The 57,540-nt window shown below is 45.8% G+C and overlaps 1 protein-coding gene across 2 annotated transcripts; it reads right to left on the minus strand.

Moving 5' to 3' along the window:
- Window positions 1–6,852: 6,852 nt before the first annotated feature.
- On the minus strand, window positions 6,853–30,976 carry TOR4A (torsin family 4 member A). Of its 2 annotated transcripts, none has more exons than XM_069986265.1 (3): window positions 30,853–30,976; window positions 11,791–11,858; window positions 6,853–8,470 (listed from the first exon to the last, which is right to left on the minus strand). In XM_069986265.1, exon 3 carries the CDS (start codon window positions 8,418–8,420, stop codon window positions 7,164–7,166), a length of 1,257 nt encoding a protein of 418 aa, XP_069842366.1. In that variant the 5' UTR covers window positions 8,421–8,470; window positions 11,791–11,858; window positions 30,853–30,976; the 3' UTR covers window positions 6,853–7,163. The 2 variants fall into 2 exon arrangements, with proteins under 2 accessions (XP_069842366.1, XP_069842367.1); XM_069986266.1 differs by lacking the exon at window positions 30,853–30,976 and adding an exon at window positions 15,024–15,102.
- Between the last annotated feature and the right edge of the window lie 26,564 nt (window positions 30,977–57,540).

Consider the following 57,540-nt stretch of genomic DNA (forward strand, 5'->3'; position numbering starts at 1 on the left):
TACTTCTCTCCCCCCTGCTTCTCTCCGCTGTTTCTCTCCCCCATCCCCATGTTTCTCTCTCCCCTGTTTCTCCCCCATCCCCAGGTTTCTCTCCCCCATTGTTTTCTCCTGTTTCACAGGGGCACCATAGTTTGGGGAACTTTTCCCGCGGCACACCCGACCATGTGTCGCGGCACACTAGTGTGCCACGGCACACTGGTTGAAAATCACTGCTTTAGGAGATACTGCCTTCTGCCAGAGAGATCACGGAGTGCCAGGTCTGGTAGCACAAGCCCCAGGGTTGCACGACCAGCTGAGCGTAGATCAATGAAGTACGTCGGCTTAGTCGCACTTTGCTCCACCGCAGACAAACCTTTACTTGCTTTGGAACGTCCTATCTAGATAAAGAACAGTCACCCCTGACGTAGACAAGGTTTTCCCTTTCAGCCCGGCCTTTGCTTTAGCACTGCATAGCTTTTACAATACACACACTGGCTAGAACTCCTCTCGCTCTCCTCTAGACTAGAACACTTGGAAGAAATCAGCAGCATAGAGTCCCTGTCAGGGGACCTGACCTCCGGACCAGGGCCCAGGAGTAACCACCTCTCTCTGTGCACTCTCTCCAGACATAAACTAACTCAGGACTCCCCGACTGACTCGCCTCCCCTTCAGGGAACTTTTATAGTGACTATCAGGGCTTGTCTCCCATTGGTGGGGAAGCTTCTGGAACAAGCTGAACCTGTGTAGGTAGTGTTTTGTTTGATACCCAGTGTAAGGATTGGACGATAACAACACATAACAAGTGCAACATTAACCCTTCTTTCAACTTCATGTGTGCAATACATATAGGAAAGTGAGACACCAAGTGGCCAGTGTGTAGAAAGCATCCTTCAGCCCAGAGCACACACATAGACAAGAATAGCCGACGACAGGTGGTGCTAGAAATAGTGGCACACCGGCTCTGGGACACTACAATGGCCCCCTTAGCCAGGTCATTTGGTTAGTGGGCGGGATTAATTGGGATGTGGTTAGTGGGGGAGGGCAGGGCTAGAGGGGGCGTGGTTAGCTGACCAGCCCGGGGCTCATGGTACCCTCAATCTGCCCCTGGTGTCACAGGTGCCAAGTCTTGGGGGCTTGCTTCATCGGGGGCTCGGTTTTCAGATGGAGGAGGAATTCATCAGGGTAACATTGCGACATGGCTATTGCTGTAGTAATCCTCCGGGCTTTGGTTCCTTGTATACACTCCACACAATGCGGCTCTATAAATAGTGTTACATTACATCATGGATATCATCAGGCTATTGTTATGTATATGAGGAGCACAGTGACGCCTGTGTAAGGAAAAAAGCACCCGGGAGATGGAAAATATTGCAACCTTATATGCTGAAGTACATGGCAAATGGCCACAGCAGCACAGAGAACTTCAGTGATGTTATGTTCAGTTTCTGGGTGGGGACCAGGGCCATGTCCTGATGGTGAGAGCAGAAGAGTGTGTTGGCCTTATAGTAGATATAGCTAATTACTGGGAATATAACTGGAGGGGTGTCACACTTGCGGCCCCTCAGCTGTTTCATAACTACAATACCCATCATGCCTGGGCAGCAGTAGCGAAATTTGGTGGGGGGCAAGGGGGGCGGTCGCCCCCGGGCCCACTCAGACAGGGGCCCACTGAGGTCTTAGACAGTTAATGCTGTCTGCAAAAGCTATTGCTTTTGCAGACAGCATTGACACGTCAGTAGTGGCCGGAACTGTATGCGCTCGCACTCCTAATGAGCGCATACAGTTCCGACTGGGCCAGGATGTGATTGACACAGCATCAGGAGCCATTGGCTCCTGGCTGTGTCAATCATTCTTGTGGCCGGAGGCAGCGTTATGCCTCCAGCCACAAGAGGCTGCGCTCCGCATCCGCACACGCCCCCCGAACCGCCGAGCCCACCCCCTCCTTTATGCCTCTCTTGCGACCGCAAGCACGGTCTTGCTTGCGGCCGCAAGAGGCAATCTTGCCCCTGTCTGATGCGTCGCTCCCTGGGGGATTCCAAGGGAGCGCACGTATCAGGAACCTTAGTGCGCGTCGCTGGGACTTCCTGTACCGGAAGTCCCAGCCTGGGCGCACACTCAGCTTCCGGATGTGTGCGCTGCCCGGGAATCCCCCAGTGAGGGACGCATCAGCTGGGGGCAGAAGAGAGGACAGCAGCGACGGGGGAGCGCTTGTTAGGTGAGTTGTGTGTTTGTTTTTTTTAATCTGCTGTGCAGGGGGCAAACTATAAGGGGGGATACAGGGGGGGAGCCATCTACAAGGGGGGAATACAGGGGGGGAGCCATCTATAAGGGAGGGATACAGGGGAGGGGAGCCATTTATAAGGGGGGATACAGGGGGGGAGCCATCTATAAGGGAGGGATACAGGGGAGGGGAGCCATCTATAAGGGGGGGGATACAGGGGAGGAGCCATCTATAAGGGGGGGGGGATACAGGGGGGGAGCCATCTATAAGGGGGGGGGATACAGGGGAGGAGCCATCTATAAGGGGGGGGATACAGGGGGGGAGCCATCTATAAGGGGGAATACAGGGGAGGGAAGCCATCTACAAGGGGGGAATACAGGGGAGGGAAGCCATCTATAAGGGGGGATACAGGGGGGGAGCCATCTATAAGGGAGGGATACAGGGGAGGGGAGCCATCTATAAGGGGGGATACAGGGGAGGGGAGCCATCTATAAGGGGGGATACAGGGGGGGGAGCCATCTATAAGGGAGGGATACAGGGGAGGGGAGCCATCTATAAGGGGGGGGATACATGGGAGGAGCCATCTATAAGGGGGGGATACAGGGGGGGGAGCCATCTATAAGGGGGAATACAGGGGAGGGAAGCCATCTATAAGGGGGGAATACAGGGGAGGGAAGCCATCTATAAGGGGGGGATACAGGGGAGGGGAGCCATCTATAAGGGGGGGATACAGGGGGGGGGAGCCATCTATAAGGGGGGAATACAGGAGGAGCCATCTATAAGGGGGGAATACAGGAGGAGCCATCTATAAGGGGGGGATACAGGGGAGGGGAGCCATCTATAAGGGGGGGGGATACAGGGGTAGCCATCTATAAGGGGGTAATACAGGGGGGGCATCTATAAGGGGGCAATACAGGGGGGAGCCATCTATAAGAGTCAGCCTACCCACTAAACAAGGGTGTAAAGGGGCCAATACAGATGTGCAGTGTGTAGAGAGATGAGGATGGTGCCAGAGTGTGGAGCCTAATATGTATGTCTGGCAGATTCTGTGGATTCGTGGCTCGGAGAAGTTCTCATAACGGCCCAGGGCAGATGGAGAAGAAGATGAAAAGGGAAGAACTCTGATCAGAAAAGACGTCACCTGTGAGTCACTAAATATATCTGCACTGTAATGTATATGGTGTATAGAGCCTGTGTAGAGCTGGGGCTACTGCTAAATGACTTGAAGAGGTGATATTGCTCTGTGTACAGTGGATTATTCAGTTGCAGCAGTGGTGTTAGTCAGTATGTGCTGGTATTAGTCGGTATGTGGTGGTATTAGTCGGTATGTGCTGGTATTAGTCGGTATGTGCTGGTATTAGTCGGTATGTGCTAGTATTAGTCAGTAAGTAGTGGTGTTATTTGTTACTTGTAATCTGGTACTGTGTTTTATTGGATTTAGTATAGAGGATTTAGTCAGTAACAATATGGTGGTGATGGTAGTGGTTGTGGCGATATTTCCCCCTTGTATACTGGTATTATTGGTAATACCATATATATATACCAGTAGCATGCACTTGGTCGAGGAAGGGGGGCTCCAGGTTGACAGTCTGCAGCCCTCAGGGTATGCTGGGAGTTGTAGTACAGTAGTACAATCCTCCGATACCTGCCGCTGTAGACAGATGTATTGCTGGAACTTCAGGGCTGATGGTTGTCACCCACAGGTTGCAGCCACCAGGAGAATCAAACTGAGGACAAGAGTGGTGCTGTCTGTGGAAGAAGGCAGCTATATTTTTCTAATGTTAAGCCCTTTTACTTTTTTTGTGGTTCTATATTCCAGATGTAGAAGCCTCTTACACGGCTCTGTATCCTTATTCACTATAAGAAATGTAGAAGAATATTCCCTTTATTATTCAAAAAAATCCTTGTCACCTGCTGGGGTTCCCTATGGGTAACGTTGGTTGGGGGCCCACTCAGCCTCACTCGCCCCCCCTAGGCTGAACCCCTAGCTACGCCCCTGCTGGGCAGACAAAGCTTTAGCTATCCAGGCATGATGGGAATGGTAGTTATGCACCAGCTGGAAGGCTGCGAGTTTGACACCTGTGATATAACCAGAGGGCAATGCTGTATTGTTTCTTTATTCCAGGATTCTCACTAGTGAATGGAAATGATATCCTGACAGGTATGACATCACCGGAATCACCTTACAGCTAAATATAGCATAGCATCACCTCAAAGACACAGTGAATAGCCTGCGTACTGTATATATACAGTACAGAGCAACCGTATCTATGTCACCAGAGCAAACACTGCGCCCCAATACAAGAGAAAAGCCTAAACTCCCACTGTGTACAGCAATTATACATATACAATATGTCAGCCCTTATGTTTTCCATCCTCTCTATCCCTGCTATAATGTGCCTGCACTTACACTCAGCCATTCACACTGCTTCTATAATGTGCCTGCACTCACACTCAGCTATACACACTGCTGCTATAATGTGCTTGCACTTACACTCAGCTATACACACTGCTGCTATACTGTGCCTGCATTCACACACAGCTATACACACTGCTGCTATAATGTGCCTGCACTCACACTCAGCTATACACACTGCTGCTATAATGTGTCTGCACTCACACTCAGCCATCCACCCTACTGTATAGAAAAGTTTCTCTCACTGTCCTCCTGCACAGCTCTGTGATTCTCACTTTCTGATTGGTCTAGGCTGAATACCCGCCCTACCCCATATCTGTCATGTGATCACACAGACCTCTGACAGCAGCCCTGCTTCTCTATTCTAACCTGTTATACTAAGCTACTTCATTATGGGGATCTGGAGTTCCATCCTATATCTAGGTGCTGTTCCATCCTAGCGGCTGTTTTTTTCTGTTTTATGCCCTTACTATACATTATACTCCACATGCCGATCGCTATAATCTCCAGTAACTTATATTATGACACTCAGCTGTTTGTAAATGTTTGTTTCAGTTGTTCTACATGTTATTCAGAATAAAAAAAAAATCATTATTTTTAGGTTGTGAAACCAATTGTTGGCATTTCAGTGATTTCTTATGGGAAAATTTGCTTTGGTTTAGGAGTGATTTGGATTACAAGTGCGGTCCCAGACTGTCTTTACTTTCATTTGTATTTCTTGGCCTCAGACTCCACCAGTCTTTTTTATACTCTTCACTATGTCAGGAATGTGCTGTATAGACAGTTCTTTCCTATTGCTTCTTGTTTATGTATTTGATCCCCTTGAATGGTTTCTTGATCCAGGGAGAATATCCGTATTAAGTGGAATATTCTTTGTTTATCTCTTGATGTTTGCCGCTTGCTCCATGCTCGGGGCCAGATGTTGTTTGTATAGTGACTGGAGCTGACATCGGGCATTGCCCCCCTGCGGCCTGGTGAGGGTCTGGGGTGCCAGGCACATTCCTGGCAAATTCATTTACATTCCAGGAACAGGTGGGACAGGGTAGCATTTTTTTTCATGATGAAAGGACGAGCTCAGGCAGTATTCAGAATCAATGCCTGGGGCTCTGTCTCTAATATCTCTTTGCCAGGTCACAGCACACAGCACCTGCTATTACTAAACTACAGTGTACCAGCAGGGGGCTGTGTGGAGCATTGTCAGGGATGATGTGGCAGTATATGAGTGTATGCTCAGTTAGGGACAAACTTCAGGGAGGGAAAAAGGGCAAATTCCCTCCACTATTTAGGGTCCTCCATCATACTATCCTACTAAATCAGGACTGTTATATACATGCACCGACGCGGGGATGCCGATGCTGAGGTCCATTTATTGAACCGTGGCCCAGTTCAAATGTATGGCGCTGTTCTGTTCCCAGGCAACGGCCGGGAGTGCAGCACTGGAGGCGGCCGGCCACCCCAGTGGGCGGAAACACTCTATGACGCAGCTCCATTGATTTTAATGGAGCCGTGTCATAGAAGGGAAGGGCGCCGGCCCGCCTCCAGTGCTTCACCTCCTGACGGTGCTTGGGAACAGAGTGGCGATGTGAAAAGCGATGAAATAGATGATGTCGGTGGAGAGAAGGATCGGCATGTTAGATTTCAACCGTCTAACCCTTTTTTTCTGTGAGAAGTAAGCTGCTGTCTGACATGGGGTTACCCTGACTCTCCCAATACAGAAAACTTTTATACTCGGCTGATCTTAACATTCATATGTATAGATTAAACAGGACAGGTAGCTGTTAACCCAAGGAACGTTAGTCTGACAGCTGTATGCCCAGCTCTAGGAGTCATCATTCCTACCTGTTTAAGAGGTATATTGTATTTGATAGAACATATAAAGGCATTTTTTTCTCATGCTAACAGGTCCAGTGGTGTGAATAGGTTAAAACAAAGAACCAAGCAGGCCCCCAAGCAGCCCCGGTGCTGGGCTCCTAATACAGAATGGCCTTGTATGACCCAGTGCCTCTGCAGAAGAGAAATCCTGCAAATCGCCATGCTTGGTGTAAGGAGACCAACCAAGACTGTTCCTCCAAAAGTGCCACACCAGCCACACCAATGGTCTCATGCCCTTAAACCTGACAAAGGTATTGTAAAACTTTTATTACATTGTGGTAAAATGTTGGTTAAAAAATATTCAACCTCAATAAAACTTAATAGAAAGAAGAGGGTACATGTCACCGAATAAACTATATCCTGATTTTTATCAAATTTAACTTTATTTTAATTACATACATTTTTTTTGTCAAAAATCATCACAACCACATTTTGGTACCCTGAAAGATCATCACGTTTCATCTGGCTCACCCTTCGTCATAGTAAACTCCTCCGGAAAGTTCTTAGGCATTGATACCATGGAATGAGTTATTAGTCCTGCGTTGCCTTTGTGTCTAGAAAAACATCATCTAGAAAAACATCGACTGGCAGTCGTCGGTCTCGCAGCCCATGGCGGCCATTCAAGACCCACTTGTAGGGGAATATTAGACTTGATAGTCAGTACTCCTAAGTGTATCATGTGTAGGGATGTAGATTATTCACCTTAGCTACAACCTGTTTACATCCAGTGATGGAGTACTGTTTGTCTCTGATGGTGTAATATTTTAGCTGTCCCGCCAGGTTCTCGATGTTATTATTATCTGGGTAGAATCCTTCCCGTAACAATTCATCCAAGAAGCAATTTGCAATATGACTCTTTTCCAGAAGAATAAAAGGAACTATTTCGGCAACATCCCAGAGACTATGATGCTGCCGCAAGGAAGACTGTATGATGCTGTGAAGTTCTTTAGGAACATTTAAGACATTGCTGGAGACATTCTGCAGATAATACTTTGTCACCTCATTGCCCCCTATGTTGCTGATCAGGATATAGATAGCATTAAGATACTCATTGCTTTGGTTTAGTTGGAAGTAACCATGTAACATATCCAGAAGAGGAGACGGCATGAGCTCCATTTCATCAAATATAAAGATGGGTATTTTCTCCTCCATCTCCGCCCGAGTGACCATGTCCGATATCTTATTGGAGAGATCCATCTGACAAGTTGCAATTTCGCTGTCGTTGGGACAGTTGTGCATCGCGTAATATTGGAGAACAAAATCATCACTATCTGCGACAGATCGGAAATGTTTGGCTAGTATCCGACCCATATGGCTCTTACCAACTCCACTAGGTCCATTCATGGAGATCACCAATGGCTTATTATGCCAATGAGTGGCCAGGTAGTCCTTTAAGAGGTCCATTATTTTATCAATGGCAATCTTTTGCCCGAATACCTCCCTCTGCATTGTTTTCTCTAGTCCATCAAGTTCATATTTTAGGACATTGTCGTCTAAATTTTCAATAGCGTTCAGGATTTGGAAACAAACAATCCCGATAAAGAGGATGAGGCAACGTTTTGCTTTGCTCTTATGTTCTATAGGTAGATATTTTTTACTGTTCCCTGGATAGAGTACCGGCCTGGACTTCTTGCGCTTTTTCTTGCGTCTTAGGTTGCCCCATTGAACTTGTTCCAATGTCGGGGTATCAAAACTAAAATGTTTAGGGGAATCGAAGTTGGATTTGGACCTGCCCCCGATGGAGAGCTGTCTTCGAAGCAAGGAGGATTTGGGCGAATCTGCAGATTTTTTACCAGATAGATCAAGCTGGAGGTGACTTTTCTTCAGGTTGCGGATCTTTCTACGTATTCGAATGGCTGCCCGTATTGGAGTCACCAATGATATTGTCATTCCTGAGGCCGAGGCCTCTGGGATTTGTTCCAACCCATCCATTCCTGGGTCAGCAATGGTTTCCAGTTTTAGAAATGTCCACGAGAGTTGAGCTATAAGAATAACAGAGCTTGTATTAGCTTAAAGGAAAAACTTAAAAATTCACAGTGTTGGATGATTTTGTTTTGCTGGCATGTCTATCTATCTTACAGGTGTCAAACTCGTGGACCTCTAACTGTTAAAGCTTTGGCTGATGGGAATTATAGTTTTGTAACAGCATGAGGTTGACAAATTTTGACACCCCTGATCTATATGATCCTTCACATTAAGGAACCTATATGACTGTAGAAAAAATAACGACCCTCTAATACAGTCTTATAATAAATTCACTCTAGGTGCATGTATACTCGGGTTTCCTACATCCTGGTTGCTTATGGTATCACAGTTCTGCAAAAACAGGAAATAAGAAGCCGTTCACACATGTTTATTCATGATAAGGGCAGAAAATAGCCTGACACGTCATCTCATAATATCAGCACTTAGCACTTACAAAGAGAAGTGGATGATTAAGACCCCCTTACACATTAGAGAAACGTTGGCTGAACCGGACGACTTTGGCAAGATGTGCTGACTGTCTAATGTGCATGGAAGCCTTCTGACCTCCTCCGATCCTAATGAGAAGGATCGGCCATGTTGGATTTTTCCTCTCCTCTCTCCATTGAGAAGACATCAATGCTTGGCTAAGCCAAATCTTCATGCGTATGGAGGGATTAGGAAAACTGATGTCTGAGTAACAGCTGTTTGGTGTGTATGGGTTTCGCTATACTCTGCATTTGGCTTTTAATGGCTAACAGGCTGGCCATTCACATAAGATTAATGCCGACCTAACCTTCTGATTTCTACAAAGCTAGCTAATCATCTATTATAAATGGCGGCCTTCCGACTTTCCATCACTGGCCGATGTTGGTGGGAAAAAGGATCGGCTGTTGGACTTCAACGTGTCCAATCCTTTTGTTCTCAGTGAAGATAAGTTGCCGGCAGAGGTGTCTGACGTTGTTCTTACTCCCATCTCTCTATACAGTTTGCATATCTATCTTGGGGTCAGGAGGCATGCTGATCAAGTGTCTGTTCGATGTGTATCTAAAGTGTACGGCCAAAACACAATATTGAGGCGGCACTCGTGGAGGTCGGTGGGTGCCAACTGCACACCGGAGATCACCCGGTGTTCAATGTATAAATCAAATACTGCGGCAGCACTCCAATGTGATGAAAAAAGTGAACAGAGGTTTATTCAATCCATGAACAGGGTATGCGACGTTTCAGTCTTTCAATCAAGACTTTTCTCAAGCATGTGAATACATCAATACACACGTGTTTTTATAGTCTAAATCACATTAATCAATCAATACAAAATCAGTGAAATTCAATACATAATTAGTGCAAAATATTGTAATCGTGTCTCAAAAATCAAGTGTTAAATATAAAAGTAATCAGGGATGTATCATGATCTTTCTCCACATCCATAGTGGTAGTAAAGATATATAAATCATGAATGTGGCAACAGTGAAGTGAAAATAATATACTTAACCCTTAGGGGACACAGCCAGTTTTCATTTTTGCGCTTTCGTTTTTCCCTCCTCGTGTATATAAGGCCATAGCGCCTGCATTTTTCCACCTAGAGACCCAAATGAGCCCTTATTTTTTGCGCAACTAATTGTACTTTGCTATGGCAGATGTAATTTTTGCCTAAAATGTGCCGGGGGGGGGGGGGGGGGGGGGGGGTTGTTTTTACTCCGTTCGCCCTAGGGTAAAACTGACTTGTTATATATGTTCCTTATGTTGTTACGATTACAATGATATGTAACATGTATAACTTTTATATTATGTGATGGCTTGTAAAAAATTAAAACCTTTTAAAGAAAATATTTGTTCCTTAAAATCGCTCTATTTCCAGGCTTATAGCGCTTTTATCCTTTGGTCTATGGGACTGTGTCAGGTGTCATTTTTTGCGCCATGATGGGATCTTTCTATCGGTACCTTGATTGTGCATATACTACTTTTTGATCGCTTTTTATTACAATTATTCTGGATTTGATGCACTTTGGGATTTTTTTGCGCTTACGCCATTTACCATGTGAGATCAGGAATGTGATAAATTAATAGTTTGGGCGATTACGCACGCGGCGATACCAAACATGTTTATTTATTTATTTTTATTTATAAAATGGGCAAAGGGGGGTGATTCAGACTTTTATTAGGGGAGGGGATTATTAAAAATACATTTTTCTTTTACTTTACACATATACTAGAAGCCCCCCTGGGGTTAGGGATATTCCCCCCCTGGGGTTAGGGTTATTCCCCCTGGGGTTAGGGTTATTCCCCCTGGGGTTAGGGTTATTACCCCCCCCTGGGGTTAGGGTTATTCCCCCTGGGGGACTTCTAGTATATGCACTCTGATCTCTCATAGAGATCCATGCAGTATAGTTATACTGTATGAATCCATGAGATCAGTGTTCTATTGCTTTTGGCTGCTGCAGCCAAAAGCAATAGAATGCCGAGCCAGGATCATCGCGGAAGCAATCTGCGTTCCAGGAAGGTGTGCGCTGTTTGGTGGCGTGCGTTCCACTGAGGCTTCTCGCGGATAGGGCTGTTTAACAGTTGCTTCAAGTTTTACTGATGACGTCTGGTGATGAAGACCCAGGTGCTCTGTTAGATTATATTTATTTCATTAAGTATATTATTTTCACTTCACTGTTGTCACATTCATGATTTATATATTTTTACTACCACTATGGATGTGGAGAAAGATCATGATACATCCCTGATTACTTTCTATATTTAACACTTGATTTTTGAGACACGATTACAATATTTTGCACTAATTATGTATTGAATTTCACTGATTTTGTATTGATTGATTAATGTGATTTAGACTATAAAAACACGTGTATATTGATGTATTCACATGCTCGAGAAAAGTCTTGATTGAAAGACTGAAACGTCGCATACCCTGTTCATGGATTGAATAAACCTCTGCTCACTTTTTTCATCACATTGGAGTGCTGCCGCAGTATTTGATTTATAAAGTGTACGGCCAGCTGTATTTAGCTTTACGGGTTCATGCAAAAGATCCAAAGATGAAAAGAACTGTGTTGGGAACCTCAGCGATCGGCTCTAATCTAAGATGGAACTTGGTAGCAATTGTCCATTTTCCCTGCAGCACCACCACAGGAGAACTGAAGTATGACACACTTCCTTTTATAATCACTGGATAGTATATGTAATGCACAGATGTCCCGAGTCCTCCAGAGCTGGAGACGCTCTTTGTAGCATCTCTTCTCTTCTAGTTAATTCATGGAAGCTCCAAATAAGACATTGCTATAAGACTGTTACCCATCATCCCTCATGTGTAGGGTGCACATACTGTACTTACTTGTAGGAATCGGCCTCTCGACGCCAGTGTAACGTCAGGTCACTGACTGCTGATGAAGATATTCATATCTGAAAAAGGAAGCGGAGATGCGTTCCCATTGTAAGATGTCTTACTGTTTCACAAGCTGATAAGCTGTAAAGATGTCTACGTGGTTGTGTGGTTGGCACCGAAGGGTGAGATCACATATAGAGATTCATACTACTGTGTGCTTCTCTCGGACAATCTCACATATAATGGGCTTAGATACAGTGTCTCGGTGGAGAGTAGACACAATAGCTCAGCACCATCCAAAGGTGTTTAGATACACATTATCACACAATATCCTCTCAGCGGACATGATCAGATATTATAGGCTTAGATACAGTAGCTCAGCAGACAGTATGACACATGATCTTCTTAGGCACATAGGCTCATTAAACATTATGGTAAAATTCCAGTATCCAAATCTAAAAATGCAATACATGAATATATGGGTATTATACACTCACTGCCGAAAAGCATAATGCACCCTGATGAATTGCTGCAAAACTCGTCCTGCAGTCCTGTCAGATATGTAATGATTACAGGAATGGTCCGATTACACACTGGTCTGGCCACAAGGGGGAGTACAAGTGCTTACTCCACTGTCCTCTCAGAGGCTACCTTTGGGTAGTGTACCTTTTGGTGAAAGATCGGTTACTGCTAGGCATAGCTCCATGACTCAATTCAGGACATTACTGGTCTAAGAGAATCATGGTGGTCGTTTATCGAATGACCAAGCGGTTAGAAGATATTGGGGATAGTGGTTATGTAAGGGAACACATGGTAAACAGGCTCTGCATGGCCCAGAAGAGAGGATCGTCTCTACAGATTTCTTCTACATCCCTGTCTCTCTCCAGACCATCTCCTGGCACAGAATGAAATTTAGTGTCATGGTGCACATTACATGTCCTGCTATTGACAGAAGCTACTGTCATCTTTTTTTTCTGCAGTGGTGTCATGAATAAGAATCTGGAACTGCCTTGGACTGAAGCTGTATTGTCATTAGCAATGTTTAGAATCTGGTGATGGTTCAGTCGGAGTATGGTATGGAGTCTCATGGGGAGAGCTTCATTCATCCTGTGCTGTGGAGGACACACTGCCCCCTGCTGGTGTGATGATGTGGGGAGGACACATTGACCCCTGCTGGTGTGATGTGGGGAGGACACACTGACCCCTGCTGGAGTGATGATGTGAAGGACACACTGCCCCCCTGCTGGTGTGATGATGTGGGGAGGACACACTGACCCCTGCTGGTGTGATGGTGTGAAGGACACACTGACTCCTGTTGGAGGTATTTAATGTGGAGAACAAACTGCCCTCTGCTAGTGTGATGATGTGAAGGACACACTGCCCCCCTGCTGGTGTGATGTGGGGAGGACACACTGACCTCCTGCTGGTGTGATGATTTGAAGGACACACTGCCGCTCTGCTGGTGGGATGTGGGAAGGACACACGCTGCAGCCAAAGGGCTATTTTTCAAATCTTACTGTATGTGCCAATAACTTTGTGAACCTTTAACTTTTTCAAGTGATCCTGAGACTATTTTTTAATGACATAAAGTACTTCCTGTTAGTAATAGATTTTGATCAATGCAGTCACCCTTTTTTGTGAAAAGCTCTAAAATGTCATTAAAAAGTGGGGGGGAAAATCACATTTTTCTTGATTTAAAATTCTATGCTGGTAACAAAGATAGTCACACAACACAAATTAGATAACAGGTGACAATCAGCTACAGTAACAGGGTGATGAGGAGGTACAGTAACTGGGTAACAATCAGGTACAGTAACTGGGTGACGATCAGGTACAGTAATAGGGGCAGTTATCAGGTACAGTAACAGGGTGACGATCAGGTACAGTAATAGGGGCAGTTATCAGGTACAGTAACAGGGTGACGATCAGGTACAGTAACAGGGTGACGATCAGGTACAGCAACTAGGGCAGTGACAAGGTACAATAACTGGGTGACAATCAGGTACAGTAACAGTCAACAATCATATAAAGTTACTGGATGACGATCAGATATAGTAACAGGTGACAATTGGGTACAGTAAGGGGCAACGATCAGGTACAGTAATAGGCAACTTTCAGCTACCGCAATGGGGACAGGGGGGCTGATCAGTGTAGGAAGAGGTTAACTTTCCTTTTCCTTAGTTTTCTTTTACACAGCAGCACTTCTCTTCTCACACATATGAGGAGATCAGAGCCGAAAGAGCTGTAAAAAAACACCCAGCCCTTTCTGTTGCTTATTCTGCAAATGGTCTGACAGTAATGACAGAGGAATCACAGCGATCCCTGGTCCAGTCTACTGGTGATTGGTCCCTGGCTGGTTGCTGGGAGCTGTCCGCAGTCGCTGAGGGCGGTGTAATATAACCGCGTGTTTTTGCATGGTGACAGTTTAACCCATTGACTTCCATGCATGTGGCGTAGCACTAGGGTACAGCAACCCCTGACACCCATGTACATAACATTGCGTAAAGGGGTTAATGTTTAGTAATACAGTGCATTTTTAGTACATGTAAAATGTAAGAGAGGACATAAATAAAACATACATAGGAATAAGATAAAGAATTACAGATCAACTACTAATTTCAGTCAGAGAATAACCAGCAAGATCCAGGGGCAGCTCCGCACAGCTAGGCTACATTTCCTGGGTCTGACCAGGTTAGGTCCTTAAAGGGGTTATCCAAGATTAGAAAGACATGGCTGCTTCCTTTCAAAATCAGTGCCACCCTGCCCTCAGGTCATGTGTGGTATTACAACTTGACTTTTTTCAAGTTGAATTGCAGTACTGCAGAGAAACTGAGGGCAGGGGTCTAGTAGAGGGATCTCAGTACCGGATAGTATATAACCAGCCTAGGCGCCCAACGTCAGTATGAAACATGGAATGATAGCAATTTCCTAAAGTGATCTGCTGCATCTCCCCAAATCTTGATGGACCTGTCTCTCATCCCTGCCCTATATACAGACTCCACATCTACTGATCCTGGCAGTAAGGCTGCTGATCCCGTTATCCTGCAGCACAAGCCTGAAGTCCAGATAAATGCAGAGCTGTATGCCAAAAGCCAAGTAATAAATATGCTGCATACATGCACTTACATCACTGATCATATAGCTGCACATAGACTTATATACTTATATACTGCACTGTAGGATTATACCAGCAAACTGCAGGACTGATGTTCTATACAGTAACAAGATATAATGGACTTTACCTCCCGTGCAGGTGGCAGCTATAGACTCCGGGTGACGGCTCCCGGCTGCAGGACTCCTCGCACCATGCTCACACAAAGAGAAGTAAGCTGTAGGCGGAGACGCATGAAACTTCCTTGTTATTACTGCTCTACCATTCCACAATACACCAAGCTCTGTCCCTCCAAGTAGTGGAGACTCCTAGGGACTGATAGTCCGAGCGGTGTGGTCCTTACCCAGCTCTTAGCCCCAAGCCTTGGTGGGAACGAGAATAAGTAAAGGCCCTAATACACGAAACGATTACCTGCCATATTCGTCCAATATCCACCTTTATGGCCGATAAACGCCTGGTGTAATAGAAGACAACGATCAGCTGACATGAATGATGTCGGCTTATCGTTGTCTGTCCTTGTCTTTCAACATGTTGAAAGACAAACAACTAATGGATAATTCGCCCGATCGCACGATTAACGATTTTGAATGATGTTTTTTTTTTATAACGATCAGCGTTTAGATCGTTATGTGATCGCTTAAGCCTATCTCACACATTGGTGAAATCGTTGAAAGAATGTTCACACGGAACGATCAGCGAATTTTTTTGCGATGTCGAAAGACAAAATGTTGAAAGATCAAAATGAACGATTTCTCGCTTGTCGCTTGATGGTTCGCTGCATTTACACGTACGATTATCGTTCGAATTCGATTGTTATCGTGCCAAAACGAACGATAAACCGTTCCGTGTAAAAGGACCATAAGATAGCAACGATACAGTATATGGTTATTTTAATTTTTTTCTCGTTATTGTATTAAAGAGAACTAAACTAATTTGGACCTAATGGGGAATTCTTTGCGCTTTTAAAAAATTATACAATAAGGAGAAAAAAATTAAAAAAACTATATTTCATTTCCATTAGGGGAATCGAACCAAAGAAAACAAACTGCTGGTGGTCTCTAGACAGGTGACCACAGCTCCAGCACAGGCCAGGAGGGTCAGCTGTATCTGATTGCAGAGCAGTCCTCTGTAGGCAGATTCTGACTGACAGCTGAGCGAGCACGAGGTCGGGGAGCATTGATTATTCAAGAAGAGGAAGGAGGGGTGAGGTGTGCTAGGACAAATTACCAAAAGCTACCATGCACACAAGGGGACTGCCAGCTTCAGCACCTCAGGTTGGGCCTAGATGCTAACCGATTCCCTTTAATTCTATCAGTTGTGATACTGTCTCCAGAGCTGATGTGTCTAATCCTGTCCTATATAGTACTGCTTGCTGAACCGGTGTATCTGTTCAGTAAAATTTATTTACCATTGATTTTATAGCACCAACATATTGTGCAGCGCAGTACTGAGACAGTCATCACTTCTCATGGTCTAATCTCAATCACATACACAGAAGCAGGAGACCATACAGTCACATAATAAAGCCTGGTATAATCCGTAACCAGAGAAAAGCAACAAAACAGTGAATGTGTGAACACCGCCTTATAGTGAGAAGTTTCTACAATAGAGGGCTCCCATTTAAAGGGTTATTTCAGCGAAAATCTTTTTCTTTTATATTAAGAGGGTGTTGTATTACAGTCCCTCTTAAAAAATTATTATTTCACACTACTACCAAGCGGGAATGTAATAGACGGGAACCTGTATTCTGGAAATCATGACCTCATCGGCGTCCGGCATCCGTCGTTTCACCATAAATGCAAACCAGATGAGTTGTGCAGCCGCTCTGGGATGAATGGAGGCCTTGTTCTGGGGTTCTGCTTAGTAATATTCTGCTCATAGGAAAATGTCCAGCTGTCTGCATACAGCCCGAACGTTACTCTCTTGCGTCTGCTGTGTGACACCTACACAATCGAAGCAGCCATGTTGTGAGGTGTCAGGAATATTACTAGTGATAGTACTGACTCATACATAGTCTGCTGATGATTCAGTCTCTGGCTTATCAACCATCCTGATGTATTATCCCTAGATCACCAGGGACTATGTACAGTATGTGCCACTAGATTCCTTTGCCTCTTACATATCAGGTTACCAAGGACTGGAAATAGTACACACCACCGGGTTACCAGGGATTGGGCACAATAAGTACCAGTGCAGGACTGTGCCCGGCATATACCACTGGGTCACCAGGAGCCGATATGTATTGCATATATACCAAGGACCGTATATAGTATGTACTAAGCATTATTAGGTAATCTGGGATTAGGTGCTGTACATGATATGCAACTAATACTGGGTATTAAGCACTGGGTGCAGGGTATATCACTGGGTAATAAGGACTGGGTGCAGGGTATATCACTGGGTAATAAGGACTGGGTGCAGGGTATATCACTGGGTAATAAGGACTGGGTGCAGGATATATCACTGGGTAATAAGGACTGGGTGCAGGATATATCACTGGGTAATAAGGACTGGGTGCAGGGTATATCACTGGGTAATAAGGACTGGGTGTAGAGTATATCACTGGGTAATAAGGACTGGGTGCAGATATATCATTGGGTAATAAGGACTCGGTGCAGGGTATATCACTGGGTAATAAGGACTGGGTGCAGGGTATATCACTGGGTAATAAGGACTGGGTGCAGATATATCATTGGGTAATAAGGACTGGGTTTAGGATATATCACTGGGTAATAAGGACTGGGTGCAGAGTATATCACTGGTAATAAGGACTGGGTGCAGATATATCATTGGGTAATAAGGACTGGGTGCAGATATATCACTGGGTAATAAGGACTCGGTGCAGATATATCACTGGGTAATAAGGACTGGGTGCAGAGTATACCACTGGGTAATAAGGACTGTATATACATACCGCTAGATAACCAGGGACTGTATATACATACCGCTAGATAACCAGGGACTGTATATACATACCACTAGATCACCGGGTACATTATGTGCCGCTTGACCATTATGCATTGTATATACTAGTTGGTTACAATACAGAAGATATATACACCTAATCATTGACCAGTTATCTACTAAGGACTGGGTACAGCACACATGCCATACACCATCATCATCCTCACCATACATCGGTGGGACATCACATAACATTCACTGCTAGAGAAGAAAGTTGCATCGTGGTATAATTCTAACACTACAATGTGTCCTGTGTTATCCTACCCATATATACCTGTTATCCTACCCATATATACCTGTTATCCTACCCATATATACCTGTTATCCTACCCATATATACCTGTGTTATCCTACCCATATATACCTGTGTTATCCTACCCATATATACCTGTGTTATCCTACCCATATATACCTGTGTTATCCTACCCATATATACCTGTGTTATCCTACCCATATATACCTGTGTTATCCTACCCATATATACCTGTGTTATCCTACCCATATATACCTGTTATCCTACCCATATATACCTGTTATCCTACCCATATATACCTGTGTTATCCTACCCATATATACCTGTGTTATCCTACCCATATATACCTGTGTTATCCTACCCATATATACCTGTGTTATCCTACCCATATATACCTGTGTTATCCTACCCATATATACCTGTTATCCTACCCATATATACCTGTTATCCTACCCATATATACCTGTTATCCTACCCATATATACCATATCTACCTGTGTTATCCCACCCATATATACTATATATACCTGTTATCCTAGTTTGGATTGGGAGCCCCAGTGGGGACTGATGGGGGGGGGGGGGGTGATAATATAGGAAGTTGTCCTGGCTCAGTATGGGAACACATGGCTGCTGATCCCATCACCGATCACAGAGCTGATCCCATCACAGATCACAGAGCTGATCCCATCACCGATCACAGAGCGGAACCCATCACAGATCACAGAACTGATCCCATCACCGATCACAGAGCTGATCCCATCACCGATCACAGAGCTGATCCCATCACCGATCACAGAGCTGATCCCATCACAGATCACAGAGCTGATCCCATCACAGATCACAGAGCTGATCCCATCACCGATCACAGAGCTGATCCCATCACAGAGCACAGAGCTGATCCCATCACCGATCACAGAGCTGATCCCATCACCGATCACAGAGCTGATCCCATCACCGATCACAGAGCTGATCCCATCACAGATCACAGAGCTGATCCCATCACAGATCACAGAGCTGATCCCATCACCGATCACAGAGCTGATCCCATCACCGATCACAGAGCTGATCCCATCACAGATCACAGAGCTGATCCCATCACCGATCACAGAGCTGATCCCATCACCGATCACAGAGCTGATCCCATCACCGATCACAGAGCTGATCCCATCACCGATCACAGAGCTGATCCCATCACCGATCACAGAGCTGATCCCATCACCGATCACAGAGCTGATCCCATCACAGATCACAGAGCTGATCCCATCACCGATCACAAAGCTGATCCCATCACCGATCACAGAGCTGATCCCATCACCGATCACAGAGCTGATCCCATCACCGATCACAGAGCTGATCCCTTCACAGACTAAACTCAGAGCTGCCGATCATTACATTACATATACACCATCTTATTACTTGGTTACTTTGGGAATATTATAGTCAGTGTTCACCTTAAAGGACGGTGTGCCGGAAGCTGCCATGTTGGGCTCTGTTCACACATGATTCATCCTGCAACAGAGCTCTAGGGCATACGATGAATTGTTTGGTAAAGCTGTGGAAATAGTTGACATATCAATTATTTCCGGCCATTGTGCATTGAAATCGATGCAGTTTTCAGTGCAACAACGGCCGTTATATAATCATAGCCTAAGGGCCCTATTACACGGGACGCTTATTGTGTGGAAAATGCTTATATCGTTTGAATTTAAACAATAATCTGTGTAATTGCAGGCAACAATCAAAAATCATTTGTGTGTCGTTGATTATTGATTTAGGGTCCATTTACACAGAAAGATTATCTGACAGATTATCAACCAAAGATTTGAAGCCAAAGCCAGAAATGGATTTGAAAAGAGAAAGAAACTCAGGCTTTCCTTTATGTCCTGATCTCTGTTTATAGTCTGTTTCTGGCTTTGGCTTCAAATCTTTGGCAGATAATCTGTCAGATAATCTTTCTGTGTAAATGGACCCTAATGGTGCATTTACACAGAGAGATTTATTTGACAGATTTTTGAAGCCAAAACCAGAAACAGACTATAAAAAGGGAACTGGTCATAAAGGAAAGACTGGAATCTCTCCTATTTTTAAATCCATTCCTGACTTTGGCTTCAAAGATCTGTCAGATAAATCTCTCTGTGTAAATAATAACAATAATCGTTCAGTGTAATCCCAAATCCTTCCTTCCTTTTTCTGGGATCAGATGGAGTAAACGATTGTGGTAACGATCATTATAACTATGGTAACTAACGACTATCGTTCTGTGTAATATGGTAAAGAATTTCAGCTAACGATAAACAATATAGTTTACAATAGTTAATCGCTAATCGTTAAAAATGACTTTGTTTAATAGGACCCTATGGCCATGTTCCCACTTTGTATGAGACTGGCCGTTCCGTGACCATCCAAATTCAGCGGCAGTAAAGATCATTCGGCCGGTTCTGCAGTACTGGCCCGATGATCTTTACTGCTGCTGAATCCGGATACGGGTGCACCAGTGTGTGCCAGCATCCGAATTCTCCGCTGCTCACAATGGAGCATGCAGCCAGAGCCGCACACTCCATTGTGTGAACTGACAGGGTTTTCTACGGCCGCTGACACCCAGACGCCTCCTCCTTACGGAATCCGTATCTCCGCCCATGCTTTAGACTTCATTCTATGGTCAGGCAGATTCCGCAGGTTCATTCTGTGGGTGGACGGCGTGATCTGGGGGTGATCGGCGAGTGATCGGCCCGGATTCCTCAGGGTGCACATACCCTTATTGGGAATCTCGAATCGCTGTTATATCTTTATAACCATCATCCAGCTGCATTCTTCTCCTCCAGACACCTGTATTATGTGATATAGACAGATAAGTAACCAGCAGAGGTCACACTCTATACAATGCACGCCAGCCCATCACTGTCACATACCGCACATAAATAGTGCACCAGGGTCACGTATGGCACATTCACCCCTGTGCTGGTGACCTCTGCAGAGTATAACCAGACCTGGAGGGAACCTGTATGTCAGGTCCAGCCAGTATATAGATATATACCGTGCAGCTGCTAGAAGTGTTGTAATAGTGTAACTGTATAGACGTGTCACTTCCTTGTTGGATGGAAGGGAAATTGCCTGATGTCTGATTCCTGGGTACAAAACACACAGGGCCCAGTTGTGCCAGTATAACAGTGCATGCCCAGTATACCAGACCCAGTATACCAGTGCCAGTATAACAGTGCATGCCCAGTATACCAGTGCTTGCCCAGTATACGAGTGCATGACCAGTAAACCAGTGGCAGCATGCCAGTGCATGCCCAAGATGCCAGTGCTTGTCCAGTATACCTGTGCCAGTATAACAGTGCTTGCCCAGTATACCAGTGCCAGTATAACAGTGCTTGTCCAGTATACCAGTGCCAGTATAACAGTGCTTTCCCAGTATACCAGCACCAGTATAACAGTGCATGCCCAGTATACCAGCAATAGTACTGATCGGGCACCAGTTCAGGGGGTATCCTACTACATCGCATGTCACCACAACTCCATCATGATTGGGCACCACTATAATATGAGAAGAGACGCTATATACCATGGTATACGCCTCCCGCTTGCACAGTGTTATCTCGGTGCCTTTCTGTAATACATCACATTCGTAGCTTCTATCTTGGAACATTATAAGGAAGGGGTAAGGGGGGTCGATAACAACAGTGACTTTGCATCTACATTATAGTGACTGGGCCTGTGGTTAACCCTGCGGCTTCCTGTGTTACAGTGTAGGACAGGACTATTACCAGCAGAAATGCAAAAAAAATTATTTCAGTGCAATAAAATAGCCTGACTACTGTAGTATAGATACCAGCCCGACTACTGTAGTATAGATGCCGGCCCGACTACTGTAGTATAGATGCCGGCCCGACTACTGTAGTATAGATACCAGCCTGACTACTATAGTATAGATACCGGCCCGACTACTGTAGTATAGATGCCGGCCCGACTACTGTAGTATAGATACCAGCCCGACTACTGTAGTATAGATGCCGGCCCGACTACTGTAGTATAGATGCCGGCCCGACTACTGTAGTATAGATACCAGCCTGACTACTATAGTATAGATACCGGCCTGACTACTGTAGTATAAATACCAGCCCGACTACTGTAGTATAGATGCCGGCCCGACTACTGTAGTATAGATACCAGCCTGACTACTGTAGTATAAATACCAGCCTGACTACTATAGTATAGATACCAGCCCGACTACTGTAGTATAGATACCAGCCCGACTACTGTAGTATAGATACCAGCCCGACTACTATAGTATAGATACCAGCCCAACTACTGTAGTATAGATACCAGCCCGACTACTGTAGTATAGATACCGGCCTGACTACTGTAGTATAGATACCGGCCTGACTACTATAGTATAGATACCAGCCCAACTACTGTAGTATAGATACCAGCCCGACTACTGTAGTATAGATACCAGCCCGACTACTGTAGTATAGATACCGGCCCGACTACTGTAGTATAGATACCGGCCCGACTACTGTAGTATAGATGCCGGCCCGACTACTATAGTATAGATACCAGCCCGACTACTATAGTATAGATACCAGCCCGACTACTGTAGTATAGATACCGGCCCGACTACTGTAGTATAGATACCGGCCCGACTACTGTAGTATAGATGCCGGCCCGACTACTATAGTATAGATACCAGCCCGACTACTATAGTATAGATACCAGCCCGACTACTATAGCATAGATACCGGCCCGACTACTATAGCATAGATACCAGCCCGACTACTATAGCATAGATACCAGCTCGACTACTATAGTATAGATACCGGCCCGACTACTATAGTATAGATACCGGCCCGACTACTATAGTATAGATACCGGCCCGACTACTGTAGTATAGATGCCGGCCCGACTACTGTAGTATAGATACCAGCCCGACTACTGTAGTATAGATACCGGCCCGACTACTATAGTATAGATACTGGCCCGACTACTGTACTATAAATGCCGGCCCGACTACTGTAGTATAGATGCTTGCCCGACTACTGTAGTATAGATGTGGGCCTGATATTTTGTATAACTTCATGTGTGTTTAACCTAGGATGCATTACATTCGGCCATCTTCAGCTTCACACCCCTCTTCTCCCCACTGTTCACACTCATTACCATTGCTTGGAGGATGGAACAGGGACAAGACTTGTATCCCCCCCCCTGTCTAGTATTATTGAGGAGTCCTGGACACTGGTGACCCCCCCAGGCCTGACATCTTCACACCATCCTGCAATTGTTCCCATTTTGCTGCAGAAAACTGAGCCTGGATGAAAGTAGAAGGGAAGAGAATAAAAGGCAGCAATGGCTGAGAAAACGTGAGCGTGCGTCTGCAGAAACCGGAGAAGGTGACGCTCCTCCTGGACGCCCTCGTCCTACTCCATGTGATCCTGAGGATGATCCCACAGCTGAAGGATCTGTTACCTACACTACGGACCATGGTCAGACTCTCACCCCCTTCTCCTAGGAAGCTGCAGGACTTGGCCTGTCTGTGCAGGAACCTTTCCCTGACCCAGATAATCCCATTGTTCAGTTCCCACCAGCAGAATGGAGGAAACACCACGGCCAGCCAAGAAAAAGAGGACAACATGCGATAAAACGGCTATTACTAATGGGAAGAACGTCCAAATAACCAGCGAGACCCATTAGTTCCTCTAATGCAGGGGTGATGTAGTTTTGCAGGTTTGACACCCGTGCTCTAATGGCTTTAGAAGCTTAAAGGGGTAGTTTAGCAAAAAAAAATTAAAAAACATTCTTTAAAATCAACTGGTGCCTGAGATTTGTAATTAGCTTCTATTAAATAAAAGTTGTCCAGTACTTATCAGCTGCTGCATGTCCTGGTGTATTCTCTCCAGTCTGACACAGTGCTCTCTGCTGCCACCTCTGTCCATGTCAGGAACTGCCCAGAGCAAGAGCAAATCCCAGTAGAAAACCTCTCCTGCTGTATAGACAGCCCCTAACATGGACAGAGGTGGCAACAGAGAGCACTGTGTCAGAATGGAGAAAATACACCTCTTCCTGCAGGACAAACAGCAGCTGATAAGTACTGGAAAACTGAAGATTTTTAATAGAAGTTAATTACAAATCTCTGGTACTTTCTGGCACCAGTTGATTTAAAAAAAAAAAAGGTTTGGTGAAAAAACCCTTTAAGGTGAACACTGACTATAATATTCCGAAAGTAACCAAGTAATAAGATGGTGTATATATAATGATGTAAACCCTTCCCAGGCAGCTGTGGGGGCTCCTGTTGTATTCAGGTAAAGAGGAGAATAGTGCAGTCCCGCGCTCCCCCGCCACCGCTGCTGCAGGTGCTACCAGGTTTGCAAGTATGAACTAGTCTCAGCCAATGTAAACACTGAAGAGACTGCAGCGCTCGCACGAGTCTCATGGCCGCATCCAACATCATTACTTTCCTGATGAAACCGCAGATTGTGGGAAGAATGTTGTGCTGGTTGGCGGCCACATACAGGCGGGGTTCATCCACATACAGGCGGGGTTCATCCACATACAGGCGGCGTTCATCCACATACAGACGGGGTTCATCCACATACAGGCGGGGTTCATCCACATACAGGCGGGGTTCATCCACATACAGGCGGGGTTCATCCACATACAGGCGGGGTTCATCCACATACAGACGGGGTTCATCCACATACAGACTGGGTTCATCCACATACAGGCGGCGTTCATCCACATACAGGCGGGGTTCATCCACATACAGACGGGGTTCATCCACATACAGGAGGGGTTCATCCACATATAGGAGGGGTTCATCCACATACAGGCGGGGTTCATCCACATACAGGCGGCGTTCATCCACATACAGACGGGGTTCATCCACATACAGACGGGGTTCATCCACATACAGGAGGGGTTCATCCACATACAGGCGGGGTTCATCCACATACAGACGGGGTTCATCCACATACAGACTGGGTTCATCCACATACAGGCGGCGTTCATCCACATACAGGCGGCGTTCATCCACATACAGGCGGGGTTCATCCACATACAGACGGGGTTCATCCACATACAGGAGGGGTTCATCCACATATAGGAGGGGTTCATCCACATACAGGAGGGGTTCATCCACATACAGGCGGCGTTCATCCACATACAGGAGGGGTTCATCCACATACAGACGGGGTTCATCCACATACAGGAGGGGTTCATCCACATACAGTCGGGGTTCATCCACATACAGGAGGGGTTCATCCACATACAGGCGGGGTTCAACCACATACAGACGGGGTTCATCCACATACAGACGGGGTTCATCCACATACAGGAGGGGTTCATCCACATACAGGCGGGGTTCATCCACATACAGGCGGGGTTCATCCACATACAGGAGGGGTTCATCCACATACAGACTGGGTACATCCACATACAGGAGGGGTTCATCCACATACAGGAGGGGTTCATCCACATACAGGCGGGGTTCATCCACATACAGACGGGGTTCATCCACATACAGGCGGGGTTCATCCACATACAGGCGGGGTTCATCCACATACAGGAGGGGTTCATCCACATACAGGCGGGGTTCATCCACATACAGGAGGGGTTCATCCACATACAGGCGGGGTTCATCCACATACAGGAGGGGTTCATCCACATACAGGCGGCGTTCATCCACATACAGACTGGGTACATCCACATACAGGAGGGGTTCATCCACATACAGGAGGGGTTCATCCACATACAGACGGGGTTCATCCACATACAGGAGGGGTTCATCCACATACAGGAGGGGTTCATCCACATACAGGAGGGGTTCATCCACATACAGGCGGGGTTCATCCACATACAGGAGGGGTTCATCCACATACAGACGGGGTTCATCCACATACAGGCGGGGTTCATCCACATACAGGCGTGGTTCATCCACATACAGGAGGGGTTCATCCACATACAGATGGGGTTCATCCACATACAGGAGGGGTTCATCCACATACAGGCGGGGTTCATCCACATACAGGCGTGGTTCATCCACATACAGACGGGGTTCATCCACATACAGGAGGGGTTCATCCACATACAGGCGGGGTTCATCCACATACAGGAGGGGTTCATCCACATACAGGCGGGGTTCATCCACATACAGGCGTGGTTCATCCACATACAGACGGGGTTCATCCACATATAGGCGGGGTTCATCCACATACAGGCGGCGTTCATCCACATACAGGAGGGGTTCATCCACATACAGGCGGGGTTCATCCACATACAGGCGAGGTTCATCCACATACAGGCGGGGTTCATCCACATACAGGAGGGGTTCATCTACATACAGGCGGGGTTCATCCACATACAGTCGGGGTTCATCCACATATAGGCGGGGTTCATCCACATACAGGCGGGGTTCATCCACATACAGGAGGGGTTCATCCACATACAGGCGGGGTTCATCCACATACAGGAGGGGTTCATCCACATACAGGCGGGGTTCATCCACATACAGTCGGGGTTCATCCACATACAGGCGGGGTTCATCCACATACAGGAGGGGTTCATCCACATACAGGCGGGGTTCATCTACATACATGCGGGGTTCATCCACATACAGACGGGGTTCATCCACATACAGGCGGGGTTCATCCACATACAGGCGGGGTTCATCCACATACAGGAGGGGTTCATCCACATACAGGCGGGGTTCATCCACATACAGGAGGGGTTCAACCACATACAGGCGGGGTTCATCCACATACAGTCGGGGTTCATCCACATATAGGCGGGGTTCATCCACATACAGGAGGGGTTCATCCACATACAGTAGCCACAGTGTTAGCAGTCGGCCTCCAGCTCCAGGACGGTGCCAGTGATAACACAGAGGTGTGGGAAGTCCCGGTCGCCCTGCACAATTGTTTCACCCCAAACAATAGCGTAACACAAGGAATGTAACCAGAGGCGTCTGTAACACCGCATAGTGACTACTGCAGCCTGACAACTAGTCACTCTATGGAGAGAATCCCTCCAAGTTCTCTTAAAGCGAATCTGTGCCAAGAGGTACCACCCCCCCCACACACACACCTCCAGTAGTGTTTTGTGCACTTCATCACGCTATGGGGCTGGTGTTTTGGCAAAAAAAAAAGTTTAACGTTTTATTCCGGTGGCATGGGGAGTCATGGAGGCGGGGCCAAGAGCATTGGTGCCCTAAGCCTGAAACACCTCTCTTCATCCAGTCCAGGGGTGTGCCGACAATAAAGAGAGGCGCTGCAGGCCTAGGGCACAGATGCGTTAGACCCTGCCTCATTGAGTTCCTGTGTATGGGGGAGGATGGGAGAGAGAACTGCCAAACCATTGTCCGGCTGATGGTTATTGAGAGTGTGTGGCCATCTTACAGGGGTACCATTGTGGGAAATAAAAAATTTAAATCATCTGGTGTCAGAAAGTTATATAGATTTGTAATTTACTTCTATTTAGAAATCTCCAGTCTTCCCATACTTATCAGCTGCTGTATGTCCTGCAGGAAGTGGTGTATTCTCTCCAGTCTGACGCAGTGCATGACGGACAGAGGTGGCAGCAGAGAGCACTGTGTCAGAGTAGAGAGAATACACCACTTCCTGCAGGACATAAAGCAGCTGATAAGTATTGGAAGACTAGAGATTTTTGAATAGCAGTAATTTACAAATGTGAATAACTTTCTGACACCAGTTGATTTGATAACATTTCTTTGTTATACAGATGGAGGCAAAGCTTACAAGTTCAAAGTAAAAGGAACACCGACCACACTACCTGGACTGGGCAGAAAAGCGGCATTATCACCCTTTAAAGGGTTTATCTGGGGGCCTCCTGACTCCACCGACGGATTATGTTAGTAAAGAGAAGGCTTGGACATGATGGATTCTCACTGCAGTCCCTTTTGTTCTGGGAGGGATAAGCGGAGTGCTCATAGATTGTACAGATTAGATGACTTTCCTCATCTGGATGGCAGTAACCTCCTTCCTGTATGCTCACACAATCTTGTATGCTGAGTCCTGTTGGGGTCATCCTATTACTAGCCCCTCCCCCTTTTCTTTCACCTCTTTGCTGTATCATCGGGCACCAGACTCTTCCTTTCCTCCTTCTCATTTTAACCATGTACTTGAGGCCTGGCCGGAGATCTGAGGCAGGGAGAATGGGCACATAGGTCAGTGCCAGACGTACTCCAGCCGCCCCCCCCCCCAAACCCCCGCCTGTACCTATCACTTACAGCCTCCCACCAGGATCCAGACGTTAGGAAGTCCCAGGTACCAGGCAGCGGCTCTGGCCGTGTAACTAACAAAGTGTCCGCTCCAAGATGGCCCCCTCCTAGATGGTGAACAGGCCCCCTCCTAGATGGTGATAAATGCCATCGTTATCGTGCAAATTAGAACAATAATTGTTCCGTCTAAAAGGACCATTACATGGTGAACAGGCCCACTCTTACATTGTAAACGGACGCCTCTTACATGGGGAACGGGCCCACTCTTACATTGTAAACGGACGCCTCTTACATGGGGAACGGGCCCACTCTTACATGGTAAACGGACGCCTCTTACATGGTGAACAGGCCCACTCTTACATGGTAAACGGACGCCTCTTACATGGGGAACGGGCCCCCTCACATAGTATCTTTCTGTTTTAGTCAGTGGAGCTTCCCTTTAGATGTGTCTCATTGCTGGTGATTTGTAGGAGAAGACGTCTTTCTAGTAATGCGGCTGCAGATCTGGCCGGTACACAGAGATCATACAAGAAAAGGTCAGACATGGGGGGCATTAGGCGTTTCGTAATTGCCCAAATTCTCTGCATTCAGGATTTGTAAACTACAAAAATTCAGAGGTCAAACTGGAAACTTCTGGGTCCCCAATGAGAATCTGCACCCGGGGCCCCAACCCTTGTAGGGCAGACTGGAACCTGTGTGCCCCCTATAGCGCCGCGGTATGTCTATAACCTGTATAGTTCTAAGATTCGAGGGGTGGGCAACAGGGGCATTCACCAGCCCATAATAAAGTCATAACAGGACCACCTACAATTGGTACCGTCATACTGAGTCATACACAGTGTGCCACAACCCACCATGCCAATCTAAAGCAACTATGCTCCTGCTGTCCGGCATGCTGGGGGTTGTAGTTTTGCAACCGCTGGAAAGTCTCAGGTTTGGGGACATTGCTTTTGGAGGACTGCGTCGAGTCACCATAGGGGTCCGGGCCCTAGAAAGCCACTCACACTACAACTCCCAGCATGTCTAGGAAGAGTAGGTGAATGGGTGCAGCAGGAACACCAGGGGTTACCTGTGGCCGTTGTGGAGGCAAATGTCTGGAAGTGTAGGGGTAACCTTATACAACACACAATGCCCCCACCTCCACTCCCCCCTGCTCCATGGACCTGACCGAGCACATAACAGCCCCCATGCACCCTGAGGGGTCCTCATACACTGCACCCTGAGGGGTCCTCATACACTGCACCCTGAGGGGTCCTCATACACTGCACCCTGAGGGGCCCTCATACACTGCACCCTGAGGGGCTAGCACTGCACCCTGAGGGGTCCTCATACACTGCACCCTGAGGGCTCCTCATACACTGCACCCTGAGGGGCCCTCATACACTGCACCCTGAGGAGTCCTCATACACTGCACCCTGAGGGGTCCTCATACACTGCACCCTGAGGGGCTAGCACTGCACCCTGAGGGGTCCTCACACACTGCACCCTGAGGGGTCCTCATACACTGCACCCTGAGGGGTCCTCATACACTGCACCCTGAGGGGCTAGCACTGCACCCTGAGGGGTCCTCACACACTGCACCCTGAGGGGTCCTCATACACTGCACCCTGAGGGGTCCTCATACACTGCACCCTGAGGGGCTAGCACTGCACCCTGAGGGGTCCTCATACACTGCACCCTGAGGGCTCCTCATACACTGCACCCTGAGGGGTCCTCATACACTGCACCCTGAGGGGTCCTCATACACTGCACCCTGAGGGGCCCTCATACACTGCACCCTGAGGGGTCCTCATACACTGCACCCTGAGGGGTCCTCATACACTGCACCCTGAGGGGCCAGCACTGCACCCTGAGGAGTCCTCATACACTGCACCCTGAGGGGTCCTCATACACTGCACCCTGAGGGGCCCTCATACACTGCACCCTGAGGGGTCCTCATACACTGCACCCTGAGGGGTCCTCATACACTGCACCCTGAGGGGTCCTCATACACTGCACCCTGAGGGGTCCTCATACACTGCACCCTGAGGGGTCCTCATACACTGCACCCTGAGGGGTCCTCATACACTGCACCCTGAGGGGCCCTCACACACTGCACCCTGAGGGGCCCTCACACACTGCACCCTGAGGGGTCCTCATACACTGCACCCTGAGGGGCCCTCACACACTGCAGTCAGGCAGGAAGCAGCCCACACATGGCTCCCAGCATTTACCAGCCATACCTCTAATGTAACAGCAGTTTATAGGGCTGGAAGTTGCAGTTTTTGAAGCCAAAGGCAGAAATGAAAGCAAGAAGAGGAGTATAGAGGAAAGCCTGCTCCGCCTGCCCCCTGTGCTGGACATGGTGATAGCGCCGGGTTAGCTCTGCTACATCTGGTTGTGTAGTGCTGCAGCTGTGACAAACATACATGACGGATCCCGTAATGGTCGCCCTATGGGGAGAGGCGATTCTCACCGTCAGGGATCACCCAGTGGCTTCCTACAGACCCACATCCCCCTGCTGCTGCCTACCTGTGCCGCCTTACACCCTCCTGCCCGCCTGGCACTGCTGCTCTCTGCAGGGGCTCATCCTGATCTCAGCTCTGGAGGCTGACAACACAGAACAAAGCCAAATCCACCTCCCCCGGACACGGCTCACACTCCACTTCTGCAAATACTGGGCAGAAACTAGTGAGATCCATCCCAGCCCCCATAGGAATGTCCGCCCCTCCAGAGGCTACAGACCTGGAGGCTTAGCCCAGACAGGAGGCTGATCCCCAGGTGGGTGCAGAAGTATACATTATATCTGTGCAGGAGAAGTATACATCATATCTGTGCAGGAGAGGTATACATCATATCTGTGCAGGAGAAGTATATATCATATCTGTGCAGGAGAGGTATACATCATATCTGTGCAGGAGAGGTATACATCATATCTGTGCAGGACAAGTATACATCATATCTGTGCAGGAGAAGTATATATCATATCTGTGCAGGAGAGGTATACATCATATCTGTGCAGGAGAAGTATACATCATATCTGTGCAGGAGAAGTATACATCATATCTGTGCAGGAGAAGTATACATCATATCTGTGCAGGAGAGGTATACATCATATCTGTGCAGGAGAGGTATACATCATATCTGTGCAGGAGAAGTATACATCATATCTGTGCAGGAGAAGTATACATCATATCTGTGCAGGAGAAGTATACATCATATCTGTGCAGGACAAGTATACATCATATCTGTGCAGGAGAGGTATACATCATATCTGTGCAGGACAAGTATACATCATATCTGTGCAGGAGAAGTATACATCATATCTGTGCAGGAGAAGTATACATCATATCTGTGCAGGAGAAGTATACATCATATCTGTGCAGGAGAGGTATACATGATATCTCTGCAGGAGAAGTATACATCATATCTGTGCAGGAGAAGTATACATTATATCTGTGCAGGAAAAGTATACATCATATCTCTGCAGGAGAAGTATACATCATATCTGTGCAGGAGAAGTATACATCATATCTGTGCAGGAGAAGTATACATCATATCTGTGCAGGAGAAGTATACATCATATCTGTGCAGGAGAAGTATACATCATATCTGTGCAGGAGAGGTATACATCATATCTGTGCAGGAGAGGTATACATCATATCTGTGCAGGAGAAGTATACATCATATCTGTGCAGGACAAGTATACATCATATCTGTGCAGGAGAGGTATACATCATATCTGTGCAGGAGAGGTATACATCATATCTGTGCAGGAGAAGTATACATCATATCTGTGCAGGAGAAGTATACCCAATATATAAGTATATTGTAGAGTAGTTACCTAGCGAGCACTGTTTTTTGGCGTACAGGCAGTCCCAGTCTATGATATACACAGGGCAGGTGTGGGGTACAGGCAGTGCCAGTCTATGATATATACAGGGCAGGTCTGGGGTACAGGCAGTGCCAGTCTGTGATATAAACAGGGCAGGTGTGGGGTACAGGCAGTGCCAGTCTATGATATACACAGGGCAGGTCTGGGGTACAGGCAGTGCCAGTCTGTGATATAAACAGGGCAGGTCTGGGGTACAGGCAGTGCCAGTCTATGATATACACAGGGCAGGTCTGGGGTACAGGCAGTGCCAGTCTATGATATACACAGGGCAGGTCTGGGGTACAGGCAGTGCCAGTCTATGATATACACAGGGCAGGTCTGGGGTACAGGCAGTGCCAGTCTATGATATATACAGGGCAGGTCTGGGGTACAGGCAGTGCCAGTCTATGATATACACAGGGCAGGTCTGGGGTACAGGCAGTGCCAGTCTATGATATACACAGGGCAGGTCTGGGGTACAGGCAGTGCCAGTCTATGATATACACAGGGCAGGTCTGGGGTACAGGTAGTGCCAGTCTATGATATACACAGGGCAGGTCTGGGGTACAGGCAGTGCCAGTCTATGATATACACAGGGCAGGTCTGGGGTACAGGCAGTGCCAGTCTATGATATACACAGGGCAGGTCTGGGGTACAGGCAGTGCCAGTCTATGATATACACAGGGCAGGTCTGGGGTACAGGCAGGGCAGTTCAGCTAGGCAGTAAAGCACATGGGGTAACCCCAGTTCATGAGTATTTAGTCCTTATACTGATCGGCCTCCCTGACTCTCTTCCTCTATAAGATTGTGCAACTGGGTTATTTATAGGATGAATAATGACTGATGGTGGTGATAATAGTGGTGATGATGATGTTGATGATGATGATGATGGTGGTGATGATGATGGTGGTGGTGATGATGGTGGTGATAATGGTGGTGGTGATGATGGTGGTGATGATGATGGTGGTGGTGGTGATGATGGTGGTGATAATGGTGGTGGTGGTGATGATGGTGGTGATGATGATGATGGTGGTAATAATGGTGGTGATGATGATGGTGGTGATGGTGATGATGATGATGATGGTGGTGATGGTGATGAAACCGCAGGAGGCCACTTCTATGTATATTGGACCAATAAACAATACTAAATCTAGTGTTACACTGTACAATTCCTGTATTATTATGGGGTTTTCCCATCTGACAAAGCTGTCCCCTAAGCACAGGATAGATGATAACCAGCTGATGTGGGGGTCAGACTGCTGGGGACCCAATGTGCCGCTCCACTCATTCTCTATGAAAGACAACTACAACTCTTATCATGCCCTAACAGCCCAAGGCCGAAGGTTGTCAGGGCATGATGGGAGTTGTAGTTTTGCAACAGCTGGAGAGCCCAGAGTTCTTATTCGTTGACAGCAAACTAATATAGTTTCTTCCTCTAATGCGGCTTCCAGTCTCTGTGTATAGATATAATGGTAAATCAGATGGAGCAGAAGCTTTCCGTCCCCGCAGCCCTGATGCCGCCATGCTGGAGCCCGCATAGCAGACGGGAGGCTTCCTGCATTGTGTAATATACTGAGCGGCAGGGGGGAAGGGGGTATAGAGATCTGTGTACAGACTACCATGAGCAGAACATAGTAATAACCAGAGGGCCTGAGCACCCTGATGTACAGGAGCGGGGGGATCACTAGGTTTCTGGTAATGATGGGCCCCATAGACAACACAGGAGGTGACGCTGCGGCCTGTGTGGAGACGTGTGCATCCCACCTGCAGCGAGCCCATTCTGCAGCTCCTCACCGAGCCTCATCTCATGTAAACATCTGTCCGCGCCGGGATACAACCGCGCTCTACATGTGTATAAACACGCTTTATGAGGCCAATAAACAGCCTAATGTCAGCTCTCTAGTCAGCACAGGACGCCATTACTACAGAGGCCACATTCACATAGGACAGCCCCTTTAAGCCCCAATAAACACTGTAGTGTCAGTGGGGGAAATGGGCTTTCTATTTGACACCTAACCACCCATCCTCCTATCTCTTATACATGATATGCATTAGGACACAGGTGTTAAATAGAGATGAGCGAACTGCTCGGACTTTTGGTCGCTCTCTCCTCATGCCTTTGATCCCGGCCGCATACTTGCGCTCACGGGAATATGCGGCCAGGATATTCCAGGCAATCCCTGTAGAATTCCCTGGAATATCCTGGCCGCATATTTGCGGGAGCGCAAGTATGCGGCCGGGATCAAAGGCATGATGAGAGAGCGCCGATGCTGTCGGTCCAAAAGCTCAGACGGTCCGCTCATTTCTAGTGTTAAAGGGTAACACCAGCGAATTTTTTTTTCTTTCAGATCAGCTGGTTTCAGAAAGCTATACAGATTTGTAATTTACATGTGTTTAAAAAGCTCTGTCCTTCTAGTACTTATCAGCTGCTGTATGCCCAGCAGGAAGTGGTGTATTCTTTCCAGTCTGACACAGTGCTCTCTACTGCCACCTCTGTTCAGGAACTGTCAGGAACTGTCCAGAGCAGCAACTGTCTGGACAGTTCCTGACATGGACAGAGGCGGTAGCAGAGAGCACTGTGTCAGGCTGGAAAGAATACACCACTTCCTGCAGGACATACAGCAGCTGATAAGTACTGGAAAACTGGAGATTTTTAAGAAGAAGTAAATTTCAAATCTATACCAGACACCAGCTGATTTGAAAGAAAAAAATATTCCTTTAAAACTTGCGGCCCTCCAGCTGTTGCAAAACTACAATTCCCATTATGCTTGGACAGCAAAATCTAATGGGTACAGGTATGATAGGAATTGTCGTTTTGCAACAGCTGTACAGCCGCAAATTTGACAACCTGCATTAGGGGGCCTGGTGGAGATTGGGTCCTTGGGATAAGGCAGCAGTTTGTTCTCCGGAGCTGCTCTTCTGGCAGTGCACTGGGGTCAGCAGGTCGCCTTTTCTGCGCTCTAGTACCGTGCACGGCCTGTTTCTGGTTATAGCAGATAAGAGGAAGGAACTTCCACATGACGCCCGCCAGCTCCATGGACGCTACCAGTGTAAACTCTGTGCAGAAAATAGTCTGGAAATAAACAGACACAAGTCATACATTTACACCAGTTCCCAGTTACTTTCCCACTCAAATTTGCTACTTTTTATTGCAAAACCTATGGGGCCCATATAGCAGTAACTTCTGTGACTACTATGGGGCCCATATAGCGGTAACTTCTGTGACTACTATGGGGTCCATATAGCGGTAACTTCTGTGACTACTATGGGGCTTATATAGAGGCTGCACCTATCACTACTGTAGGACCTATATAGAGGCTGCACCTGTCAATGCTATAGGACACATATAGAGGCTGCACCTATCACTGCTATAGGACACATATAGAGGCTGCACCTGTCAATGCTATAGGACACATATAGAGGCTGCACCTATCACTACTATAGGACCTATATAGAGGCTGCACCTATCATTACTATAGGACACATATAGAGGCTGCACCTGTCAATGCTATAGGACACATATAGAGGCTGCACCTATCACTACTATAGGACCTATATAGAGGCTGCACCTATCATTACTATAGGACACATATAGAGGCTGCACCTATCATTACTATAGGACACATATAGAGGCTGCACCTATCACTACTATAGGACCTATATAGAGGCTGCACCTATCATTACTATAGGACACATATAGAGGCTGCACCTATCATTACTATAGGACACATATAGAGGCTGCACCTATCATTACTATAGGACACATATAGAGGCTGCACCTATCACTACTATATGATCTATATAGAGGCTGCACCTATCATTACTATAGGACACATATAGAGGCTGCACCTATCACTACTATAGGACCTATATAGAGGCTGCACCTATCATTACTATAGGACACATATAGAGGCTGCACCTATCATTACTATAGGACACATATAGAGGCTGCACCTATCATTACTATAGGACACATATAGAGGCTGCACCTATCACTACTATAGGACACATATAGAGGCTGCACCTATCACTACTGTAGGACCTATATAGAGGCTGCACCTATCACTACTATGGGGTATATAGGGAGACATCACTTCTGAATACTATGGGACATATATACTAGAGCCCAACAAAGAGGCAGCTCCCAAGACTACTATGGGGCCCTTTCAAATGGCGTTCCCCTTTAAATCATAACAATATGTCTGTGTGATGTCAGTGACAGTGAGAGACTGGTTACGACGGACGCTATAGACAAGAAGAGACCTGCAGAAGGGACATAGTGTGCATTCTGTCTGCAGGTAATGATGTAGGAATACATTAACCATGAATATACATTCATCATATACATAACCCCCGCCCCACCAGGAGATAGGCTGAGATACATCTCCATGTGATCCCCAGTAACCGCTGTACCACATAGGCAGATACGACATCATACACCGTACTATAGACAGGTGGTTATTATAGAATAGGGCGCTATGTGTTATACACTAGGCCTTTGTTATACCGCCTGTCCTTGAAGTGTACGGTTTGGCAGGAGGCTCCTAGTAATGTGGCCTATCTGATCATCTTAATCCAAAAACACAAAGGAGCATTGTCCTGTAAGGATAGACTCAGTCCTGTTTGGTGACTATATAATACGGGGACGCTAATCCCTCTATGTGCCGTATTCATTGTATAATCCCTTGTCCCCTGTTATTAGCCTCTTTATTCTTCGTATTGTTCTTCAATAAGGTAAGTGACTGGACGTTCACGGAACCGGCCCTCATGGGCAGCGCTTTATATCAGCTGTCTCCAGCGCCCGGACACTGATATCAGCCACTCCTCTTGTAACATTACAACACTAAGGCCTCATTCACACAATCCGTGCCGCAATGAGCGGAGGGTGTCGCAGTACGGATCCCCTAGCAGTGCATGCCCCATAGAAATCAGTGTAATCCAGGTTTTTCACAGGTTTTACAGATGTAGCATGCATAAAAAATGGATGTGATGACGGTTGTGATGTCAGCGATGTAATGTTAACTTTATTATAACTAGCGCGGTACAATTTTAATGGATTTGTGGAAAAAACGGACACAGATTGCAAAATGGTTGCACAGACGTTTTTTCACAGAACCAGCGGACTTAGCGTCATATTAGATAAAGTGATATATATATATATATTTTTTTTTAATTATCAAATTATTTTTATTTTCATAAGGCTAGGTTCACACTGTGTTTCTGCAATCTGTTTTTTACGTCCGTTTTTTGCAAAAAAAAAAAACGGATTGAAAAGACGGATGCATTGTGCTTTTTTTTACGGAAACAAAATTTGTGTCAGTTACAATTTTGTGTCCGTCAAAAAAAAAACGGATTTGTGATGAAGATGAAGATATTTAACGGTTAATGATAAACGATCACAAACGAGATGATTTATCGTTAACCTGAAATTGTTCACATATTAGGGTCCATTTACACAGAAAGATTATCTGACAGATTATCTGCCAAAGATTTGAAGCCAAAGCCAGGAATGGATTTGAAAAGAGGAGAAATCTCAGGCTTTCCTTTATGACCTGATCTCTGTTTATAGTCTGTTTCTGGCTTTGGCTTTAAATCTTTGGCAGATAATCTGTCAGATAATCTTTCTGTGTAAATGGACCCTTACACGGAAAGATTATCTGACAGATTATCTGCCAAAGATTTGAAGCCAAAGCCAGGAATGGATTTAAAAAGAGGAGAAATCAGGGTTTCCTTCATGACCTGATCTCTGTTTATAGTCTGTTTCTGGCTTTGGCTTCAAATGCGCTGCAGATCCAGTCCTATTCATTTCTATAGAGCACATACTCGCAGCAGGATTGACATCCCGCTTTGAGTATGTGCTTCAACCCCCTGTTGTACGCAGCCCTGCCGCCCGCAGCCCCGCCACCTGTATTCCCGCCGCCCCGCCGCCGAGATCATGCATTACCTGCTCTGGCGACGTGGCTGCATGTCAGCCTGAGCCTGACATGCAGCCGCGTCGCCGGAGCAGGTAATGTATGATCGCGGCGGCGGGGCTACAAGCGGAAAGGCTGCGGGTAACGGGGGTTAAAGCTCCCACTCAAAGCGGGATGTCAATCCCGCTGCGAGTATGTGCTCTATAGAAATGAATGGGACTGGATCCGCAGTGCATCTCGCTGCTAATCCGCAGCATGAGGTCTGCTGCGGATCTGGTAGGTGTAAAGGCACCCTAAATGAGTAGCGAACAATGATGAATGAATGATGAACAATTTCTCGTTGGTCCTTTGATCATTGCCGGAATTTACACAAAACGATTGTCATTTAAATTTGAGCGATATAACGATAATTCTCACCATAATCGCCCTGTGTAGTAGGACCCTTAAATCACAGTGCTTAAAAATCACTGGGCGGGTGAATGAGGCCTTAGATAAACTTATTAGGGTTACTGCCCCTTTAAGAGCTCTCGTCTGTACGTGGGTGGACTGTATACATTAAGCTTTATTAATGATTCCACATGTTTTTGTGGTGATGACATTCACAGAATCTATTAGGAGAAACAGCAGTATATTCTCTAGTCCCACCTAGGGCTGGGGGATATGGCCAAAAAATAAAATCTTGATTTTTTTTTTTTTTTTTTTTGCAGCATCATATACTATTTTAATAACATTTGAGACAACAACTGTATTGCTTCCCACTGTAACATTGCTCCCCCTGTGCCCCCATGTAGTATAGGAGATCTAGTAGTAGTAGTACAGGTATAGATGAGGGTGGTAGTAGTACAGGTATAGATGAGGAGTGTAGTAGTGCAGGCATAGATGAAGGGTGTACTAGTACAGGTATAGATGAGGGGAGTAGTAGTAGTACAAGTATAGATGAGGGTCGTAGTAGTAATAATACAGGTACAGATGAGGAGTGTAGTAGAGGTATAGATGAGGGGAATAGTAGTACAAGTATAGATGAGGGTGGTAGCAGTAGTAGAAGTATAGATGAGGGTGGTAGTAGTAGTAGTAGTACAGGTATAGATGAGGGTGTAGTAGTAGTACAGGTATAGATGAGGGGAGCAGTAGTGAAGGTGTAGGTGAGGGGAGTAGTAGTGAAGGTGTAGGTGAGGGGAGTAGTAGTACAGATATAGATGAGGGGAGTAGTAGTGAAGGTGTAGGTGAGGGGAGTAGTAGTGAAGGTGTAGGTGAGGGGAGTAGTAGTGAAGGTGTAGGTGAGGGGAGTAGTAGTGAAGGTGTAGGTGAGGGGAGTAGTAGTACAGATATAGATGAGGGGAGTAGTAGTGAAGGTGTAGGTGAGGGGAGTAGTAGTGAAGGTGTAGGTGAGGGGAGTAGTAGTGAAGGTGTAGGTGAGGGGAGTAGTAGTGAAGGTGTAGGTGAGGGGAGTAGTAGTACAGATATAGATGAGGGCAGGCTGGGGGCAGGGCCGTTTCTAGTGGCGGGCGGGCCGGGCGACCGCACAGGGCGCCGACAGCTAGGGGGCGTTGGCCGGCCGGCCGCCCCATCAGCTGCCCAGATCGCCGCCACCCCGCCCGGCGTACGCCCCCCGGGCCGGTCCCGCCAGGCAGCCGGATCTAGAACAGTGAGCTTCCGGCACAGGCAGACTGTCACACACCTGCCCGGAAGCTCACTGCTGTAGCCCCGCAGCGCCCGGACTTCTCTCCTCAGCGGCGGTCATGTGATCACGTCACATGTCCACTGCCAAACAGAAGAGAAGTCCGGGCGCTGCGGGGCTACAGCAGTGAGCTTCCGGGCAGGTGTGTGACAGTCTGCCTGTGCCGGAAGCTCACTGTACTTACAAGATCAGCTGCCAGACAGAGGGAGACGCTGCCGCAGGATCCAGGAGAGGTGAGTGTATTTTTTTTTCTTCTCATAACTGCTAGAATGTGGGGGCTACAATGGGGCCAATAGTATGGAAGGCTACAAGGGGGGGGGGAGGCTACATGGGGGGAGGGCTATACTATGGGGGGCTATTTGGATGGGGGGGCTACTCAGGGGGAGAACTATACTATGGGGGGCTACTCAGGGGGAGGGCTATACTATGGGGGCTACTTGGATATACTTTGGGGGGCTAGGCTATACTTTGGGGGTCTACCCTAGGGGAGGGCATTACTATGGGGGGCTACACAGTGGGTCTATACCATGGGGGGCTACACGGGGAGAAGGCTATCCTGTATGGGGCTATTACTATCTGTACTGCACAGGGGGATTAGTACTATAAGGGGGAACACTGGGGGGATTATTACTATGGGGGGGCATTGGGGGATTATTACTATTGGGGGGCAAAGAGGGGATTATTTCTATGGGGGGCACAGGGGGGATTATAACTATAGGGGGAAGCACAGGGGGGATTATTACTATGGGGATAGAGCACAGGGGGATTATTACTATGGGGGAGAACAGGTGGGATTATTACTATGGGGATAGAGCACAGGGGATTATTACTATGGGGGGAGCACGGGGGGATTATTACTATGGGGATAGAGCACAGGGGGATTATTACTATGGGGGGAGCACAGGGGGGATTATTACTATGGGGCAGAGCACAGGGAGGGATTATTACTATGGGGGGAAGCACAGGGGGAGTATTACTATATGGGGGCACAGCAGGGGATCCTACATACAGGGGGCAACCCACATACCTACTGACTTCACTGCACATGACACAAAAAAGTGGAAGTTGTTGTAAAAGTGCGGAGCCTAAGATGTTTGTCTGGCAGGTTCAGAAGAGATGAATTGTAGCTGCAAGAAATCATCATGGAGGTCTGGGCCAGAAGGAAAGGAAAAGAGAAGTGACGCCTCAGATCCAAGAAGACGTCACCTGTAAGTAACGGAATTACTTTTTTTTTTTTTGGGGGGGGGGGGGGGCGCTTTTAGCAAGATTCGCCCTGTAGTCCAAATTACCTAGAAACGGCCCTGGCTGGGGGTTACTGGGGCAGACAGGGGGTGACTGGGGCAGGAGGCATACACCCGGTAGACCCCTCCTCCTCCTCTCATCCCAGGCACACACGTTATCCTCCTGACTGTACACGGAGGCCCCCGGTCTCTTGAGGAGGAGGCCGCAGGGACAACTGAGTTCGGGTGAGATGGGGCAGAGGTGATAGTGTCGCTGTGATTGCTGGAGCTGTACAGCAGGGGGGTGCAGTGCAGACTCAGATCCTGCTATACAGCTCCAGCACCCTCAGCGACGCTATCACCTCTGCCCCAGTCACCCGAACTCAGCTGTACCTGCTGCCTCCTCCTCCTTAAAACACCGGGGACCTCTGTTTGTGGCCAGGAGGGGAGCTCATCCGGCAACTTACCGCCCGCCCCGAACCTCGCTGCACCACACTGCCAGCCCCACACCTCACCACACCACCCTGCCAGCCCCACACCTCACCACACCACCCTGCCAGCCCCGAACCTCGCTGCACCACACTGCCAGCCCCACACCTCACCGCACCACCCTGCCAGTCTCGCACCTCACCGCACCACCCTGCCAGCCCCACACCTCACCGCACCACACTGCCAGCCCCACACATCACCACACCACCCTGCCAGTCTCGCACCTCACCGCACCACCCTGCCAGCCCCACACCTCACCACACCACCCTGCCAGTCCCGCACCTCGCTGCACCACACTGCCAGCCCCACACCTCATCGCACCACACTGCCGCCCGGCACCACACCGCACCACAATTGTCCAAAGCAGAGCTCCCCTTTAATGCTCCTTGAGGATTTAAAGAGGTACTTTAGCAAAAAAAAATTGTAAATTACTTCTATTAAAAAATCTTCAGTCTTCCAGTACTCATCAGCTGCTGTATGTGCTGCAGGAAGTGGTGTATTCTCTTCAGTCAGACACACTGCTCTCTGCTGCCACCTCTGTCCATGTCACGAACTGTCCAGAGCAGGAGAGGTTTTCTATGGGGATTTGCTGCTCTGGACAGTTCCTGACATGGACAGAGGTGGCAGCAGAGAGCACTGTGTCAGACTGGAGAGAATACACCACTTCCTGCAGGACATACAGCAGCTCATAAGTACTGGAAGACAGGAGATTTATAAACAGAAGTAAGATACAAATCCGTATCACTTTCTAAAATCAATTGATATCAAATATTTTTTTCTCTCGGCAGGATACCTCTTTAAGATTAGCCAAAATAGTGTTTGAGATCAGCCCCCTTGAGTAGGCTTCTCACATTCACCTTTCCTGTATATTTTTAACTCCTAGAACCATGAATAAGGGCAAGTTAGCCTGAAATGCGTCGGCTTCCTACATGATATTATAAAGAAATTATTGCAAAGTCGCTGGAGAGTCCTTGAAGTTTCTCTTGCAAGGACTTAAGAATAGGCTGGTATAACTCTGAGCAGTAGCACTGCTGCCGTGCGGGGTCTGTGCCCTGGCATAGAGTGGCCCTATGGGTATTGCCTGTTCAGAAATGGCAGCTCCTCTTCTTCTAGTAACTCAACTTGTTTAATTATATTCACAATTATAGGGGTTGAAATCTGCATTGTAACACTGTAGGAGGATAAAGTATATAGAGACGTCACAGTAAAGGCAGCTATATACATATTGTTGATGTTGTGCAGCGCTCTGTCCCTGTTTATTGGGTAGTAATCTGTGGTTGCACTCGCCCTGTGATAAATATCCGCATGTAAACATCCTCTGAAGCATCTTCATGAGTCACCGCGCTGCTCAACTACCCAATATGTTACTTAAAGGGGAATGACGGTGATCGGGTCTGCGGTGCACGCTTCTGCCGCTTACTAGTTGTGACATAATTCTCCATATTCTGGATCCTCCTACAAATTCCAGAGATTTCATGGCAGCAGAACGTGCGATAAGGTGAATGGGGATTAATCTGTAGCCAAATAGTTCTGTGTATAAATAAATTTAGTTAAAGGAACACTCCGAGAGAAAAAACAATGGTGTGTCATATATCCAGTGCAGGAACTGAGGGGGCGGAGCAAGGCACAGGGATTCCAACGACACCAAAAAGAGGACCCCCCCCCCCCCCGGGGTACAATAAAGACCACATGAGGATTGTTCTGTTGTGTTAGAAGGTAATTTTAATTTAAGGTTCCAAAGACACAGATGTGACACTTAACACAGGAGTGAGGGTGTCCGGGGCATTATGGCTCACTACAACATCTGAGTGATCTGGGCCGGAGGTGGTGGGGGCATCTGGGACTCGGAGAGCTCACATCAAAGAAGAGACAATTACATTCTCACTTCGCTTATCTGAGAGCTCATATAAAGAGGGATTCCAGGAAACATTGGGGGAAAAAGAGGAATTCCAGGAAACTGGGGGAAAAAGAGGAATTCCAGGAAACATTGGGGGAAAAAGAGGTATTCCAGGAAAAATTTACTTTTCCCCTATCCATAGGATATGGGAAAAGTAGGAGATCAGCGGGGGGTACAGAGGTCAGACCCCTCTGTGATCTTCTACTTATCTGTGAACTCATTTAAAGAGGTATTCCAGGAAAAAATAGGGGGAAAAGAGGTATTCTATGAAAAATTTGGGGAAAGGAGGTATTCCAGGAAAATTAGGGGGGAAAAGAGGTATTCCAGGAAAAAATAGGGGGAAAAGAGGTATTCCAGGAAAAAATAGGGGGAAAAGAGGTATTCCAGGAAAAATTTGGGGAAAGGAGGTATTCCAGGAAAAATTAAGGGAAAAAGAGGTATTCTATGAAACATTTGGGGAAAGGAGGTATTCCAGGAAAAATTAAGGGGAAAAGAGGTATTCCAGGAAAAATTAACTTTTCCCCTATCCATAGGATAGGGGAAAAGTAGGAGATCAGCAGGGGGTACAGAGGTCAGACCCCTCTGTGATACATAGTAACGTAGTAAATAAGGTTGAAAGAACACAAGAACTTATTTAATGAATCGGCCATGACAACATCATGTGGCAGAGAGTTCCACAGTCTTACCGCTCGTACAGTAAAGAACCCGCGTCGATGCTGATGATGAAATCTTCTTTCCTCTAGACGTAGAGGATGCCCCCTTGTCATTGTTACAGACCTAGGAGTAAAAAGACCACTACAAAGATCTCTGTACTGTCCATTCATATATTTGTACATTATGATCAGATCGCCCCTAAGACGTCTTTTTTCTAGCGTAAATAACCCCAAGCGTGATAACCTGTCCTGGTCCTGTAACCCCCCATTCCCTTAATGACCTTTGTTGCCCTCCTCTGCACCCGCTCCAGTTCAGCTGTGTCCTTCTTACATACCGGTGCCCAAAACTGTACACAGTATTCCATATGTGGTCTGACCAGTGATTTATAAAGAGGCAAAACTATGTTCTCATCTTTAGCATCTATACCTCTTTTGATGCATTCCATTATTTTATTAGCCTTGGCAGCTGCTGCCTGGCACTGATCACTAAAGTTGAGTTTACTGTCCACCAATACCCCCAGGTCCTTTTCGGAAGTAGTTTTACCCAGTGTTTTATTATTTAGCACATAACTGTACTTATTATTTCTATGGCCCAAGTGCATAACCTTACATTTATCCACATTAAACTTCATTGCCATTTCACCACCCAAGCCTCTAGCTTCTCCAAATCCCTCTGTAATATGATATTATCCTCCTCTGTACTGATTACTTTACCCAGTTTAGTATCATCTGCAAAAATGGAGATTCTACTCTGTAGCCCCACAACAAGATCATTAATAAAAATATTAAAAAGTGGACCCAACACTGACCCCTGTGGTACCCCACTAGTAACTAAAACCCAATCTGAATATTTTCCATCAATGACCACCCTCTGTTTTCTATCACACAACCAGTTACTTACCCATTTGCATACGTTTTCCCCGAGTCCCAGCATCCTCATTTTGTAGACAAACCTTTCATGCGGCACAGTATCAAATGCCTTTGAAAAGTCCAGATACACAACGTCCACAGCCTCCCCCAGGTCCAGTCTATAACTTACCTCTTCATAGAAGCCGATCAGATTAGTCTGACAGGACCGATCCCTCATACATCCATGCTGGTGCTGCGTCATAAGATTATTTTCATTAAGATACACCAGTATAGCATCTCTTACAAACCCCTCAAATACTTTTTCTACTATAGATGTTAGACTTACAGGCCTGTAGTTTCCAGGATCGCTCTTTGACCCCTTCTTGAATATTGGTACCACATTAGCAATGCGCCAGTCCTGTGGAACAATCCCTGTCGTTATAGAATCTATAAATATTAGGAATAACGGTCTGTCTAACACAGTACTCAATTCTTGCAAAACTCTAGGATGGATACCTTCTGGGCCCGGTGACTTATGGATTTTTATGGTTTAAAGGCATTTCCCCACATCTTTTTGTGTTAGGCAGGTGAGATTTATGGGAGGATTTATATTATCCCTAGTCATGTTATGGGATTCTCCTCTGTGAATACAGTAGAGAAGAATGTATTTAGTAGATTGGCCTTTTCCTCTTCCCCCTCCACCATTACACCCAGATTATTTTTGAGGGGACCAACATTTTCAGTTTTAAGTCTTTTGTTGTTTATATAAGTGAAGAACATTTTGGGATTTGTTTTACTTTCTGTGGCTATCCTTCTTTCTATTGCTATTTTGCTTCTTTTATTTGCTTCTGTTGCTATTTTTGCTTCTTTTATTTGCTTTTTACACATTCTATTCTTCTGTCTATAGTTGCTCAATGCTTCCCCACTACCTTCTTATTTTAGTAGTCTGAATGCTTGTTTCTTATCATTTATTGCACCCCTTACAGCTGAAGTTAACCACATTGGATTTCTCTTATTTCTACTACGTTTATTCCCATATGGTATGTGTCGTTCACACGATTTACCCAGGATGCTCTTAAATATGTCCCATTTCTCTTGTGTACTTTTATTTCTGAAGGCATTGTCCCAGTCTATGTTCCCAAGGTCCTCTCTTAGATCTTCTACTTGAACTCTGTGAACTCATTTAAAGAGGTATTCCAGGAAAAAATAGGGGGAAAAGAGGTGTTCCTGGAAGAATCACTGTTTGCCCTTTTCACAGGATAGGGGAAAAGTAGTAGATTGGCGGGGGGTAGAGAGGTTTGACAGAAAACGCGCCCCCCCCCCCTCCATTTTCAGTTTTTTCCCTGTCCTGTGGATAGGGGAAAAATAGATTTTCCTGGAATATCCCTTTAAGGCCATATTACACGGAGCGATTATTGTGCAAAAAACGACCGATTGTTAGTCATAACTAGTGATATAGCAGCAAACAATTCCAACTTTAGTACAGTTACCAATTGCTGTCATGAACGCTCCTTTTTGTAGTCATTATATGGTCGCTAATCGTTCAGGTTAGAATAAATGGTTGTTTTTTTCCCGAGTGACTGAAAAATTTCTTATTACACAAAAGAATTGGAAAGAAAGACCAACAATGATTTTTTGACATGCTGAAAGATCACGATCAGAGACAATGTGACGCCTTTTTGTTCGGCGTGCGCTCATTTAACCCTATTACACTAGCGGTCGGTCCATTTTGCGGGTTTTTGTATGATGGTTGCTCCGTGTAATAGGGGCTTTACTCTCCATGTTACTTTGCTTTTAAGTTTCTTGGAGGGTTTCTACCCTTGGTGGACAGCTACTGCCGGCATCCTGTCACCTTATGTCCCCAAATCCACCCCAAAACATGCTGCTTCCTACCACTGCCAATGTCTTTTCCTTCTTCAGCTTTGGTCCTGGCCCATAGGGTGCGTACACACCATCTGTAATTTCAAGTGTGCGCACCCAAGATCTGCCCCCTTCCAATGTGACCTCATCTTCACCTACTTAGGCCAGCACGGCCTGCTCCCTGGGACATGAGTATTGTTTGTGATGCCATAGTGTCCATAGTGAAGGTGTGCTGTATATGAGTCTGCTATCCTTGTATTGACTTTTGCATGTCTTTTTAATTCCATGTGTGCCACCACTCGAACCACTTGGTCTGCATGGTCAGCTGCTACCCACACTGGGACTATGGAGTCGGATAAAGCTTGAAAACCTAAAGGGTACTAAAACTGCTCTTGAACATGGTCCAAAGCCTAGGAACGCTCATTCAGATGATAACTGGCCCAACCATATGACTGGTCACACCCTATAGGTGGCCATACATCTTCAATAGCAGTCAGCCAGATGAACAATTATTCCTTTCCCAAACATGTGCACAGATAGTTTGATAGAGAATTCATGTCTTCTCGACAGAGACAAGTGAAGAAGCCGCTGCCAGACACTTCTGACTCCTCTGACAATGGCTTATCTCTTTTGACGATAAAAGAGTCGGTTATTAAAATTAGTACATCCCCATAACGGTATGATAGTCCTGATAATTGTCAGGTTCGGCTGACTTTGGTCTTATATTTCCGGACACTGTAAGTCCTGAGGAGGCAAATAACCCTCTAGAGAACACATTATTACCACGATAAGTCACATTATTTGCATGTCCACAATAATATCCTTCCTCTTAACTGTATAACTGTATATAACTGTAATACATTGCTCTTTCCCTCGGTAACAATGAAGTAGTGGAGAAACAGTCACGCATATCCCATGGCTTGTAAGGTGGGGAGGAGAGATAGAAGCCCGGAGTTGGGGTCCACTATCCTCATCTTATACGGGTTGTAATGTAACACTGTTTTGTGATGGAACGCGTGTATAATCCCACATCCGTTTTCATGAGTGAATACGTCGCTGTAATCACTTTAGGACAATAATTGGGGATATTATCCAACAAACAAGAAAGGGATTACCTATCAGCGATGGAACCATCCACACCTCTTTTCTACTACTTACCGAAGGTTCACAAATCCACCCGGTAGACCCATCCTTACAGGGATGAACTAACAGCGAATTTATCTAATTAGGTTGATCTTCTTCTGCAACCATACATGAAACAACTAGCCTCATACACCTGCGACACCTCAGACTTTGTCCAACCTATCCTGAACATACCGCGGAATCAGAACTACCTTTTCCTTACTATGGACTTGACGTCACTTTATATCATAATTGACCATGATCTGGGCTGCCAAGCCTTAGCACATTTCCTCTCTCAAGATGCCAACATGCCTCCCATCCAACAGAGGTTCATTATAGACAGCATTGACTTTATCCTTAAACACAATTATTTCTCCTTCAACGACCAAATGTTCCTACAGAAACCGGGAACCGCTATGGGGGCGAAATTCGCACCCAGTTATGCAAATCTGTTTGTGGGCCACTTTGAAACCAAGCATATGGCACTCATCCACTTTTCCGTAAATACATCGCCTTCCCAAGATATATTGATGAGAACTTTGTCATTTGGAATGGGACCAAAGAGGAACTGGACCAATTTACCGACCTCATCAATACAAAGTTCTGGGGCCTACAGTTCACGCACACCCCATTCACCAACCAAGCCGTGTTTTTGGACATTGTTGTTTCTGATACTGTTTAAAATACCCTCTCTTCAAAAACATACTTCAAACTGGTCAACAGTAATAACTACATACATTACAAAAGTGCGCACAACAGAAAAAAATTAACTAATATAGGCACAGTTCACACTAACAAGAACGGCGGAATTCCACAGTGGAGCACGGCGGAATGCCGCCACTTTTGCTCAGTGTGAATAGGGCCATGCCCTTTGGATAGACAGAGGATACAGTGAAATTGCTCCCGGAATGAAGACTTCAAGACACAGCGTAAAATAGTTTCCAAAAGTTTGAAAGACAAAGGAAAACTCCTTGAAAACTCCCCATCATAGACTCCTTGAATAGGGCTTGAAACCTTACACAACAAGCCTGCTTGTTACCCACAACCAAAGACACCAACCAAATTGACACCTCCTATTATTTTATTACCACTTACGCTAATGAAAATAAAGCAGTTGGGACCGTCCTTCACATACACTGGCCACTTTTACAACAATAGATTAGATAGATCAGATAGATTACATTCAGGAAAGCCAGCACTCTCAAAGACCTCCTGGCACCAAGTTAACTCAAAACCTACAGGCGGCACTTCTCAAAACTAAAAGAGAACATTTCTGGATCTATACCTTGAAAACTTTGGTACCCTTTAGACTAAATAAATGTATTGAAAACGTTGGCTGACTGTATATATATATATATATATATATATATATATATATACACTAACGGGTCGCTCTGCCTGTCAATCATCCCAGCACAGCGCACTGACAGGCAGAGAGCTATGACTAGTCACGAGCTGCTCCCCGCCCAGATGACTAGTTGCCGCCCCTCTCCTGACCTCACACATTGGACGTTTTTACCTAATATAAAAATATCCCTGCAGATGTGACTGGTATAGCTGGGGAGCAGCATAGTAGATCTATAGGGCGCATCTGGGAGCCATATGAACTTCCTGCATAGTACGTCCTGCTCTCCTTCCTGCCACCTCAGGCCACTAGCACCACACCAGACTGGGTGAGAGGGCGCTGTTCTAGATGGGACCCACAGCTGGCATATCCTATTGATAACAGTACACACTCCTGTAAAATGTCTGACCTGCAGGAACCTGCCTGTGTGTGTCCTTCCTCTTTTGATCAGACTTGCCCTTGTAGGATAATACAGCGAGACTTCTTGTCCAAACTGCAGATCATTAATCAGATAGGGCTCCATCATACCGGCACAACGGGGAGCAGCAATCCGGGGAGAACACCCAGCGAAGAACGGGGAGGTAAGTACGGCTTCCCATTCCCTCACACCTGTCTGAGCATTTAATGTTATATAGGTATAAAGGGTGGAAAACCCCTTTAAGGAGGCCTTACACTTTCAGTATCTGTCAGGCAAACATTTGTTTGACAGTTATCGCTACCGACCTTCCTATACATGTTAATGGCTCAGTGGAGCAATCATGTTTACTCTATTAGGAGGGGTAAGCTGCTGTCAGACACCTCTGGTGCCAGCTTATCTCTCTCAGAACAAAAGGTCTGGTGATAAAAATGCAACATGCTGGAACCTTCTTTCCCTCATGATCATCAGTCCGGGAAGAGTCCAGGAGGCCTCCATACACTTTACACAACTTTAGTCTAAAGCCCCTATTATACAGGGCAATTGAGAGGACCAACGATCACCGACCTGTCAGGTCAGTGCTCACTTGCCCCTTGTTCCCTGCTCGCTGTTGGCGTGTGTAATAGCAGGTGGGCTGCGGGGGGGGCCCATAGAAGATAGTGCTGCCGCTGCTGCCAGGGCCGGCGTCAGCACCCGGCTAACTAGGGCAAATGCCGGGGCCCACAGCTCCTCTAGGGGCCCACTCCCGTTTGTTACTACATTTTTTTGTTAGTAAAAAAGAAAAAAAAGTGTAGTAACAAAGGGGACTGGGCCCCTAGAGGCCGCATGTGACAGTTAGGGGCCACGCCGATACATACTGGGGCCCCCGGGCACCTGTCTTCCTTCACAAATCTTCCCTACAGCCGAGTAGGAAAGGACCTTTGAGTGTGTAGGACCTTTGATGATGTCACGGGTCATGTGATCGGACACCTGACCTGATAGAGGGCAGCACGGTAGGCTCTGCAAACTAAGTGTTCTGTATGTGCTGGTTTCTAGTTGTTTTGTGTATAGAGGTCCTGCTGTAATATATTGTTAAGGTTAAATTTATATGTTGACCTCTCTCTATGGAGAGAAGCCAAAAACCCAGGTAAAGGATGGTTTTTTAATTATATCTAGAGTTGGAATCCTGCAGTATTACCAGCTCGTTACTTATACGTCATGGACACAGATAAGACAATGTATCATGATTATAAGCCTGGAGAAAATGGCCCAAGTTTTATTATGGTCATCACATTTTATAGACAGATAAAATATAGGGTGGTAACAAATGCTAATAAGGCATAGATGAGGCGGTGCTAGTGATTTAGATATTCAGTCATGCGCAATGGCATCTATATTAGTATTCATTATTATTATTCAAAAAGGTTAGAACAATACATTCTGTGCAATGATACTTTAACATTATTCCCACTGTAACAGACAGTCAGCTTTCCTCTGAGAACGGCCTTGGACGCTGATAAACATGTCTCTGAGGGAAATAGTTCTTGAGACAAAACATTCTTTCTAGTGTCCATATCAGAAGTTTTCCAAGGTAAGAAATGGTCCAACTATAAGTTAACCCTATCAGGGACTCTCTAATGTGCTGGAGCTTCTGAGCAAGAGGCCTATATATATGTGTATTCATATAGGTACGGTGCAGGTAGGTAAAATCGTATCGCTGGCCTTATCATTCCCCCATTTGACATCCGTGAAGCATGGATATGGGTCATCACTGGTGGTTGGGTTGTAGCCGGAGGTTTTAAGGACTCCACCCTCAGCCGCAGGTTGATCAAGGGACCACAGGTGAAAACATCCTCCAAGTACTAGTACAGCATCCAACCTCCAGAAATGTCCAGGCGGCACAGATTCAAGAGAACCGATAAGAGAAAGAAAGCATAGTAACGTTAGTCTCTTATATGAGGGTGAAGCTTCTTCCTGTTTGTCGAGGTTTTATACGAGAGAAAATACACATGAACACTTTTACTGAAAAACAGATCAGTATTATGCATAAGACCACTTGGAAGAGACCCTGAAGGACTCCCATTAGTTTATGGGCATCACCATAGGATAGACAAAAATAGTACCATACGTTTTATTGAAAGTTAAAGATAGCGGAACAAACTTACAGCAGATGAGGTAGGAAGATCTGCAATAACCGAAAGAAAATACTAAACAATGGGTGAGTCTGTACAGTATACATCAATATACAGCTTAGTTACAACAAAACAAATAAAAGCTTATTATCAATACTCAAACAATCATATATATATGACAAATACCTCTCCGGATTTTATCAAAATAACCAAACCTTATTGTCTCATCACTCCTGTCCCTAAGATTTGTCCCTAATCTTGACTACAGATGTAGCCCCCTTCTCTAGGTCCCTTTACCGTAGGACTGCTTTAAAGGTAAGACAATCCTCCGTCCCGAACCTAACTAGTCTCCTGTCACTCCTACGTCTCCCTGTGACACTGAGTGATCAGACAATAAGTTCTTCACTGTATATAACAGACGTGACTCTATCACAAGGACTCTACCACTTTGGTATCATGTGGGTATTGGAAAGTCACAAAAACTAACTTTAAAAAGTTTCTGAAAATAAAAAGTTTAGATGTGAACAAATCTTATCTCATGGCAAAAGCAAAATGAAAAGTTGATTGATACATAAACCAAAAACAGCATAACAGGTAAATGCAATAAAATCTCCACAATGTGACCTACTATGTAACCACTAGATTCACTTATAATAACCAATTAGTGAATTCACAATCTTCAGTAAGGGATTCTCAAAATTTCCACTTCTTTTTAGTCTTTTTACTTCATTTTGTACCTAGAAAACGTCTTTATGATTAGATCACACAGGACTAATGACTGGTCGCATGGTCACATCTCTTCCTGTACATAATCATATAGTATAATACATACACCAATAATATGAAGTAACTTGGCGCTTATTACCGATATAATATTTGGATCCTACTGAATTGTCTCTTGTCTGACTGAGATCATCATATATTACACATAAGATAACCACCATAGAAATAAAGCAAAGTGTAAACGATACATCACCTAAGGTTTCAAAGCCTTTTTATGAGAATAATATATCATATGATCCTTTTTGTAATAGTAGCATTGGTATGGATCCTTTATCCTTAAACCCATCTTTTGACTGACAGGCCTCTTTACAGACACTTGGACTCTTGGCCTCAGTTATATCGCTTCTTTTAAGGCCACTAGTATCACCTCAGACATTGGCTTTGTTGTCTCCCATAGTTTTGGCTTGACCTGTAAAGAAGACACCAGTACAGACAAGGACATACCTATATAGGCCACCTGTGGCAGCTGGATGACGTCCACTTACATTCCCTGAAACAGGCAGGAAGATGACAGACTATGCAGACAGGCACTTTACGGTGTTACTTACAGTAGGTTATGACAGGTGTAGATAATACAGCCGTACACAACCCTCTCTGCTATATTTGTTGTCCCCTGGGCCGCCCAATGTGAGGATACTACATCACATTACACATGGCTTCCTTCTGCTGGTTTTGTCAGATAACTTACAGTGGGATACAAGGCTGTCGGCAAATAGTTATTGGATGCCATCTTTACCCTGTACCTTCTCTCCATCCGCTGGTCTCTCAGCTTGTTGCTGATTGTCTCTGGAAAAGACTTAAAAACAAACAGATCCACATCTCCCCTCCACCTGTACACTATGTACGGTTACCTCAGGAAGAGACCGGAAACATCTCCCCATTCCCTTGTACGCTTTGTACGCTGTTACCTTGGGAAGAGCACAGAAACCACCGCATCACCAGCTTTATCCATCATCCATCACCCTTTTTGGCATCAGGGTTTGTCAGCGTGAACGTTGTGTCAGCCGCTCTATGGCAGCTTTTCTTCTTCTTTGAACAGTTTTTTTTTTTTCTACAAGTGTTTTTGGTAAGCCCAGGGACCAAACAAATCTCTAATTTGCCAATTAACCCATAATGGTGGGCTTCATATAGACTTCTGCACAGTTACCTTCAACCATCCTACATGTCTCAGTGATTGTCCTCACCTCCAGCTTATAGCAGGAGCGGTTTCTGCAGTGGAACGTCACACTGCATGGCGGTCACCATATATCCTTGCGTCTTGTGTCATCCATCTTTGAAAAGTCTGGGATAATCTACAATGAAAACTTTTAAACTTTCATTAATATTTGGGCTTTCAATTACATTTTCATCTTTCACAATTTAAAATATCAAACACAATAAGTAACAAAAACATCCTTATTCAAAAATAAAAAATTTGTACGGTGTTTAAAAAAATTTAAAACATCAAAATTGGCTACTCCATCAAAATGGGCTGCTCCCATTTCCATTCACCTCTATCCCCTCCCCCATTTGAATCTACATCAATAGGCAACAGAGATGCTGGATTCAATGCACTTAGCACAAGATATATATATATTGGGGGGGCATAAGGAGTGCAGACTGGAGCCATGGACATGGGTTTGGTTTTTACTAGGGATAAAAGTACATATATATTCATGAGCTAAGTTTGCTATAATCATCACAAAACTGTTAACCCTAAAAATAAAAACATTAAAAAAATTAAATGAATTCGCTGAAATGAATATTCCTTCCATACGCTGCTCTTATCAGTAAACAGAACGCTCTGTACCTCACTTCTAACCTTGAGCAGTGAGCAGTAAAATCATAGATACAAGAGTTAAAACTTCTTTTTTTTTTTTCTAACATCCTTGAAGTTACAGAAGATATCAGCGCTGTGCTCTTATGCACCAGACTGTAACCTTGGACAGTGGCACACATACTTATAACTTAGTAGGAAAAAAAACAATTTGCGTAGAACTTATTAGGATAGATGTGTACACATATGTACACATATATATATATAAACACTTGTTAAATAAAGTTACATAGAAATATATATATTTTACTGTAGTAAACTACTTCTTCTTTGAAATATCATACGTTGGGGACACACACTTAAAGAAAATCTGCTTACAATATATATTGGGATATATATATATACCTACAAAATACTTTTTAAATACAAATGTGTAAGTTACAGTAATAAGTTACTACAGGCTCCTTATACCATTGGGTTCTTAATAAGTGCACAAAATTCTGCGTTTGATCTTTACCAATTATCACTTTTCTCTTGACATTCCTAATAAAACGTACTTTTTCTCTCTGACTCCTCCTACTGACACTTCCGTATAACAATCTTATACACTAATAGGTCTAATAGACCCAGCTCCTTCAAACAGTCTCATTGCTTTTCCCTCCAACAAACCTTTTGTCTAACTTTCTTCACCATCAGGTAATAATATTCATTAATAAATGTGCAAAACAGTTGTTAGACTCTATTGGAAAGTCCTGTGCCCGCCCCCTCAGTGACACTAAGCAGTATGGGCGGAGGACAGAAATGCCAGGAGTTAAAATGGCCACCGGACTAGATAACCGGATATAGGGGTGTTGGCTTAGGGCATGGTTTTGAGACGTTACAATTATAATACAGACGTGGATGATATGAGGGAGTGGTTGGCTTTCAGTCGCCATCTTTGAGGGCTGATTACAGAAAAAGTGGCGTAGCTAAATAAGCAAATGTTCCACGGTCGGGACAACAGAAAATGATCAACATTTTTTTTTAACACGTAACATACTTCTAAAGGGGAACACCAGCTTAGTAAAACTGGCTGAAATACAGTATAATGTAGGAGCGTACATTACATTACACTAACAGCTCTGATTCTTTTTCCTAATGCTGCTTGCATGTGATCTGCAGCCCTCAGAGCTGGTTGATGGCCTTGTACAAAACATAACAAATAACACACATTATGTACTTTGTATGCTGCTTCACTACGCAGCATTAATTAACCTCTTCAGCTCTCTCAGTACTGTATCTAGCAATGAGCTGGACTGTTCTCCTTGTCTGAGTACGTGGCTTTGTACTCAGACACTTACATGGCAATATACACTATTTGAGGTTAGGCTGCCCACCTCCACAAAGGCATTGGTCTTACTATCAGGTAAGGGGCACTTTAAATCAAAGTAACTACTTCAACAGCCGACCAGGGGGAAGATTCCTGCAGAACAAAGGGTCTATACGCCACCATTGGACGTAGGTTGGCTTTTCGCAGGATCTGGGGTTTGTATACAGATATAAACTGGGTACAATGATGTAACATAATGATGTGGCTTGGGTCTGCCACACACACTACAATATTCTGTCTTATCTAGATATTGTTGGTCACCGGCACATGACATGTCCACCCAGCTGGACTTGTGCTTCCCACCCATTATCCTGAATGTTTTCCTTCTGTCTGACCCTCTGGCTCTCATCTCTCTATCTACTTCCCACCCTCCCCTCTTAGAACTCTAATCCTTGATTCCCCCTTAGGGATAGTACTTCGATTAACCCCCAAGATTCCTGGAAATTTCAAGGACCCATTTGCCCTGCATGTTACATGTAGGTCTGGTTACCTACCCACAAGGCAAAAATAAGTGTGCACAGGAGTGTGAGGGGTTTCCCAGGTGTTGGTCAGAGAGCCAGAGGTTGGTGGGGCTAAGGCATGTATCTGCCTTCATATCAAGCCTCCTAAAGATCTGTTCTAGATCTTGCACTGCATCTTTACATGCCCATCGCTATCTTCCTTAGCTTCACATCAGCTTCACATAAACTTCTTGTGGAGACTGGTGATCCCTTTTTTTTTTAGTGAATAACTGTCTCATCCTTGCTCAGCTAATCCCTAGGTAGCGTATTGGGGAACGAAACCTAAACCTTAGGTTTTAACAAGCACAGCCGCTATAGGCCCAGCCGTCACAGTGACACACTATGGCGACGCACTACAGCAACCTTGCTATAGGCCCAGCCGTCACAGTGACACACTATGGCGACGCACTACAGCAACCTTGCTATAGGCCCAGCCGTCACAGTGACACACTATGGCGACGCACTACAGCAACCTACTGTCCCTCGTTGCTAATTCCTCCTAGGGGGCAAGGGGGTAAGTCACAGATCTTCTGACCTGCTCTCTACCACAGTACAAGCACAAATAATGGGATCAATACAAGTATTGTTCCCGCTGCTCGAGACAGATATCACTTATCAGGAACCCGTTCACTCCAAAAGTTATGTGCCTGCTGTCTGTGACCTCGCAGCTGTTCTCGATGCCATGCTGTATTACAAGGGTTAAGAATTAATCACAGCCTCCCCGTAAGGACGCAGAAGTGATCATGTTCGGCAATCCCTTTCCTTAATTCAGCATAAATACAGCAACAGCTTATCTCAATCACACAACAGTTTGCGACGGCAATGCAGCACTTTAACCTTGTCCTATCCTGGGTTACAGAGTTCTTTGTCTAACAAATAGACTCAGCTTTACAAACATATATAGAGAACACAGGTGTGACGGGAATCTGATTAGATCCGTTCCCCTGAGGCGCAGATAGTACGTAAGAAAGGAAAGTCTTTCTTACCTGGCCAGTTATATCTGCGCGTCCGATGACGGATAAATCACCACATCCCGTCTGTCTGCGTTCTAGTTTGCAAGAGGCTGAGTCCCTGTTCGGGCGCCAAATGTTAAGGTTAAATTTATATGTTGACCTCTCTCTATGGAGAGAAGCCAAAAACCCAGGTAAAGGATGGTTTTTTTAATTATATCTAGAGTTGGAATCCTGCAGTATTACCAGCTCGTTACTTATACGTCATGGACACAGATAAGACAATGTATCATGATTATAAGCCTGGAGAAAATGGCCCAAGTTTTATTATGGTCATCACATTTTATAGACAGATAAAATATAGGGTGGTAACAAATGCTAATAAGACATAGATGAGGCGGTGCTAGTGATTTAGATATTCAGTCATGCGCAATGGC

This window comes from Dendropsophus ebraccatus, chromosome 10, assembly GCF_027789765.1.
Source record: "Dendropsophus ebraccatus isolate aDenEbr1 chromosome 10, aDenEbr1.pat, whole genome shotgun sequence".
In the NCBI taxonomy this organism is placed as follows: Eukaryota; Metazoa; Chordata; class Amphibia; order Anura; family Hylidae; genus Dendropsophus; species Dendropsophus ebraccatus.

Bases quoted from the DNA above. Each gene is read 5' to 3' on its own strand.
- TOR4A (XM_069986265.1), bottom strand. From the start codon at position 8,420: ATGGATGGGTTGGAACAAATCCCAGAGGCCTCGGCCTCAGGAATGACA.